The following is a 72,089-nucleotide window of genomic DNA, read 5'->3' as shown; positions in this document are numbered from 1 at the left end:
TCTCATAATGGATCTACCACAACCCCCCGGGTCCTGCCTATCCTGCAGATTGTGCCTCCTCTACTTGTGTGGTCTCCTCCCTCTAGCCACCCTACTCTTGGGGCTTTTGTGTCGTTCGTACTCATGTGGCTTCTCTGGAGCCTAACTTCCATCAATACTCCTCCCACTCCTCTCAACTTGTGAACCACATCTACTCTCGCCTACTGCATCAAGAGCACTTGTTCCTCACACACTATCAAAGCAATGACTTCATGGCCTACCTATGGGGCCATATCCCCCGAAAGAGGAGGCAAATGCAGCTCTAGTGCAAAAACAAATAAAAGCATGCTACATGCGCAGTGGAGATCTTGTGGTTGCATGGGTATTTCTCCATCAAGATGTTATCCATGTCTTGGCTACATGCGCAACTCACCAATGTTGCCTGTTGTTCTCCATGCAAATTTATAGTACGCAATGCTATAGAAGCTCCCAAGATTCCATAATAAAACGAAAATATTTTTAATGGGTACCATGGCCCTAAAAAGGCAAAGTAGAGCCACCCTTCAAATGCCTTTGGAAAGAAAAGCAAAGTGACCCTTCAAATTGAGTTCTAGGGTTTCTTTATCGCCTTCAGGAGGAAAAATAGAGTCACTATTCAAATGACACGTGGAGGGCTTCTTATGCCTTGAATTTTTTATTTTATTTTTTGTAAAACTCACATATGTGAGTGAAATTATCCAAAAAAAATAACAATCAGAAGCCCTGCTCAACAGAGCCAAGGCATCAAGCTACCAATCCCACAAGCCCAAGATAACCATATCTAAATACAAAAAGTTCTAACCTGAATAGGGGAGGCCAACCCGGCTAAACATCAATGACAAGGATCACAAAACAATTACTTGAGATGCCTTGAAAGTTTTAAGCTAATATAGCTTAGATGAGCCTTGTCAATCAATGACACTTCAATTTTAGAAGGGATCTATGGCTCAAAATCGGTGTCAAGTGTTGCTGAAGATCACAACCATTGATCTCAAATGTGAACTTGATGTAAGGTAAGTGTAAACTCAGACAAATGTTAATTCGTTAAGAAATTGCATGTAAACTAGATGTGAACTATATGTGAACTCTCCAAATATGGACTCCATTTTGGTGGTGTGAACTTGGTGTGAACTCATTGTGAACTAGGATTATGGGCCGCTAAAACTACTTACTATAATGCTACCTTTTTCCTTTTCATAACAAAGCGCGTGCTCTAGAATAGTGGTAACATTCACCCCGTGACGGGGAGGTCTTGAGGTCAAACCTTGCCCAACCCATAATTTTCCTCCAAATGGATCGAATGGTCTACGATCAACAATGATTTGAGACCATAGATCCCCTACAAAAAAAAGAGTTGTCAATTAGTGTTGTGGCTAGATGAGGCATGTAGGTTAGGAGACTTCAATATGATGGAGAATAGGAAAGATGGAACTGGTGCCTCAGGTCTCCTAGCAGGTTCCAAAAAAAGAAAAATGGAAAGGCTTGTGTGAAAAGTGGGCCTTGTTGTTTGGAAATCGGACCTCGGAGAAGTACACCCACCTTTTCAATATGCTGAAACAATCTCTTGGATTGATTGATTCTACTGCTCTCATCATGCTGACTAGATCCCCCTTTTGTAGAATTGAAGATAGATACATCGCAAAGCTTCTCTAACCACCTACTAATATCCATTAAACTTAGGAGAAGCAAGGAGGATACCTCCCAAAGATCCTCTCTTTTCAAAGAAGTTGAACACTAAGAAACATCTTTTCAAAGATCCTCTCTTCCAAAGTCTAGCTACAAAAGCACTGCACAATTTGAATAAAGATAGTGAACTGAAGCAAAGCTTGGCATTTCTTTACTCAAAGCATGCAAATAGAGATTAAAAGAGTAGGCCCAAGGGTGAATAAGGCTTGCGAGGATAATGATAAGCTAACTCAAAAGGAAGTAGAAATGTTGAGCAAGAAATAAAGTGAAGGGAAAGCCTCTGAAGTAGAACACAAGAGGTGGCTTGATGTCAAAGTTGACGAGGCAAAAGCGATGAACCGAGGAGAGAATGCATGAGTGTGTGTGTGTGTGTGTGTGTGTGTGTGTGTGTGTGTGTGTGTGTGTGTGTGTGTGTGTGTGTGTGAGAGAGAGAGAGAGAGAGAGAGAGAGAGAGACTTAGACTTCTGAATCAACCAACCTGAGCAATGAATTATTTAATTTCATTGGGGACTTGAGGTGTGATTATATACTAGCCTTGGGGGAAGTAAGTAACCCCCTAAGCAAATTTTCCTACCCAAGACTTTGACAAATAAGTAAAATAAATATCTAAAGCCAAAATAAATAATGGGATCACATCGTGCTATTCACTTGAGATGCTATAACTTTAACACCCTCTTTGCAGCTCATAGTGGACATAAGTAGTGAGACCAAGTCCATGAATAAGCTACCATGGACACTTCACCAACAGCTGTTTGTTGGACACCACATATTTGCTATTATCAACATGCCACTTGTGAAGAATGCCATCTTGAGCACTAGTTTCCTTATAGAAAATTGAACTGTAGACCACACTATGTCCAAGAATCCCCATTTGTTAATTGTGAACATATCACGTTCAAAATTTCCTAGAAAATGAACTTTGAAACACATTTTGTCCATAATTTGGCCAGCAACAATGGATTTTTGCAGCACATTCATAGTGTTTTGTATACGTCGCATTTGTTCCTTGCCAAGTGCATGTGCATTGAACTCTGCCCACATGTTCAAACACTAATAATTTGAACTCAACCACATGGGTCCAAATCATTTGTAGGGAACATTGTTCGCTCCTCTCTTCGACTCACAAGCCTCTTCCTACTAGCTGAAGCTAGTGGTAGCAATGACATCCATCTAACTAGAAGACTAGAGTCCTTGCTACTATAGTTAACATACACTAGAAAACTCCTTGGTGTTCTTCCCTGATTCATTATCATTTCTTTCCTCATCATGCTTGCCTTTGCCTTTGGATTTGAATCTCTAGACAAATGACCACGCTTTCCACAATTGTAACAATGGCTAGTGGACTTCTTTTTAAATTCCAAAGCATCAAGTGCTTCCACCACCTTTGTCAAAAACTTGAATTTTCCCTTTAGTTATTAACATAGCTTCCTCCTCAATTAGAAAATATTTGAGATCATCAAATTCCATATTTTCCTTCATAATTTGCAAGCGTAGTGCCCTAGAAATAGTCTTGTATTCCTCAACCAATGACATGAGTACCAAAGCAATGATATGAGTACTAGTCAATGTGGGGGGAGTGGGGAGGGGAACCAAGTACAAATGCCAGGGGTGTTTCAGAATGCAAGGACAATAGCTGGTGGGGAGAGCGGTGCCAACACGTGTCTCTATAGTGGGCATCTCAAAACACTAACAATGAGTCCACTATTGATGGCACCACACATAATACAACCGGGGGGAGAAGGGTGACACAATCTCTGACTATGTTTCATAATGATGAATGGAAGCAATGAAGAAAACACCAATAGCAAGAAGTAGCATCTCTTTGCAATGGTGCTTGTCCTAAGGCTCTAGTACCATGTCAAAGTTGATGATGCGAACGTGATGAACCAAGGAGAGAATGTATGTGAGTGAGTGTGTGTGTGTGTGTGTGTGTGTGTGTGTGTGTGTGTGTGTGTGTGTGTGTTTTTAAGAAAGATTATCTAACAATAGTTTGATTTCACAAACTATTGAACTATACAATGGGACTAGAGACTAGTCAACATGTAAATAATCAAACCTTATGTATACATTAGATAACAAGTAGATTTAAAGTTAAGACTACACTTGACATTTTTACGTGATACTAGCATATAGTGTATTACATGTTCTTATCAAAGAATCATATACAAGGGTCGTCTATAACTAATAAAAATATCCAAACAGTGGACGATCTTTTGTTATTGCTACAGTTGTCATTGTAATCCCAAGGAAAGAATCTCTTACCTGTCATCATCCAAGAAACACAAACCTGTCAGAAGTGGCATTACTAGGGCAGACAGGTATCAACGACTCCCTCCCCTTGTTATTGGTGTCAAAAATTACAACAAAAACTAACACCATCACATAGATCAAATATTAAGTTTAAAAAATGAGCCATTTATTTACAATAATGTTTACATTATTTAACTCCAAAAAAAAACGGACAGCATCTCCTTTGTAATTTGAATCAATTTTCAAAAGTCCAATCAAATGTCATCTCATCCGAGACCCTCACATGAGGATTAAGGCCCTTCTTGAAGCATTGGCATGCTTTCATAGTACAACACTAACAGTAATTTCAAAAGTTATGCTTCTATTCAACAAAGAGCATTTTATGTTCTTTTACCACCATCAATGGTGTCATTCCCATGGAGATACAGTTAAGAGTCATAGAAAAAAAGCCATCATTCCATCAACTAAGTACTATCAACCACAAAAAGTATAAGTTCACGCCATGCTTTTAAACCTCATTTAGTAAAATGAATTTCAGAGTTTTTTTTTAAGGTTTAGGGTCTTGATCTGTGTATACACACATAATTTTATGATGATGTGGTCTAGTTCTTAGTCAGCTTGAAGTCAGCAAGTCGAACCTCATAAAATCCAATTACAACAATAGCCATAACCAAATATGAGTGTTGCCACTCCTTTTAATCTCATGTATGATCATTACCGCATGTTTTAAGTGTTATTTAACAAACAGAAGGCATACTAAATCTACAGCTTAAGTAACAAGCACTGATTTCCACCCAAAATTCTGTAAAAATATGGCAGTAATTCTCTTGTACAGTCCACATTCTCAAAAAAAAACCGTTTTTATTCATGTCCAAAAAGCTTGCAATTCATGTGTCATATCAACTTAGAGCTGATATGCAACCTCCAAGTACCAACCCTGAATAAACATCACCTCAGTATTATAAACAGCTTTTATTCATGTCCGAAAAGCCCACAATTCATGTGTCATATCAACCTAGACCTAATACTCAACCATGGATAAAAAGCACCTCAATATTATAAAATTCTATTCAAAGATCATTAACAATACCCAATCCTATGATTACTCAGTACACAGGTAGATAATACCAAGATAATTGTAGTCCCATAGTAAAAATGCTTTACTTAGATGTCAAAGAATAAACTTAGGTGCCAGCGTATTGCTTGTGTTTCTGATCATTTTTTTATATCATTTTTTCAAAAAAAAAACAGTAAACCATCATCAACTTCTATTATAGGACCCAAAAAGTGCATCAAAAATTGCATTATAGGACCCAAAAAGTGCATCAGAAAGTACAATAAAGTAAACTTTATCATTATTATGTACCCTTTCCGACTGAGCGGGATACACATCAGTATTAGGAATATGCCTCATCAGTCAAAACAAAATTATTCAGCTACTATACATCTAACGAGCCTGCAAACACTGCAAATCTTCACAGCTTCTAAGTCATGTTATTCATCTTGATTAGGTGCACGGGCACCTACCTGTTATGATGATGTTGAAATGTGGTTATTGGTTGCAGCCTCATGTTATTTTCCAAATTTTCTTCCGTTGTAGCATGGTCAATGTTGACTGCATGTACAAATAGGCGGGTCACTCCTCCCCATGGAAGATCCTCAATAGACAAACTTCCAACACCGTCTTCGTGGTTGTGTGTGTGTGTGTGTGTGTGTGTGTGTGTGTGTGTGTGTGTGTGTGTGTGTGTGTGTGTGTGTGTGTGTGTGTGTGTGTGTGTGTGTGTGTACAGTATGCATCACGCATAAAGAATATTAGTATGTAAAAGAACCTCATGTAGTGTTATCAATGCGTCAAAGAGGAAGGGCGGTGTGTATTTGCATGCACATGAGTATGTGTGTGTGTGTGTGTGTGTGTGTGTGTGTGTGTGTGTGTGTGTGTGTGTGTAAGAGAGAGCTAGATCAATCTGTACATGAAGTCGAAGGGAGGGAGGAGGGACGATACATACCGCGAGAAGTGTGTGTCGAGGCAAGTTCATGCCATCTTCAAGGATGTGTCACAAATAGTTGCAAACGACAACCACAAAAAAGTTCATACAAGCGAGAGAAAGAGAGATAAGAGAGAAAAAACCATGGCATTTTTTATGTTGGGGGTTAAGAATTGATTTTTCTATTTTTACAAATGTCTAACTAGCATTTAAGGGATCATAACTCACCCACACATGGTTAGGTGTGAAGCAGTCTATTGGGACATCACTTAAAGCATGTGTAGGTAGGGTGGGTAGGTCAAGTACCCAGCATCAAAATATCCAGTTAGATCCAATTTAAAGATGCCCCACATTTTGTAAGTCACCCAGCTACCAGTATGTCTTTATGTGTGTGTTGGTTTTAGGTAGAAATGATCAAGCCATTGGGCACACGACTAAACTCTTAAAGAAAGCATTATCATTGAGCAATTGTATGAGATTAAAACAAACCATCATTGAGCTTATGATACTGAGTATGAGCAGATGGTTGAGCCTGATTACCAGTGTTTGTGACCTATGGCCAATGGAGGGTAAAAATAAACTCTTTTTTTCTAGATAAGAATGTGTGTGTGATCCCTACATTCGGACAGTGTGGCAAGGGTAGGGTCTACATGGTGGGAAACCAATCCTTGTCAAGGATGCTCATCATAACAATACAGGATAGGGATTCCAAACAAGAATATGGACTGAGACAAAAAGCTATCATCTACTAAGGGTAAAAACAAACTGTCATGTTTAAATATGTGTGTGTGTGTGTGTGTGTGTGTGTGTGTGTGTGTGTGTGTGTGTGTGTGTGTGTGTGTGTGTGTGTGTGTGTGTGTGTGTGTGTGTGTGTGAGAGAGAGAGAGAGAGAGAGAGAGAGAGAGAGAGAGAGACTTCCAAACCAACCAACCTAGGCAATGATTTAAGGGGCCTAGGGTGTGCTTATATACTAGCCTTGGGGGACTTAAGTACCCCCTAAGTAAATTTCCATGCTACACAAGACTCTAGATAAATACCTAAAAGCCAATATAAATATTGGGATCACATTGAGCTATTCACTTGAGATGTTATAACTTTAACACTTAAAGCTAAAGAAGTTCTTGAAGAACAACACCTTTATGAGGTAAGGAAGACAAAAATACTTTCAAGAGATACCTTCCTTCAACCTAAGGCTTCCAATCAAGCATGCTTCTTTAGAGCACTTAAAGCTAAAAGTAGTTGGGGAACCATCAACACTCACAGACAATAAAGGGAGAGAGGTGCAAGACCCCGATGAAATGGCTAATGCTCAAATACTTGAGCCCAATAATAGAACAACTTGAGACTGATCCAGAGAAGTGGAAGAAGCAAGAGCCACGCTTCTCAAAACTATCAAAAGAACTATACCACCCTTAGAAGTCAACTTTCTTGAGATAGCGCAAATTCTCACTTACACTACACTCCCTTGGTAAGGAGAAGTCTCTGGGTTGGGATGGTTTGATGACTGATTTCTTTAAGGAGGTTTGGTAGACCTAAAGACCCCAATCACATATCTTGCAAAGAAAGATCTTGTAGAAGGGGTTCTCAATAAGAGCATGAAAATAGGCCTCATCAAACCTTTCACAAAGCTGGTATGCTACACTCATGTGAAACACTGGGGTGACCCATCACAATGATGATAGTGGAATATAAAATCCTTGCCAAAGAGATCATCCTGAGGCTCTCACCTCTCTTGAATAAATTCATCACCCACCACCAACACACATTTATCAAAGGTAGGTCAGTTTTTTATAACATTCTAGCAACAATGATTGGCATCAAGTTTGCCATATTTATTGACCAACATTGTATCCTTTTACAACATGACCTTGACAAGGCATATGACCAAATTTCTTGGTTATACATCAAAATTTCATGAGAGCATTTGGCTTTGGCATGCGTCTTTGCTAGATCACTCTCAATTTTGGAGCACGCAATCACTTAGAGTTACTATTTAATAGAAGAAAATTTGGTGCCTTTGAAGTTAAAAGATCCATCAAACAAGGTTGGTAGGTTGTCCCGTTGTTGTTCGCAATTAGTTCTCATCCCTTGGTTACCATGCTAGAGGTTAGTGCTACTAGAGGAAAAATCCAAGGGTTGACTTTGTCAGGTAATAAACAACTCTTAGCTAAGCTATTTGTTGAAAATTCACTGCTATCTTGAAAGCAAGTCTTGTGTTGATGAGGAAGGCTCTAGAGATTTTTCAGATGTTTGCTACATCCTCAAGATCTAAGTGAAACTTGGAGAAATCTTGGCTAATCTATTTGTCTAAAAACAACACATTCGACCCCACATAATGGTCAGGTAATATTTTCATGAAAGGAAAGGTCTTCCCCATCTTTGAGTCCCACTAGGGCCCTTGGGATATCTCACAAGAAAAGGTTCTAGTGAGCCATGGATATAAGTTCAAAGCAAGTTGTGAAGGTGGGAATTTGTGTTCCTCCCATTTCACAAGGTGAAGGTGGCTATCTTGTCTATGATCCCATATTTGCCCTTGGTTGGGCCCCTCCTCAAGATATCAAAGTGTGATTGGAAGGAATTCCTTTCCTATGGAAAGATAACACCTAAAAATTCAGTACCTTGGCAGTGTGCTAAATGGGAACTCCTTGCCAAACCCAATGAACTAAGCGCCTGTTGGGATCCTCAACCCTGCAAGTACATGTCAAAATCCAGTGTGCTAAATTGTTTGTAACAATCTCCAAACAAAACCAGAAATGGGCCATAATGACCTACAACATGATCAACAAGGAAAATCTTATCTCTCACGAGGGGCATGTGGAAAGAGATTGGGGTTCATGAAAAATTATCTGAACCTCAGTGTGTCAACCTAAAACTTGGCAACAACATGGGCAAGCTTGTGTGTAACTGTGTTAAAGCAGTAGAACCACTTGAATTGAGAGAGGCAACTAGGTATTTTAAAAATTCCATTACCCACCCATTGGTCCCCTTGGCGCTCCAAGGTAGGAAGTCAAGTGCTAAATTTGTTCTAGAGAGAAGTTGCCAAAAAAATCAATAACAAAGGTCTCATTCACTTGGCCCAATTTTGGGGTAGGGACAACACAAGATGGAAAGATGCTATATACATATTCATCTAGTTCAATCTTGATGAAGCTGAACAATTTCTGATCAATAAAGCAATCGAGTGTCTCGACAGTATGCTCATACCATTTTGTGAAATTGAACTAGATTGGAAAGCCTGGCGTTGGCCTGAGAGCATAAACTTCAACAAAGCTCAAACTATAAATATACTGCAAACTTTTGATCAAAACTGATTTGTTCTACCCCCTTGATAAACAATGGTGAAAACATTGTCTAGAATCAAGATGGGAGTTTGTAACATGCAATATATGGGACTCGCAATCCCCCCCCCCCCCGCCCCCCCATATATGCAGTTCTTTCTATGTAAGGTTCTTTGGAGATCTCTTCTAGTCGGGATCAAGATATAAGCCACAGTGGTAGGCCTAGATAGGTGCTCAAAGTGCAAAGCAAATGGTGAGGATTCCCTCCACTTGGTCCAAGATTTTCCTACTACAAAAGGCATGGGGAGAAAATTATATAAATGGATTCAAAAGACCTGGAAGATCATTTTTTTAAAAGAACAACCTAATATTGGGAAGTAGGATGTGGGAAAACCATGCCATCTTGATTTTCACTCAAATTGTATGCCTATGCTATCGCACATAAACGTGGAAGGCTATGAACCACTGTGTTTTCTAAAAATGCCACTCAACGTGGAAGGCTAGGAACCATTGTGTCTACTAAAAACGTGGAAGTATAGGAACCAACATGTCTTCTAAAACGGCCATTGGACGGCCAACTTCAAAGAGATTATTCGAGAAAACAGGAAGCTATCATTGCCGTTGGAAAACATAAAAACTTTGAAGGTTGGAATCATGCAGTGGGAGCCCCTTCAAGTGTGGATGCCATTAAAATGTAACTATCTAAGTAGCTCTTGTTGTTTTGAGTTTGTGTAGCCCCATATCATGTAATTGGTCCCTCAAGGCGCCCATCGTGCTTGAGGTCTATTGTACATTCCTCTATGGGTTAATATATCTCTAGCAGTCACAATGTGACTATGGAAAAAAATGCTCTTGTATAGGAATGGGTTTAAATATAGGGTTTGGCCAATGGAAGGCTAGTCTATTGAGATGCCCATCTAAGTTGGAAAACATGGTACCCTATAACATTGAAGCTAGGAAAGAAATATGAAAATTAGGAATCTCATGTAGTCTATTATTAAGAAATTTGTTTTCTTCTTTTTTTGCATCAACTAGTTTTATGGTATTGTGCCCGCACACCCACACCCATATGTCGTAGGTGTAAAACCATAGTGAGTGCGCTTAAAGCACTTCTTTGCCTTTACCACTTTAAACAATTATGTTTTCCTTTTTTCTATTTGCAAAACTCACAATTGTGATTATATTAATCAATATGGTTTCTTATTATGCTCGTCAAACATCCACGTGGCTAAGCTACAACAAATTGTGATTTTTATGATATTTCATCAAAAAGATACACAGGCCACAAAATACATCAAAGAGATACACAAGCCCAGACTGAGGTGAATCACTTCACAACATTTCTTACACAATGTTACCTAGTTGTGAACATAATGTTACCTAGTTGTGAACATGATGGCTAGAATTTCTTGACTCCACTCATCAAAGTTCTTCCTTTTTCCAAAGAATACAATCACTTCCCTAATTTCCTAGATTTTTTGTGAAGCTAGCTATTGAGAGTTTGTTTTCAAAGACCCATCAGTTCCTAGCCTTCTAGTCTTGTTTAAAGTAGCAAAAGTGGATAGTTTGTGTGTACATTAACAAAGCTTGGCTTTTCACGACCTTCCCTCCCAAGAATAGAATAGGTTGTTCTTTTTTGTTTCTTCTTGAAAACCCCAATCTTCTAAGTATTTTGTATCCATTTGTCAATTTTTTCTGCAAGGCCTCTAATATTCGGGCACTCCTTGAAAAAGTGAGGGGAATCTTCACTTACTGCTTTGCACCCCAAGCATTTATCTTAGCCAATTCTTCTAGTTTGAGTCTTAACGCCGATTGGCATAGCCCACCATAGCACCTTCCAAAAAAATATCTTCATCGCATGGGGCCATAGAGGGTCCTAAAAGTTACTTTTGCTATAGACACTCATCCAGATTTGGGCCATTGCTTACCCATTGCTTATTGGGTTGGGGGGGGGACCTTGAGAACTAGGATGTGGTAGATATCCTTGGTTTATGATTTAGAAAATTTTATATTCTTAGGCCACCACCAAGATTTCTACTCAAATTTAGACTTGCAAATAGGGATCAAAATATTTTGCAACCCTCCTATAGTTCTATTGATCAGCATTCGTTCAGTTCCATTGAGGTGAACTTGGGTAGCCAGTTGGTCTGCTTCTTTCCATCTCTTGGTCCCGAAATTGGGCTAGTCGTCGAAGTCCTTTGTTATTGACCTTTTTAGCAATTCCTCTCCAAAATAGGTTCATTAATTTGCTTCCTGCTTTAGAGAGCCATGGAAACTAGTGTGCTATGGAGTTTTGGAAATATTTGGTTACCTCCCTCCATTCAAGTGCCTCCATTTCTTGGTACACTTATGTACTAGCTCACTTATGATACCACCTAATCTCAAGTTTGACTACCAAGGGGCTAGTAGTTTGTCATGAATACCTAACTTCTTCCATTGGCCACCTTGAGAAAAGAGCTTCGCATTGTCAATCATGTCCCTTATCATAATGGCCCATGCCAAGTCTTATTGACCCCCCATCTCTGGGCATGTTATTCTTCATCCTATAAAATCACATTGGAACCTAGAATGAATTCCTTACGTGTGAGACCCTGGGACTGCCTCACCTTGATCCTCCGTCCAACCTCCGTTTATAGGCCTTGCCCCTAGGATCCCGTCTCCATTGGCATCCGGTCCTTGACCTCTAGGGTGGCCTTTGGCCTGACATTACTCCCCCCTTGGAGAAGCATTTTCATCCTCAAAAACAAAGGTGGTGATATCTTCATAAGAACACTAATGTTTTCCACAGTGACATCCTTCATGGATCCAACTGTTTGTTTGACTAGAATCATGGTTTAACAAGAGGTTTAATGAATTCAAGAATAACATCCCGATTTTCCACATTTTCGTTCCTTTGCAACCGTCTTGGTGTAGCCGCTCATGTACAACAACATAGCGTGCAGACTCCACTTAGAACTCACTTGAATATGCTAAACGAGTTATCACAACTAAGATGTACCCGAAAGAGTACCTCTTTTCACTTTCCATGAAAGTAACTTACTGATTTAACTCATCATCCAAGTTTAAGTCCTTGACTTGTTATCTTTTCGTATCAGTAAACAACCCCACCATAACTAGTGTTCAAGGTTGAGAACCTAAACTATACATATTAAAGCTCCAACTAGAGCAATAAATGCTTACTGACTGGATTGCTTGGTGCTAACATATACACTTTGCATTTCCTTTAGCACAAGAATACACTTTGTAATATGCCTATCGCCTTGGATACTGACTTGTGTTTTCCCAAGATTTACAAACAGTCTTCCAAAATGACTGGTAAACGGGGATCAAAATGTCGTACTATATTGCTGAGGATCAACAATGACATGCATAACCATTTTGATTAACTTGAAAGATCCACAAGCACCGAAACCAAGCCATGACCTCTATTGGTGATTGGCAGATTCAAAGTAATCTCAGAGAGATACTGCACATAGAGTGCAAAATGCTTCATAAGCAACAAATTTGATGAATATGCATGCCGCTCTAAAATAGCCTTTGCTAAACAGTAAGGCCCATAACACCTAGTGTGCATGCATTTAGCAAAAATAGATCCGAACTTTTTATCCATGATCATCCTTGCCAATACTTATGGTGGATGTGATGCTTCTAGCAAAAATGAAAAAGGAGTGTAAATAGTTCTTAAAAGAAACTAAATACTTTCTACATCAATCATTTGCAAGCCTTGCTGAAACATTTGAACCATAATAGAAGGTGAAACATAAGTCACTTCTAGGTAAATACAATGAAACTTTTTCATTAACAACACATAGCCTTGCTATATGCCTAAACAACCATCCATTAATGTTGTTTAGTAACACTTGTAACCTTAACAAGTTGTTCTAAGTACCCCAACATTTCTTGGCCATTGAAATTGTCCATGATACGATGTACTAAAAACGGTCTCATAAACGAATTCAACCAGCACCTAGGAACTTTGTCGCGACACATAATTGAAATAATGGGCGCCAGTGTCAGTACTAGAGATTCATATTCTCCACATGTGGAATATGTCTCAACTAAGAATGTCTTTTAAAAAAAGAACATCCTACAATACGAGATGTACTTGTGTGTGGAGGTAACTGCAAACACTCCGCAACGTGAGTGAGAGGGACACTCATTATCCTTACTCCACACTGGCTAAACCAAGCTCCTTGAGTTCCTAGACCATGTTATATCCATGTGACAACATTTGCCAAATAAACCCTACAAGTGGGTCTATAACTGCGTAATGCGAAACTTATGTTGGGACACTATAGCCCAAATTTCTTGGCTCTTACATGATCTTGTCATCTCTCTTAAGAGCAAAAATGGATGAAAACGTAGAAGTTTATGCATCTGACTTGGAAAAGTAAACAAAAACATATTCAAAAAGTGAATAGAACCAATTCAAATGTGTACTTGGAGGTTGAACATAGTGTTCACTTACCTGTACTCAAAGGCTCCTGCCCAAATTTTCTGTCTGCAAAGGCCTAGGAACACTAATTGAAAATTAGTGAAATGCAATTAAAGTTGCACATGTAACCTTGGGTGTTGCCTTTGCAATCCAAACCCCTTGGTTAAAATCGACATTGTCAAATCCCTTGGTTAAACTTTGCAGGAAAAACTGCTCAACTAGTAGCTGATAGCAATTGAAGTCAACTTTGGAAGTTGAAATTGTCCACTACCCTTAGCAGCTTGTGGACTTCTTTCCTTGAAAGTGCAAGTGTGAAGGAGGTTCCATGAATCGACCATCATCACTTAATAAATGATTTGTTGGAATTAGGGTTGCAGAGAAACGCACACGGCTTGGAGAAGACGAAGGAAGCTCAAGGCACACAATTGAGAGTGTATAACTTACTGTGCAATGGAAAGATAGATAGCCCTAGAGTGATGGGCGTATATACAATGCTCAAGGGACAAAACCCCCTAAAGAGGGAAATGTTGGGATCGGAGAGCACACACACAGAGAGCCAGCACGAAGAAGGAGATAGACGCAGTGTGTGGCGGGGCGGTACTCACACTACAATGTGTAGTTGTGAGTATAGTTATTATGAATGAGTAAATGAATGGCTGTACATGGGCGGCTGAACAACGGGCAGCCGGGCACACGGGCCTTTAACCCAACAATCTCCCACTTAAAGGCAGTGTGACTTTAAAGTGGCCAAAGTACAGCAAAAGAAGTCAAGCCATACCCATCAGCGATCTGCAGTGTGCAAACCGTTGTGAGGCTAACGACTTCGTGAGTAGATCAGCAGGGTTATCGTCAGTGTGTACCTTGACAAGCTCTATGCGCTTGTCCTCTAGCACCTCTCGTATGAAGCGATACCTCACCTCAATGTGCTTTGTCTTCGCATGGAAGACAGGATTCCGTGCCAATGCTATGGCACTCTGGCTATCACAATGTAGAATCGGAGCATCACAAGCCATACCAAGATCTCCCAGTAGTCGTGAGAGCCATACGGCCTCCTTGGCAGCCTCAGTGGCAGCCATATATTCAGCCTCTGTAGTGCTTAAAGCAACGCATGGCTGTAAACGTGATGCCCACGAAACCGGTCCACCTGCAACTGTGAACACATAGCCGCTAGTAGACTTCCTCGAGTCCACTGACCCTGCATAGTCTAAATCTGTATATCCGCAAACAGACATATCCTTCTCACCATAACATAGGGACAACTCTGAAGTCCCTCTCAAGTATCTGAGAATACCTCTCACTGCATCCCAATGACGCTTGCCCGGGTTAGACATGTACCTGCTAACCACACCAACTGCATGAGCAAGATCTGGACGCGTAGCCACCATGGCATACATCAAGGAACCAACAGCTGACGCATAGGGAATCTGAGACTTCTCTGTAGTCTCCAAATCTGTCTGAGGCCAGTCATCATGGCTGAGTTTTACATATGGAGGCAACGGGGTACTAATGGCCTTCCCCCCTTCCATATGAAAACGCTCAAGCACCCTGTCAATGTACTCTTTCTGACTAAGAAAGAGCATCTTGCGAGAACGATCACGAGTGATCCGCATACCCAAAATATGACTGGCATCCCCAAGATCCTTCATGGAAAAGGTCTCATGTAGCCTATGTTTCAAGGCATCCACATCAGAAATACACTTCCCTGCGATCAGCATGTCATCCACATACAAAACCAAAACAATAAGACTACCATCTGCAGCCTTGCGAGTATAGAGGCATGGGTCCTCATAACTGCGTACATAACCCAATGAACTCATGAATGCATCAAACTTACGATACCATTCACGAGATGATTGCTTCAGCCCATACAAGGTCTTAAGAAGCCAGCATACCATCTTCTTTGAACCATGAATAACAAACCCACTTGGTTGCTCCATGTACAAATCCTCGTGCAAGTCCGTATGTAAGAAAGCTGTCTTTACATCCATTTTCTTCAACTCCATGTCTTCTGTAGCTACCAAGGCAAACAACATACGCAAAGTAGACATCTTCACCACTGGGGAGAAGATCTCGTCAAAATCAATGCCCTTCTGTTGCTTGAATCCTTTAGTCACAAGCCTTGCTTTGTACCTAGGCTTTGCATCCATTGAACACAATTTTATCTTGTAAACCCACTTGCATGGTAGTGCCTTCTTACCCTTTGGCAAAGGAGTAAGCTCCCACGTTTTATTTTGGATCAACGAATCCATCTCTGACTGCATAGCCTGCTCCCACTTGAGCTTGTCAACATTAGACATGGCCTCATCATAACATGATGGCTCCCCGCAATCAGTCAACAATACATAATCCATAGAAGGCACAAAACGTTGAGGCTGTCTTGCACGCCGCTCTGAACGCCTCAAAGACTGTGCAGGAGGTGCATCTGGCTGTCCCACATCTACATGATCTCCCAACAAGGGCTGATCTCCCACTTGAGGGTCAATGGGCTGCCCACGAGCAGCCATGGGACCATCATACCGATGACCATCCTCCTCAAATATCACACGCCGAACCTCAACCGTTTGCGGTGATGCTCTATACATAGAGTCCTCATGAAAAACAACATCATGGCTGCGCACAATCTTTCTGTCAATAGGATCCCACAATCGATAACCCATCTCACCAGAGCTACCATAACCCAAGAAGATACATCTCTTGCTCTTTGGATCCAATTTGCTGCGTTTTGCCTTAGGTACATGTACATAAGCTTCACAGCCAAAAACACGAAGGTGACCATACGAAGGTGGCAAACCTGTCCATACCTCTTCAGGCACTTTGAAGCCCAAAGGAACACTAGGTGAACGATTTATCAAATGCACAGAAGTGGCAACAGCTTCAGCCCAAAATCCATTTGACAAACCAGCCATAGAAAGCATACTACGGACTTTTTCCTGTATAGTCCTGTTCATGCGCTCTGCCACACCATTTTGAGGAGGTGTATAGGGAGCACTAAGCTCGCGCCGTATACCCTTCTCAACACATAATGTTGTGAAAGCATGAGACATAAATTCACCCCCATTGTCCGTACGTAAGCACTTCAACTTACAACCTGATTGGTTTTCAACAAGAGCCAACCATTGCTTAAATATATCAAACACCATATCCTTCTTACGAATGGGGTATGCCCATACCTTCCTGCTAGCATCATCAATGAACGTAACAAAGTACATAGCACCTCCAAGAGAAGCATTGGGCATCGGCCCACATACATCACTATGCACCAAAGCTAGCTTTTCCAAAGATCTGTGTGGAACACTTTTCTTATGAGAAGACCGAGCATGTCGACCATAAAGGCAATGCTCACAAAACTCAAAACCACCAAAATCTGAAACGGGAATGTAATCCGCACGTGCCAACAACTTCAAACCTTTTAGTGACATATGCCCCAAACGCTGATGCCATAAAGAAGCAGGAGGTTGCTCAGTGATCCCCACAATGTGATCAGCCACACTAGCTACACAAAGGGAATACAACGTATTCCTCTTAGCACCTTTAACCAAAACAAGGCTTCCCTTAGTGATCTTCCAACCTCCATCACCAAAAGATACATTGAAACCAAGTGAATCCAACTGACCCACACTAATCAAGCTTTTTGCAAGAGCCGGCACATGACGCACACGCTGCAAGACAAACGTAGTAGAGTTTGGCATAGCCAAATGAATATCCCCAATGCCATGAATCTGCATAGAACGCCCATCGGCAATCCTGACAATACCTGTGCTCGAAGCATCGTAGTCATGAAACCACGACCTATGAGGCGTAACGTGAAAAGAAGCACCACTGTCAATGACCCAATCCATAGGCATACTACGCTCATGAGTGAGAAGAAAAGCGTCATCAAAATAGGATGCAAGCAACACATCACTAAGCTCTTCACTAGTAGCACTAGTCGGAGCACATACATGGTCATCTTGAGAGCTACACTCTCCCTGTGTTGCATTTAACTCCTCAATCTTGACATTGGATTTAGGCTTGTCCTTAGCATCATGGTCTTTCTTCTTACCATCTCCATTTTCCCTTTTCCACTTGTAACAATCCTTTTTGAAATGGCCTTTTCTACCACAATGAAAACATTCCACATCCTTTTTACTTGTGCCTGCACGGGACTTGCTTCTAGATTTACCCCTGTTGGACTTATACTTGTCCATAGTCCTGCCTCTGACAACCATTGCACTAGAAGACTTACTACCTGCATTATTCTTTCGATTAATCTCTTCCGTGAGAAGACTAGACTCCACATTAGTACTTGTCAACTCATTCGCAGGAACCGAGTTACTTATGGCTGTCCTAAATGTGTCCCATGACTCAGGCAACGTGACAAGTAAAAACATAGCTTTTACATTTTCCTCAAACGTAATTTCCTGCGTAGCAAGTTGCCTGAAAATTGTATTGAACTCATTCAAATGCGCATTCATGGAAGCACCTTCCTCCATTCGCAAATCAATAAGCTTTTTAATCCAATACACCATAGAAGCAGCCGAATGCTTATCATACATATCGCAAATCCGCTGCCATAGCTCATAAGCTCCACCCTGTGCATCTTTCACATTGTAATAAACAGACTTTGAAAGGGAAAGCCTAATGGTAGACCTGCACATCTCATCCAACTCCTCCCAATCATCCCTCTCCATGTTCTCTGGCTTAACTCCCTGCAACTTTAGGGGTCGAATCTGTTTCTTCTGCACCAAGACATCCCAAATCTGATCTTTCCAATATGAGAAGTTAGCACCATCCAACTTCTCAATATTGAAAATTGTGTCCTCTTTAGTGCCCATTACAACAAGAATGCAACAATGAGAAACCTGTAACCAACCAACAAACTGCCACAACAAAGTAGTGTTGCAAATCTGACAACACCTGCTGCTCAATCAAAGAGCAAACGCATAGAGTATAAATCAGCCCATAATATGGTCAAAAAACGTACGTAGAAATCCACAAACAAATGCATAAACCCGTGACACCTGTAACTCAACCGGCCTAGGCAAACCGTGCCACAAAATGCATCAACAATGAGCTGTCATAGAGGCATAAACATACTCCATGTCTGAATAACCACAATAGAGACATAAGCTGACCAAGCTTACACAAATCCGTGAGCATAAATGGATCCAAGTGAGCATATAACCAATGCACAAGCTCAACGAAGTCCAATCTCTACTGTCAACCGAGTACCTGTCCATACTCAAACCGCAACACTGCAAGCAAGAGCAAACCCGCTCTATGTATAAGTGAACCAAATCTCCACAATATCATGCATAAAAAGTGTCTGTCAAACTGCCATATCCACATCCATCAACATACATAGATGATGTCAACCTGTAGCTCAAGAACACACATAAACAGACTGCCCAGAAGAGTAGAAGCTCCCACTCAAACCACAACCATATGCATGGCTGTCTCACAGTCAAAATACATGTTTTGTAACCACAGAAGAAACCTGTATCCAAAGCTCCCTGTAACCTGTAACCTGTACCCGTACCTGTACCTATACCTGCACCTGTACCTGTACCTGTAGTCGAAGAAGACAATGTCGCCAAACTCCCACTCTATCTGTGTGTATGAGGCCACTCCAAGAAGAGGCTACACACTCTCAAATGAGCTGTGGGCTCACGTAAGTGGAAGACACTACAACAATGGCACGTGTAATGGCTATGGAAGCTCTGGCAGCAGAAAACTACCAAAGAGAGCTGAAAAACGCAGCTCCTAGTCTGGAGCTCGGATGGGATTTCTGATGGCACGAATGGCTCCGAAAGGGGGGTTAAACCCTAGGACGCCTGGTGAAAATACTCGCGGAGTGCTGAACCTTCCAATGCCAAGCTCAGAAAAACCTTCTGCTCTTTAGAAATGCGCGCGTGCGCGAAACCGAAAAACGGCAATGAAACAACAGCAAGTTTCAACACACTCAACAATGATGATGAAGCTCTCAATGCTCTCACTACCAAGCTCTGATACCACTTGTTGGGATCGGAGAGCACACACACAGAGAGCCAGCACGAAGAAGGAGATAGACGCAGTGTGTGGCGGGGCGGTACTCACACTACAATGTGTAGTTGTGAGTATAGTTATTCTGAATGAGTAAATGAATGGCTGTACATGGGCGGCTGAACAACGGGCAGCCGGGCACACGGGCCTTTAACCCAACAGGAAAAAATGCCCCGGCGGTCCTAGTGAGTTCACACACATCACTACCACATGTATATGGTAACAAATCCCCCCTGGAGTGATGCGGTGAACGAGAGCTAGAACATGAGTAAAGGGAAGTGCCATGCCCTAAGGACATGATCAGTCCACAAAGGGGAGTAAGCCCAAAACTTTGCGGAAAGCTTCAAGCTTCTCACGAAACAATGCCTTTGTGAAAAGATCTACAAGGTTGTCCTATGTTGGCACATAAGCCAAGCTGATCTCTCCTGCTGAGAGCCTCTCCCTGACATAGTGGTAATGCACCTCAATGTGCTTTGTGCGAGCATGAAAAACTGGGTTCCTCGCAACTGCTAATGCGCTCTGACTGTCAGTGTAGATAGTGTTGGCAATATCCTGTCCAACACCCAAATCAGCCCATAAGGCGTCTGAGCCATACACACTCAACCGTAGCTGTGAATACTGCCCTGTACTCAGCCTCACAACTCAAAGTGGCCACAGTAGGTTGCTTCTTGCTCAACCATGATATACATGAACTGCCAAGCATGAAACAAAAACCACTTGTGGACACTCTCATGTCAAAACAACCAGCCCAATCTGAGTCCGAAAAAGCATGTAAGTCTAGCGGCAAGGATCCCCCCTTGGGATAAAACAAGCCAAGATGTAAAGTGCCACTAAGCTAGCGTAAAATCCTCTTGACAGCCTGCTAATGCTTCGACCCTGGGCTATGCATAAATCTGCTGACCTGTGAGATTGCAAATTGAATATCCGGCCTCGTGTTGCATACATAAATGAGGCAACCAACAGTAGTTTGATAAAGAGTGACATCAGCAGGATCGCCAGCATCATGTAGACTTAAATTCAAGCCTATTTCCATGGGAGTGGCAATAGGTTTGCAATCCTCAAGTCCAAACTTACATAGCAATGTCTCTATGTAACTTTTCTGACACAAGGCAATACCACCATCAGACTGCTTAAACTGTATACCCAAGTAATGATGCAACAGCCCCAAATCTTTCATCTTGAAAGTAGCATTCAAATCAGCCTTAAATTCAGCAATATGTCTCTCATTTGGTCCAGTGATCAGCAAATCATCAACATAAAGAACCACAATGAGAAGTACATCACCCTCACGCTTTACATACAGTGTGCTTTCTGTTGGACTGTTACGAAAGCCTCATTTAACCAAATGAGTGTCAGCTTTCTCATACCAAGCACGAGGAGATTGCTTCAACCCATACAAAGCCTTCTTACATTTGCACACTTTGTCCTCTTGTCCTTTTATGACAAAACCGTGAGGCTGCGTTACATAAACTTCCTTAAATATGTCACCGGATTGATGTACATCCCAACCAAAATGAGCTGCCAATGCACATAGAAAACGCACAGTAGTCATACGACAAGTGGGAGCAAAAGTCTCTTCATAATCTATGCCTTTTTGCTGTGCATAACCCTTTGCAACAAGTTGAGCCTTATGGCGATCAATCTCACCATTCGGCTTGCGTTTCAACTTGTAAACCCACTTCGTACCAATGGCCTTTTTGCCAGGAGGCAAATCACATAAAGTCCAAGTGTCGTTTTCTATAAGTGCATCATATTCTGATTGCATGGCAGCCATCCAATTTTTTGAATTTTGTGCTTCATCAAAAGACAGAGGCTCCTCAACATCATGTAAGCTAGACACAGCCAAAGCATAACAATCTGATGCATAAGATGCATGGCGAAAGACTGAACGAGTACGGCTAGACAAAGGTGCATCCAACTTACTGTCACGCACGTGTGCACTAGCCATTTTGGCATACCTCTAGCCTGCTCATTTTCAGCCCTTTCCTCATCAAGTACATCATGTACATCTGCATCAGTAATAGGCTGATCTAGAACATTTTCAAAAACCCCCATAGGGTACATTTGCCTCATTGGAACTTACATTCGTATTTCCACCACTGAAAAGAGTCAACAAAGTGTCATAAATGTCATGTGAGCTTACATTACTGTCTCTAGTACATGACAGCAAGGGCTGAACTGAATCTTCTACAAACATTACATCTCGAGAAACCAGAATACGTTTTGTTTGCAGATGATACAACCTGTAACCTTTGCTTTCAGCACTATAACCAACAAAAATACATTTGACAGCCTTATCATCCAATTTTCTACACTGCACTTGTGGCACCAAAGCATATGCCAAACAGCCAAAAACACGCATGTGCTCAATAGAAGGCTTTCTATCATGCCATGCTTCATATGGAGTAATAGACTGCAAAGCTTTCGTAGGACACCTGTTAAGTACATAAGTGGCACACATGATGGCCTCAAGCCAAAAAGAAAGCGGCAAAGCTTGACTTTTGACCATACATCGTGCCATTTCCGTCAGTGACCTGTTTTTCCTCTCAGAGACACCATTTTGTTGAGGTGTATAAGACACTGTACATTGGTGTTTTATCCCACGACTAGCCAGAAATGCATTAAATTCATGAGACATATACTCCCCCCCTCGATCGAAACGAAGGGTGCCCATAGTACATTTCGAGACATTTTCAGCCATAGCCAGAAATTATTTGAAGCACATAAAAACTTCGGACTTCGCTTTAAGCGGAAATACCCATGCATGCCTGGAGTAGTCATCAATGAAAGTCACGAAGTACAGGTAATTGCCCAAGGACGGCATTTGCATGGGCCCACAAACATCACTATGCACAAGTTGCAACCTGCATGTGGCCCTAACTGACCTTGTTAAGTTGTACAATGTGTTGTAAAACAGAAAAATACTTGCAATAGATGTGCCTCGTACCTTCTTAACTTGATTATGTAGACAAAGCCTTTCTCCAATGATGTCTTGAAAAACTCGTCAAATCACGCTTGCCGACAATGGGTAGATCTTGTTGTTGTCTAATTGCTTTAATGATAGACAACTGACCTAGAAGTCAATCCCGAGAAACTTGCTTGATGACTTCTTGGAATTGTAGTTAAGGGTCGGCCTTGCCGAGTACTTGTGCCACCTTCATCAAGGCTAGCAACAGGCCATGCCGATCTTCATGAGATTTCAAGCACTACCCTACCATGACCTTTGCCATGCAAGGGGAGAAGTCGTGCTTGTAAATGAAATCCTTGTTCACTCAAGCCTTGCTTGACTGTGAGTGGTTGTTTCACACTATGTGTTTAAAAACAAAGATATAATGTGTTTGGTAATATTGTCAAGCCTTGCTATAGCTTAACACAAGCCGTGCTTGTTTGAAATGATGTGCCAACATATCATATATTGCATAAGCCATATGTTCGTGCAATTCTAGAAATGAACAATCAATCACGTGTGCCAATCCATGCAGAGAAATGGAATTGACCAAGCTCAGTAAAAACCTTGTTGTAAAGGCAATCAAGCCATGCTTGATAAATTCCAACCAACCCCTTGGGCGACAATTAGTGCCTAAGTTGGAATCGACAAACCTCAACAAAATTTAAATGACTGCATAACCATTATGAAATTGAAGTGAAAACTTAAACATGAGTACCTGAAGTCTTGTCGGAAAATCCATGAAGACAGCATACTTGAGCGCACCTGCTCTATCCCTTGGATCTCCGTGCATGCAGGTGGAAACAATATCATCCAATGAAGTCTGATAATTTCCCCATTCTTTCCATATTGGTTTGACTCCCTTTGAGCACTCCTAGCATGCCTTTTTTCGAGTCTTGTGAGTCTAAAAGTTCACCAAAATCACTTATAGGCGATGAGCATGGATGTTTTCCAATAACGCCTAATCACTTTGAATATTGCCTGAAGGAACCAAATTCAGACGATCGTCGAAATTCTCAAGCCAACTATAAAGACTTGGAGGAATTTTACCGGACAAATGTTTCTGCAATCTCAAAAAATACCGAGATTTTGGCTATGAAAAGTATCTCCGTCTTCCCCGAAGTCGCCACAACACCTCCGTGAGTTTGTAGAAAAGGAGTGTGTGGGGGGGAAATTGTGGGTAACCTCCCTTATGCAATTAAAAAGAACCTAAGGCCCTTGGCCTTGGGTGCCCGTTATGTGAAAGCAAGGTAGGCACGGGCAATGGCGACGAGGAGCCTGTCGCAGAAGATAGGAGAGAGAGATGTTGCGCGGGGCTTGCACCCATTGGAGATGGTGATGCACCGAGAGTTTCTCCCCCTTGTCCTCGCGACCCCAGCGATGCTGGTCTTGCCCGTTGTCAAGTGTATCGACCCTTCCTCTCCCCGACTAACGACACCTGCCCACGGTCCTCAAGCCACCTCCGTTCACTTGATAAGCGGCCATGCCCACCTGCGAGATATCTTCGGCCCTCCTTGCTTGCATGAACATGCAAAATCCAGAGAGTGGCTCCACGCCCTTGGCCCCAAAAGGAGAAGCTCCGATACCATTGTGAGACCCAGTTGGGACTGCTTCGCCTTGATCCTCCGCCCAACTTCCCTTTATAGCCCTTGCCCCTAGGATCCTGTCTCCATTGGCAGCGGTCCTTGACCTCCAAGGTGGTCCTTGCCCTGACATTACGTACTTTTGAAGGCACCATCATTCTTCAAACATAACTAGACCATGAACTCACTTCTATGCTTGCTTCCTTCTCATTTGGCTGACCTTTCCACACACACTCAAAGACATCTCGGACCCATTTTAATGTGACATTTTTCATCTAAAATTACATCAAAGTCCAGAATAAATTCTCTAGGCACTTCTAAAGGAATCATTATTCCTTTGACACTAAAAAGCCAACCTTTTTGTTATCTTTAAAATTTGTGTGGGGATCCACAAAATTTTTTGTAAAGTGTGGGGATCCACACTTTACAAAAAAAGACGCATACCATCTGCAAGCAAAGAGTCTTAGGAGACCCCCTATTTAAGATTAGTATATAGTCATTATGACCCTCCTTGTGCTCGTAAGAAAAGACATACCATTTGCGAGCAAAGAGTCTTAGGAGACCCCTATTGAAGGTTAGTACATAGTCGACCCCCCTCTTTGCGCTTATAAGAACTATAGAGAAAAAGGTTATTACATCCATGTCTTAAGCATGCCTTATACAAAACTTGTTTTGTACGATTCTTTGAAAACACACTATCTCTAAATTGGTTGTGTAGTAAAACTCTCTTTTGTGTTTTTTTTTCATTAGTTTACTTTAGGTACCTTGAAGGGTTTTTTTTATTCCTAAGCCTCAAATACCCTTAAAACACACACACACACAAGTAATTATTAGTGGGCTACGATAGATTTTGACACTCATGTTATCATATACATGTGGTAGTGATGTGTGTAAACACACTAGGATCGTTGGGGCATTTTTTTTCTCTTTAAGAGGTTTTTTTTCTCGAGCATTGTATATACGTCTATCACTCTAGGGCTATCAATCTTTCCATTAAGTAATACACTCTCTATTGTGTGTCTTGAGCTTCTTTCATCTTCTCCAAGCTGTGTGTGTTTCTCTGCAATCTTAATTCCAACAATTGGTATCAGAGCAAGTTGCGTCCTCTCGGGCTTAGTCGCCAGTTGCTCCAGTACACGCCTGTTCATTTTCTCCGATTTCAGTGAGCTTTGGCGAGCATTCGCAGGTCAATAAATATTTCGGGATATTTCGTAGAGCTTGGTCTGCTCAGATTTTTTATTCGGACTCATTTCGGCCTCCGTTTCCACTACAGACAGGTCTGTACAGGTAATTTCATCATTTTGTGCAAATTTTTGTCAGTGTCATTTTCTGCATAACAAGTGCCTTACAGTCTTCTACGGTCTATGCTATATAGCATGTGTTGTTCTCGCTCCGTTTCTCCTATTTTCGGACAGTTTACACATGAGGTGCAGCATTTACCATGGCTGACAACAACAACACACATGTGTTCAAGATGTTTGCTGCTAAGGACAGGTTAGATGGGGACAATTACCCTATGTGGGCTTATACGATGCAACACGTTCTTGTATCAAAAGGCGTCTGGAATATTGTGCAGGGATGGTTCAGTTAGGGCCACATGCAGGTTGCAACTTGTGCATAGTGATGTTTGTGGGCCCATGCAAACTCCGTCCTTGGGCAATTACTTGTACTTCGTGACTTTCATTGATGATTACTCCAAGCATGCATGGGTATTTCTGCTTAAAGCGAAGTCTGAAGTTTTTATGTGCTTCAAACAATTTCTGGCTATGGCTGAAAATGTCTCGAAATGTACTATGGGTACCCTTCGTTTCGATTGAGGGGAGGAGTATATGTCTCATGAATTTAATGCATTTTTGGCTAGTCGTGGGATAAAACACCAATGTACAATGCCTTATACACCTCAGCAAAATGGTGTTGCTGAGAGGAAAAACAGGTTACTGACGGAAATGGCACGATGTATGGTCAAAAGTCAAGCTTTCCCGCATTCTTTTTGGCTTGAGGCCACCATGTGTGCCACTTATGTACTTAACACGTGTCCTACAAAAGCTTTGCAGTCTATTACTCCATATGAAGCATGGCATGATAGAAAGCCTTCTATTGAGCACATGCATGTTTTTGGCTGTTTGGCATATGCTTTGGCGCCACAAACACAACGCAAAAAATTGGATGATAAGGCTGTCAAATGTTTTTTTTTTTGTTATAGTGTTGAAAGCAAAGTTTACAGATTGTATCATCCGCAAAAAAACATATTCTGGTTTCACGGGATGTAGTGTTTGTGGAAGATTATGTTTAGCCCTTGCTGTCATGTACTAGAGACAGTAATGTAAGCTCACAGGACATTTATGACACTTTGTTGCCTCTTTTCACTGGTGGAAATACGAATGCAAGTTCCAATGAGGTAAATGTACAACCTATGGGGGTTTCTGAAAATGTTACATACTCGGCCTATTACTGATGCAGATGTACATGATGTACTTGATGAGGAAAGGGCTGAAAATGAGCAGTCTAGAGGTATGTCAAAATGGTTGGTGCACACTTTGCGTGACAGTAATTGGATGCACCTTTGTCTAGTCGTACTCGTTCAGGCTCTCGCAATGCATCTTATGCATCAGATTGTTATGCTTTGGTTGTGTCTAGCTTACATGATGTTGAGGAGCCTCTATCTTTTGATGAAGCACAGAATTCATAAAATTGGATGGCTGACATGCAATCAGAATATGATGCACTTATAGAAAATGACACATGGACTTTATGTGATTTGCCTCCTAGAAAAAAGGCCATTGGTACGAAGTGGGTTTACAAGTTGAAACGCAAGCCGGAGATCGATCGCCATAAGGCTCGACTTGTTGCAAAGGTTTATGCACAGCAAAAAGGCATAGATTATGAAGAGACTTTTGCTCCCACTTGTCATATGATTACTGTGCGTATTCTATGTGCATTGGCAGCTCATTTTGGTTGGGATGTACATCAATCAGAGATTGTTACTGCTTTCTTGAATGGTGACATATTTGAGGAAGTTTATGTAACACAGCCTCGCGGTTTTGGCATAAAAGGACAAGAGGACAAAGTGTACATATGTAAGAAGGCTTTGTATGGGTTGAAGCAATCTCCTCGTGCTTGGTATAAGAAAGCTGGCACTCATTTGGTCAACCGAGGCTTTCGTAACAACCAACAGAAATCACATTGTATGTAAAGCGTGAGGGTGATGTACTTCTCATTGTGGTTCTTTATGTTGATGATTTGCTTATCACTGGACCAAATGAGAGACATATAGTTGAATTTAAGTCTGATTTGAATGCTACTTTCAAGATGAAAGATTTGGGACTATTGCATCATTACTTGGGCATACATTTTAAGCAGTGTGATGGTGGTATTGCCTTGTGTCAGAAAAGTTACATAGAGACATTGCTATGTAAGTTTGGACTTGAGGATTGCAAACCTATTGCCACTCCCATGGAAACACGTTTGAATTTGAGTCTACATGATGCTGGCAATCTTGTTGATGTCACTCTTTACCAAACTGTTGTAGGCTGCCTCATTTATGTATGCAACACGAGGCCGGATATTCAGTTTGCAGTCTCACAGGTCAGCAGATTTATGCATAGCCGAGGGTCTAAGCATTGGTAGGCTTTCAAGAGGATTTTCCGCTACCTTAGTGGCACTTTACATCTTGGCTTGTTTTATCCCAAGGGGAGATCATTGCCGCCAGATTTACATGCTGGTTGCTTTGACATGCGAGTGTCCACAAGTGGTTTTTGTTTCATGCTTGGCAATTCATGTATATCATGGTTAAGCAAGAAACAACCTACTGTGGCCACTTCGAGTTGTGAGGCTGAGTACAGGGCAGTCTTCACAGCTACGGTTGAGTGTGTATGGCTCAAACGCCTTATGGCTGATTTGGGTGTTGGACAGGACACTACCAACACTATCTACACTGACAGTCAGAGCACATTGGCAGTTGCAAGGAACCCAGTTTTTCGTGCTCGCACAAAGCACATTGAGGTGCATTACCACTATGTCAGGGAGAGGCTCTCAACAGGAGAGATCAGCTTGGCTTATGTGCCAACATAGGACAACCTTGCAGATCTTTTCACAAAGGCATTGTCTCGTGAGAAGCTTGAAGCTTTCCGCAAAGCTTTGGGCTTACTCCCCTTTGTGGACTGATCATGTCCTTAGGGCATGGCACTTCCCTTTACTCATGTGGCAACTCTCGTTCACCGCATCACTCCAGGGGGGATTTGTTACCATATACGTGTGGTAGTGACGTGTGTGAACACACTAGGACTGCCGGGGCATTTTTTCCCTCTTTAGGAGGTTTTTTCCCCCGAGCATTGTATATACACCCATCACTCTAGGGCTATCTATCTTTCCATTGCACACTAAGTAATACACTCTCTATTGTGTGCCTTGAGCTTCCTTCATCTTCTCCAAGCTGTGTGTGTTTCTCTACAACCCTAATTGCAACAACCCATCCACCCTTCTCAAGGCATTTTTTCCGTCATACGAAGGCCAAAATTTTTGTGAGTTCGTCATTAGTAGGGCCCTTTAAAAGAGGGTATCTACCAATGGAAGGGGATTTCATTAAGATGCCCATGTAATTTATAAAGCATAAAATGTTATAGAGTTGAAACAAAAAAGTAATATGTCAAATAGGAGTGTGTTCTACTTTTCATGTGTTTCCAAAATGCTAGTGGAAAATGTTTTGACCTACACTAAGGGCCCGAGCTATATTTTTTGGCAAACATATTGTTAAGTTGCAAAAATTAAATTGTAATTTGTGGTATTTTGTCCTCAGAATGGGAAAAAAAGAAAAGAAGCCTTCCATAGGGATGGGTACTACTTTCAAGGGCTTGTCTTTTGAAAAATTAGGATGCCCTTCAAATCCTAGCACAGTCATTAGGAAATTCTTGATGACAACATAAAAATACACCCAAATCATTGTGCACACACTCTTTTCAAACATGAGTAAGAGAAAAAAAAAATGAGAGAAATAAGGGACCCTTTTGACTCCTAAAAGAGGGAGAGGAGGGGAAACACAAAAAGTCCGAACCACCCAACCAAATTAACACTAATGCCTTTGTAGGCCAAAAAATCCTCCTGATACATATCGATATGCACATGGAGTTTTTGAGTGTTGGTTGCACCTTGCTCATTATTAGGCTAGGCTATGCAAGGATGGCACATCATGCAACCAAAGAGTTTTTTTTTTTTTTCACATTATCGAGGAATTCCTACCTCTGTTTGTCTCAATGGGTTCTAGTATAAAGCTATTGGTGTAGTACTAGGTATGGCATTCCCTCGCTCAACTAGAAAGAGGATAGCCAAAGCAAAGGGGTCTAGTGTACACAACAAAAGGGAGTGGTGGAAAATATTAAACTCAAGTGCACCATTGCTCTTGCTATAAAGTTTAGAAAAGTGGGTTTGCATTGACAAGATTTGTTAAAATCTTGTTAAAATGAGTCAAATGCGGAGAGGATCCACCTAAGTACTTAACATTGCAAATATTATTTAGTGTTTAATAGGTGCTACGGAGATGATGTATCCTTTACCCATGGTATTGAGCATGTGGAAAAAGTCAAATCAATTGAGTATTAACAAAGATGCCAATATCAATCTACCTAGCTAGATTTAGTTGATGGTGTCAGCCCCCATAATCAATTCTAAAAAGCATACAGTCATATGGGGATCGGTAACAAAATGCAATAGTTGCTTGCATGTTGATGATAAAAAAAATTCCTATTGTTATTTTCTAATTCAATATATGCCTTTAGCCTCCTCCTCTATTTCTGATCACTATTGCAACTTAATCATGGTCTCGATTTTACAAGAATGGCTTATTGGATTAGTCAAGATGGTTTTGCTTGATGGCTTTCTAGCTTTTCTATAACCTAATAAATTTAGGTCTTGTATTTTTATTTTCCATACTCACAATTGTCAGTGGTAAAGCTAACTTATCTTTAAAAATTGAATGTACAATAAGCCTCAAACATAGTTTGTGCCTTGAGGAGCCAAAGGATGCAAAAGGGTAAAGATATATGCATCGTTAAAGACACCTACATTGTTCCAAACCAAGATATATTTTTCTTGGTAGGTAGTAGCCCACAATTAACACTATTTGAGTATCTTCAAAGACACTTACACTGTTCCACAACAAGCTATATTTTTCGTGGTAGCTAGTAGCCCACAATTAACACTATTTGAGTACCTAATGTCAAAAAGTGTTTGCTTCCACTCATCAAAATCCCTGTTTTTTCCAACACAGAGAATTTATTCCTTCCTAACATTTTTTTCAAATTTGGTTGTTGTAGGTTTTCTTTCAAAGATTTGAAGGTATAGCAAAAGGGGACAATTTGTGTGCAAACTAGAATGGCTTGATTTTGGAAAACCTTTCCTCCTAGAATTAGATCATTCTTGAAAAAGTGGGTCTTCCAAGTCTTCTACACCCATTTGCTGATTTTACCTATAAGCATGGTCAGACAGTCTTTGAATAGATGAAGGGGGTCTTCAATAGCCGATTTAGATCTCTAGCAGAGGTTAGTGTCTATCCCTCTGGCTTTTACCTTCATCCCAATTGGTATTGCCCCCTATAGCACCTTCCAATGGAAGACCTTCATTGTGCTAGGCCATGGAGGATACCAGAAGTTACTTGTGATTAGCGCCCATTTTGACTCATGCCACCGTAGCCTCCATTGTTTGTTAAGCGGAGAGAACGAATCTACTTTTAAGTAAGCTTGTTGTATGTTCCCCGTGTTTTGAGGTAGAGCAAAATCCCTAATATAGTGCGAGTGTCGCTTTTTCAATCAAATCCCACAAATAGGCACAAGAACATTATTCATACCTTTGGTCACTCTATTGACTAGTAGAATTTCATTTCCATTGATGTTGTACTGAGTAGCTAGCTAGTCTGTGTCTTACTAGGTCCCTGCTACTTCTATCCCAGAATTGAGTTAGATGCACAAATCCTTTATTGTTGATTTTTTCCTAGCTATTTCTCTCTAGAAGGGCCTTAGTGAGACATCTCAAATCAAAGCTAGGGGCAGACCAGTGGGTGATGGAATATCTGGTTGTCTCCCCCCATTCTAGTGCTTCTCATGGTTTGGAGCATTTGCATACCAACTCACCCATGTTTCCACCTAGCTTCATGTTTGCCTAGGGCAGTGCAAGCAGTTTGACTGGAGTGCCGGCCTCTTTCCAATGGGCCTCCTTGGGAGGAGAGCTTTACCTTATCTATCATGTCCCATGACATAACGGCCTACGCCTGATCTAGGCTCGCTATTGACACCACAAACTTGGCACACTGCCTTTGCATGTATCGTCTGGTTGAGTATCACCATTCCATCTTGCTCTTTGGGTCTAGCAACCCACTCCCATTTTACCACTGCTATGATATCATAACTTTGGAATTATTCTTCCATAAGAAACGTTTCACAAGTTGTGGGAACTCTTTCCATTTGCTTTGAAATGTTTCAGAAACTTTATATTTCTTCAACATGGGACAAGGATTTCCAACCCCTAATTATCTACACACCACTTCCCGTGTTGGTAATAGAGGTTCTGTTTTCACTTTGTACAAAGTCTTTGTATAAATTGGCATACCTCGTCTAGAGCTAGTAAGAGCTTATCTTCATAAAGCCTCTAACTGATATCTTGCATCTCCTTTCGAAGAGAGGTAAAAATCTTGTAACAAGCAAGCAAGTAAACTCCATCTCCTCACTAAACTTCTCAGTGCATTTATTTGCTTGACCATAACATTTTGGAAACCTTATACAACATTTCTATCAAATCCTACAAAGTAGAGTTCTTGAAATGCCTCTTCAGGAAAGGAGGACCACAGGCATTAACAGACGCATACAATTTTGATATCTCTGCTTGCTGTACAAAAGTGTTCAAACTTCAAATACAATACTACAAAGTAAACCATCCTCGATGAACCTCCGTACCATAGATTACAAATGATGGGAAGAAAAAACAATCAAAGCACAACTAGGAAATAGCAAGATAATGGCCCATACCACAATTCAACATAACGGTAATTCTTAACAGATCTTCCTAAAGTCTATAGATACACAACTATCAAAGCCTGCTATATAGAACAATACCAAAAAAAAAAAACCAGCTGTATCTAGTCGATATGAGCTCCAATTGACGCACTTTAAAACATACAAAGAACCTTGAATACATATGACACAAGAATGAGTAATGATGATTAGGATTGCAAACTTTCTGCAAACAAAAAGTTATCTTAACAGGCTACACATAAGAAGAGGCAAGTGAAGGGCACAAACATAATGAAGAAAGCTAAGACTTTGAAAGCGTCACAATGGCCTACATAAGACAATGCCTAAATGCAGTTGAAAAAGAAAGAAATTTTGTCATCATTACCTTGCCATGTAGCACTAGCCAACAGGCTTTATCCAACATTCCACAGTTGCTCCCAAGCGCACCATAATTTACTATGGCCTTGTGTAGGCCAAAAAGCTGAGGATCAAGCTTAAAACCCTTACGCATATAGAATAAGTACAAGTTAATCCAAGAAATTGAAGCATTTTTTATCACCCATGAGAGCTCGGACTCCAAAGGAAACATGCCATAGTTATTTTCTATGACTCCTAAGAGGCTTTAAAGAGCCAATTACTTCGGATTAATGCTTTATCTAGTTGCTGTTAACCTTTTAAGATGTTAAGCAATTTGGAAGGTACAAAAAAAGGCATTTTTGTAGAGGTATAATGTATTGAAACAGAAGTATTCCCAGAGCCAGAAAGATTGCAGGTTAATAAATGTATAAAGAGTATGGTCATGAAAAAGAAACAGCACAGACAAATGTCTGGAGGCACGACACATTGAGAGATCACAGTTTGTCCTTTTGAGGGAGACATTACGACAACTCAGACGAGAGACTCAAGGCACAATAAGGTCTACTTTTGTACAAAAGACAAATGAGTACAATAGAAGGAAACGTCATTCCCCAATGTGGCACCTTCGAACAGTCAGAAATCCGAAGTCCCGCCAAATAACTCCACTCATGTTCTCAAGAATGGCTTACTTTTACATGCCAAGTACTCATTGCATACATCATTAAAGCCCTGTGCCTCTTGAATGGTAGGCTATGTCGATAAAAGAATGGGGTTCGTAGCTGACGGGGTGGTTCTACAAACGGCCACACCCATCTTACATGTTTGCATTCTAATCTGTCGCCGACTGTGAGGCTATAGATGCTCAGATAATGCATGGAAAGGATTAATGCTTTAGTGTGAGTATGGCCACACTACCACAAAGGGAACTTCAGTTCCCTTGGTAAAGGTTGCTATATTAAAGAAAAGTACGACAAAGGGGGCCCATTACGTGCTTTTGTGAATGCGCCTTAGTCCTTCACCTTGAAGACTTCTGACAGCTACCCTCACTGCTCCTACAGCTCCTAGCTGCTTGATGTGAGGGCTTGTCTCACTCTCAGGGCATGGCTCTTCCACAGAGGTAACATCCAGCTGCACCCCCACATACAATGCAACCTGCCAAAAATGATAAATTGGTATTAGCTTTGCAGAAGAGCCATTGAACCAAATGGATGCAAAGTGATTAACTCAGAGGGTGTTGCTTGAATTTTTCCTCATTTTACACAAAAGCTAGTGTGAGTGCCATTGTCAAAGCTCATTCACAGGGAATATTGACACATTCGTGTATCAGTCTACGCCACTCCTTTCTACCCCTCCTCTATCCCATAAGACTGTTCTTTGAGAACCACATTGGGAGAGAGAATATCTTATTTGCCACCCCACCTTTGGCTTGGAGAGGGGAAAAGAAGAAAGGTGGGCCTTTTGGGTGGGTGTGGGTGTGGGTGAGTTTTGGTGTTCCAAAGCAAACAAGGGTACTTGATATAGCTAGCTCAATGTTAAGGTTAGATTGCGCCTCACAATAATAACAGTGCTTGATCCTCGATGAGGAGGGCTTCCAATACATTTCTTAGTGAGGACGGAGGGGCGCATGACATGCCATTCACTAGCATGGCATAGTAAGTCAGGAATGGTCACATTTCCAATATGTTTCTGTGTCTCCACAAGGCCAAACATCAAAAACTTCAGAGCCTTAAGAAGCTTATAACGGCTAAAGATGAAAGAAGATGGCAAAGGAAAACCTCTCAAAAGAAAATGTTTCTCTGCTGCAAGGAAAGCTATGGCAACCAATTCCACGAACTTAAGAGATTCCACTCCGTCCAATAATGCTACCTAATTAGCCTGAAGATTGCTTGATATAAAAGTTAAGCATTACCTTCCCTGCACTGCTCCGAACAGGCGCAATATGTAAAAGATTCCAAAAGGGTGTCTTGTCTTTGCTGCCAAAAGAAAACAGGCAAACTGAGGAACGCATGCATTGATTGAAATCACACAAATGAAGTACTACAAGCTTCAAGGAGGTACGTAGATAATACACGCCCTCACCGATAATTAAGAACCTTGACGGTGCATGACTTCTCAGCTCTTAAACACTCTCCCATCTGTGTAGAGGATCCAATTATTATAATTAACATTAAGCTTTATTGGAACCTTAGGCTGCACTAATTGCAACAACAGAGATCCAAAAACCTAAACCTAAAAAACCATATTACAAACCCAACACGCACCAGCTGAACTGCTCTACGATCTGTTTTAGGTCCTTGCAAAAACCTGCAATTTCTACCGGCCACTTCATCACGACTGTAGCCTGAAGGTTGCAAAATAAGCAAAAAAAAAATGCTGGTAAGCACAAAAAGGCCCACATTGCAACAGTAGAGTTAGCAGTAGTTAGGTCCAAAAAAGAGGTGCTACATGGAAATAAAACTAATTTGAAAATGTCATATCTATAACTCTATAATTAAATAGTATAATATTAACTACCAGAATAAAGATATACCTAAATGAATCCAGAATGAGCCCAGACTAAGTGCAAGGTATAGCCCCGTGACAATATAATCATCAGCTCCATCATGCATAGTATTGACTAAATACCACAACATCCCCACTAACATCGTCAATGCCGAATAGTGGGTGTAGAACTAGGTACTACCATATGCTCCCAAACATAACACACACCGCACGCACGCACACATGAGCATGCATCAACACAAAGTTCAGTGTATCGAGTTTCTGTCATGACTCTGGACACCAAGGGCAGACTCAGCCATAATGAAGCCTAGCACTAAAAGAAGTATTAAATAGGAAAAATAGCACAAAAATGAGATAATTGATAGGGCATACACACCACAAAAGATAGAAAGAGTTAGCACAATATCAACTGATCCATTATCTAACACTCTGATACCATGTTCAGCAGAGTGTTGAACAGACGATACACGAGGTAGAGAGACAGACGACAGAAAGAGAGAGAGAGAGAGAGAGAGAGAGAGAGAGAGAGAGAGAGAGAGAGAGAGAGAGAGAGAGAGAGAGAGAGAGAGAGAGAGGGGCACGATACATGCTCAATGCTACACACTCTCAAGCAGGAAAGTCTTGTCCAACCCTAGAGATGTTGAGATGGTGACAGCCTTTACACTTGACACATAATCAAGAATCTCGAACAAAGCCAAAAAGTAATCGTAAACACCAATGCGACTATGCCATCAAAAGGCCAATAACCAAATTAAGGAATGAGTCAGAGAGCAAACTTACAAAAGCCTTAGGCTCAAAACTCTACCTGTCAGTCGTAAAAACATTTCACTTGCATGCACTATCGGAGTGTCGGGCAGATGAGGGTTTGCTCTGCAAGGGACATAAAACCATTACCATCCTCTGAGCAGTCGTAAATTCAATATTAAGGGAATTCAATATTAACGGGATGCGTACAGCACAAAGCTTTGTTGCACTTTTGTTAAGGAAAGCATCAATGATGAGCAGATAACCCTCTCTCCATCAGGATTTGCTGAAGCAATAGTGCATCTAGTCTCGGTTACACCTGCACCTTTGCATTTACTCTTCAACTCACCCAAGAGGGTGTCAACATAAATCTTGGCCCTGTCCTTATCTGCGTCCCCAACTTCACAACAATCTTCATCTACACACATTAAACCCCCACAATGTGAGAAACCCAAGAAGTGAGTAATGTCCATCAAATGAAGGTGGAATAGTATTTTCTATTTAAGAATTCATATTACAAAAGCCAAATGCAGACACCTTACTCTGTTAAATGACACTTAAGGCAAAACAGTGAGTTCCCTATAAAAGCCCTAGTGCCTACCTTGAAAGGATCATTGTTAGCGCCAGATTATAATCGCGCATGCGAAAACAGTGACAGAATTCTTGGGAGAAATTAAAAAACAGCTTGCTCGAAGCCATATCTGACAAAGTACAAATATGTGCCTGATCAACGTAATAGCTGTTTTCCTAATTGTGCAAGACAAGAGAATAATATGGCAAGTCTGTAGCTCCCATAACTTCCGCTCATCATGCAGCCAGAAAACAAGCTATGGTAAATAAACTCTCCCACTATGCGCAACACCTATTGCAAGACATCCTGCAATGGTGAGCTAAACCCCAAAAAAGATAAGGGCATGTGCTTGTCAGGTTTCAATAACAATGACCAGTCGTAGCAATCTCTTTTATGACTCTGTGCTGTTTTATGACTCTGTGCTATTTGAAAATATTGAATTGCAGAGTAATATGTGCAGCACCAATCCACCAAACAAAATAACTAGCAAACACTTCCAGAAGCCTCACATTGAGGGATCAAATATAAGCAATATAAGGTGGCAAGCCACAAACCCATGTTTGTTGAACAGTTCACTATGCGGACTGGCATTCTTAGAGATAATCAATCATTGCAAAGATGCTTCCAGACCTCAAAAACTTTAAGAAACGTACTTACCGACATTTTCAGAGGATGTGTGCTTGGCGGTGCCAGTAGGTTTGATCAAAGACGAGAAATTTTCTGAAGCCGAAACGCAAAAGCACTCTGTTCCAGAAGCGAGATTGTCACACTCAACGCTGGAATCGAGAGGGGTCTGAACACCAACAAAATGAACAACTCTTCCATCCTCTTTAGAATAAACAGGGGCCATGTGGAACAAATTCCAGAAGGGCTTACCCTGCTTAGTATAGTTCAATATAGATACTTGACAAGCTCTCTCCTCTCTAATAGCATCTCTGATCTCTATAATTGTTCGACGACTAGTAGCAGGCCCTTGTAAAAACCTGCAGTTCCTACCCAACACTTCCTCAGCAGTATAGCCGGTCATCGCCAAGAACCCATCACTTGCGTACACGATTGGGTTGTCTTGTATTCTTGGATCTGTGAGCACAAAGTTGAATTCAGCTCTCTCCAAGGCCTCTCGCAAGCTTTCCTTGTAGGCAGCTCTGAAGGAAGCCATGACCATGTCTCCTCTTGAGCTCCCTGTTACTGTGTAAGACTGAGCTACAATGGAGCACTTCACCTCGTCATCCTCGTCGGTGTGGCGGGCAGCAGTGGAGAGGCAAGCTTTGATAGAGGTTTTCTTGATCGCTGCTGTTCCATCTCCTTCTTCATGTCTCTCTTCTTCTTGTTTCTCTGCTAAAACAGGAGAGGAAGTGCAAGCTTTCGGTGCGATGCAGGAACGTGGTTCCAGCCCCATCTTGACTTTGCTTGTGAGATTTTGAAGAGGTTAAGGATTCAAGCACACATACATATATACATACATACAGGCGCAGGAAGAGGCAAATAATGGATGAAAGCTCTTCTTTCGCAAGTTGTCGAGAAACAGCTACAGTGGGTCTTGTTGCGTTGATTGCAGAGAGGGAGAGAGAGAGAGAGAGAGCTAATTACAATTTAGGACAGCTCTCTTTCTCAACTCTCTCTCTCTCTCTCTCTCATGAGTCCCTCTCTCTCCATATGTGTCAAAATTACTTACATACACATGTCGCCCATCCCATAAATTCATTTTTGGGCAAATCCAGAAATCACATCCAGGTTTATAAAATTATATTTATGATTTTACATTTGAAAATTTAAATTTTAAGTAGAATTTTGATGAAATTTGGGTGTTGGGTCTTTTGAAGTTTGAACATGTTCATCATACACTGTTTTTTATTTATGACAACAAAGGAAGCTTGGTTTTATGCATTTCTCCTATCTATATACACTTCAAATTGTTGCAACTGGGACTCGAACATGGGGCATTTACGCCTTGCTCGACACATCCGAGGTTAAGAAGAAGAGAAAATTCAACATCATCGGAACAATCCCAAGAGACCTCAAAGATCTCTCTAGTGAGTCTTGAACTCAAGACCTATTACTCAATAGGGTGTGAGACTGTGTGTGTGTGAGAGAGAGAGAGTTGTTGGTATAGTTGATTGTTGTTGTTGTTGTTGTTGTTGTTGTTGTTGTTGTGTGTGTGTGTGTGTGTGTGAGAGAGAGAGAGAGAGAGAGACAAAGAGAGAGAGAGAGAGACAATTGTTGGTAGTTGATTGCTGGAGAGGCATGATAGTATCAACTTTGTCTCTAACAATAGCTCTAGCAAAAAATGTGTGCCAATAGCATTGTAGCTTAGTGGCAAAGTGTTTGCCACAAGCGTCAAAAACCCGAGGGCCCGTGCTTGATTCCTATAGATGTATAAGTTGTTCCATGATCAAGGAAGGAGAGAGAGAGAGAGAGAGAGAGGGGGGGGAAAAAGAAGAAGGAGATTTTTACATTGTATGAACAATCCCAAGAGACCTCAAAGATCTATCGACAAGTTTTGAACTCAAGACGTGATACTTGTGTGTGTGTGTGTGTGTGTGTGTGTGTGTGTGTGTGTGTGAGAGAGAGAGAGAGAGAGAGAGAGAGAACATTGGAATCAAAAAAGATATTTCAGAGAAGGGAAAATAGGAGGGATAGAAGAAAGAGGAGAGATTCTACATTGGAATCAAAAAAGATATTTCTGATTTCATAAAGAGCTTTAAATCATTTTTAAGTTAAAAAATCATTTTCTCTTTGAAATCATTGGCCCTCCATATTCGTAGAAAAAGGTTAAAGGAGTCAGGGGGACACGTTGGCAAAGGGATAAGGAGAATAGCTTATCTGGTAAGCTGACGTGTGCCAGCAAAAAGGCATTGAAAACAACGAGCACCTTTATGCAAGAGGTGGTTTTTGGCCTATTAAAAGTTTTCAAAAATGTGTTCTTTTGTTGTTGTGCAATGTGGGCAATGTGCATGCATCCACTATAGGCTACTACATGCATGAATGCCATTTTCCTCCTTTTTTTGGCAAAATGTATTTAGGGTAGTTTCGCACCCTAGCCTGGAAGCGTAAAGTGCCCCTAAGTAAATTTGGACGCTTCTTTCTAAAAAAGAGTTGTCCTTTTGTGGCCTTCTTGTTTGAAGGAGTTGAAGTTTGTGGTAGAGTGTCAACTCTACCAAAAACGGGTGACGCTCTACCAAAAACGACAGAGTAGAGGTGCCAGGGTAGCTTTCATGACATTAGCTTGGTGGGGGTAGTATAGCGACGTGCGGGTGCGCTCTTATGAAGTTATGGATCATGAATGAGAAAGTTTACAAGTGATAAAATCATGAGGCCTACCCTTGAGAGCAATAGTGGAAGGTAAAAAGGGTTGCCATTTTGAGACAGATGTAGAGAGAGAGAGAGAGAGACTTGAAGAAATTTGTATTCTATGAGTAGACCTCAATAGCCATGGATGTGCAATACACGGAGGCATGGTGCTCGGGGAGGCCACTATGTATAAATTTTGTATATCACGTGCATTCAAGGAGTATTTCTAAAACTCCTTATCTATGAATTTTGGACCCAAGGCATGGTGCTCTACACGTGATAGATTCTCTCAGTAGGTTTCCAACTACAACCTTACAACTACCCGCTTAATGCGGTTGTTCATGTTCCTTCCATATTCTCTTTCTTTTGTTCTTCCATGGGCCATGGCGAGAAGCACACATCGCCTTTGTTTGTGCCGATGCTCTTCGACAATCCCAATTACTACGCAATGAGTGTATGCTTGGCGACGTATTCACCAACTGCACCACACCCATAACTTCAGCAGCAAATATGACATCTCTTCATCTTGCACACGCAAATGGGGATATTATTTAGCCATACATCATGATAGCTATGTCTTCAACGTGACACTCTTTACACATACGGGAAAAACACACACGCCCTCAATGGTTTCCCATCCTAAGAATATGACGACCTTCATTGTGAGCTCACACATGCACTGCTAGAGAGAGAGAGAGAGAGAGAGAGAGAGAGAGAGAGAGATTGCTTGAGATTCTAAGCCCAACGTACTAATTAAGCTTCCATGGAAATCGATGGAGTGTACATGTCCCACCATTCTATCAACAATGAAATTCCGTGTATAATAATGTCATCAATAAATTTGACAACAATTTCAAAAGACAATCCAAGCCACTCTTTGTGTGAGTGGGTAGAGCAGGCAAGCCTCCGGTTCTGAGCTGGCATGCACTTGCTACTAGCATGGCTGCTAGTGAGCAAGAGGCTCCCATGTGAATTGTGCAGACTAGAGACTAGGTAGGCTCCTACAGGAGAGCTCCAATGTGGCTGCATGGATTTGCAGCCATGTGAACTTCACTCCTGAGATTTGAATATAGATATAGATATAGACATCTTCAAGATCTCATTCACGAAAGAATTTGTACTATCCATGTGGTTACAAATGCTACTCCTGCTTCGCTCTTTCACCTTAGCTTACACTTCCTATTCCACCATAGATGCCCATGTGGAACTTTGTTGCCCATTAAACGATGGCCTCAAAGAGCATGTGGGCTTCCTCTTCCAACGTGGGCTACCAACTTGTCGGTCTCGATCAACATCATCATGCCAACACATAGGCTGCTTGCCTCGAATAACAAGCATTTGATTATTGTAAAGCCCTTGAACGTTGGGTTGCGGCTTTTGGAGGGGGTGGATGTTGTGCCGTAGCACATACAAAATGTGAACTTAAATTGTTCACCTCACTTTCTATGCTTTTTGATATGTGGAAGCAAATGCTACAATGTACATAGTGACATATGTGTGAAAGCGGTTGCCATTGTTTCAATCATGTGCATACCTTTCCAATGAGTTGATCCCTGGTTGGGGAGACATTCCATGTTTTTCCACTTTAGAACATATCTAACTTCGATTAATAATGTACATGTCAAGTGCATCATTGTGGAACACTCGTTTCTTAGAAAGTTCAATGCAGACGAATATCGTCCAAAAATAGGTACTGGCCTGCGCAGCCATCAATGATATGATAAGAGGCCATGACAAGTGGAAAAATGAGGTTCAACATAAAAATTAATCTGAAGGGAATTTTCCCTACTCCTACGGATTTTTCCCAATTTGTTTGGGCTTAAAATGGTCATTTTTGAGCTGAAATTGTCCGTAAAATGGACAAATTCAACTCATTTTGGGTCAAGAATCACTCAAAATGCCACATCACTCATGGTGGCATGACTTTAAGCAATTGAATGTGTTTATGGAGCTTAATATCAGCACTTGAAGCGTCTTTAAAGGGGGATACACGAACTTCTTCTATGGTGTGCTAGTCTCATGCTAATGTAATCCTGTGCTACTCTTACCTTGTATTTGAGTGTGTGAGGGTTCTACTTAGGACTTTCTCTTTTCAAAAATTTGTGTGGGCTTGTCTACGGAAGTGACCAAGCTTCGATTAAATTTCCTCGCTAAAGAATTGAGGGAGTAAGATAGGGTTTACCACAAAACAAACTAGCAATGTATCTGTGCAATTGGGGATGATGCTACGTGAGATCATCACACAAACATGAGTTTTGAGTTGATCTTGGCCTTGTGTATGAGTGGTTTTTGTCATCGATTAAGCCACAAACTCTCATAGTCAGAGACTCGATGCCTTCCTAGTTGTACTACAAAAGCTGTCTGACAACAAGCTATTGAAGCTAAAATGATCCCTAGCTTAATTGTTTGATATTTTTTCTAAATTGATAGTTGTGCAAATGAAGCATAATCAGACAAAGAAGAAACTGATGAATTGGCACATGACACATTGTTGCGGACTCGATTTTCCGAGGCTACCCCCACCTTGATAGAACTTCTACATGGCTTATGAACCATGATAACAAATCACGAGAGTCAACTAGAGTGCTTAGTTAGCTGCATGTGTATGACATAAAAACTAATATCTAATTCTCTCAAATGATTTTTTCATGTTAAAATAATCATTTAATATGGGGAAGTAAGCTAGAATATTGGTAAGGCTGCTAGACCGGTCTCTGCAGGGATCCAAAGGAGGGAAAATAGAGATCCAAAGGGGGACAGTCTGCAAAAGAGCAATGTGTTTGAATGGGGCTTAAAAGACCTAAGGTTCAGCTCCATTAAGACTTCCATAGGCTAAAGTTCCAAAAATTAACTCAATTGTCCAAAGGCAGAAGTAGGGAAATTGGATGGTCATGGGAAGAGTAAAAAGTCTTCCCACATCCCTAGGAAGGAGGGGGCGAGCCCTTTTAGTAGGGGATGAGAGAGAAACACACACTCCAAAGCTCCCCCTTTACACAAAGGGAATACTGGACACATTTCAGGCTCCCCAAGCTCCCCTCAAATCCTAATATTGGATGGCCATAGAGGTGGACCAATGAGAATTAGGCTAGAGTGAAGTTAGTCTAATCAATTCAAAGAATGCTTGATAAAAGAACCAATAGAAATTAAGCTCCCTAGAAGACTATTGGACAGTCTACCAAGGGGTCCGATGAGCATCCAATAGCCCAATGGTTTGCCTGATTCCTATTGGCCAGAAGACTAAGAGGTCCAATGAGAGTTTAATTGAATTATTTAATTACCTAAAGCTCTCACAAAAGGGGAAAGGGGGACACTTGTCAAAATGCAATTAATTATACTTCTAATTTGTGATTGGCTAATCTTTACAGGAGCCAATGGGAGGCCAGCATGAGCAATTAGCAAGAGGGGTCGACCAAGAAGAGAGAGAGGGCTGCATTTTACTCTAACACAATGGTAAACACACACACACACACACACACACACACACACACACACACACACACACACATACACACACAACTCATGTGTGCAAGAAGAACTACATCTCCTTCTCCAAGCATTGAGAAGTAGAGGCCTACACCAAATTATGTGAGGACAATACTTTTTTCTCATAAGATACACCTTCTTCCTCTCAATCTTTCCTCATCCCCTGCTAGCTCTCACCATTTTTGAAGGTGTGTGAGGTCTTGGGACTGAGGCTAGGGACACTAGGTGTGTTTTTCAAGCATAATTTGGTGCATGAAGATTCCATCTTCATTGTACCAAACGAGTTTTATCAAGGAACACAAGAATTGTATTGCACAAAAGTCTCCTTTGATGGGAGAAGCTATAATACAAAGCCTTTATGGAGGGGGGACTGGCTCCATGTAAATCCGGTCCTCAACTGTTGTCAATTGTTCTATTTCTCTCTCTTTTCAAGTATTGTCAATGCCAAATTAGCTAGGTGTAAATTTCTAGGTTGCTTTCTCAAATTAAGTACTCTCTCTATGCTCATTAGGAACTTGTTCTTAATGAAATGCTCACTATGTTATCAATTTCCGCTACACACATATTACTAGTGCATTAAATGTTACACATCTCAGGGGGGGTCAGGGTAATAACAAGGATACATGTACAAAAAACTACTAACCTTCATAGTGCTTTCATGGTTTTCAAAATCCTATTATTTCTTACCTAGTGATCGATCATTTTGAGAGTGTTCAATCCTAGAAAGGAGTTTGTGTATCCTTGCAAATTTTTGAGACATCCAAGTTATGATCCGCACATGAATTGAAGTCATGGATAAATAAAGAAACTTTTCTAGAGTCATTGCTTTAAAGTGCAAAAATTTAACTTTCATTACAATAAAAAAGATGCTTATCACGAGAGCTCAACTATAGGGATTATTAATTTTATATTTTCTCACATTTTCACATATAGAAGGGTGTTGAGAAAATAATATTGAAAAAAAAGATTACAAATTGAATTAAAAAAGGGTCCCCAGATACATTGTAACATTTCATGCACTAGTAACTTGTGTGTAGCAAAAATTGATAACATAGTGAGAATTTCATTAAGAACAAGTTCCTAATGATCATAGAGAGAGTACTTAATTTGAGAAAGCAACGTAGCAATTTACACCTAGCTAATTTGGCATTGACAATACTTGAAAAGAAAGAGAAATAGAACAATTGACAACAGTTGAGGACCGGGTTTACTTGGAGCCGGTCCCCCCTCCATAAAGGCTTTGTATTATAGCTTCTCCCATCAAAGGAGACTTTTCTACAATATGCTTAAAAAACACACATAGTGTCCCTAGCCTCAGTCCCAAGACCTCACACACCTTCAAAAATGGTGAGAGCTAGCAAGGAATGAGGATAGATTGAGAGGAAGAAGATGTATCTTACGAGAAGGAAGTATTCTCCTCACATAATCACACTAATAGCATAGCTTAGCTTAGTAATTAGCATGGTAGAGGAGATGAGCATGCCATTGAAGCTTGGCTCTTGGTTGGATTTGCACTCCATAGCCAAGAGTTGTTGGTGTAGGCCTCTACTTCTCAATGCTTGGAGAAGGAGATGGAGTTCTTCTTGCACACATGAGTTGTGTGTGTGTGTGTGTGTGTGTGTGTGTGTGTGTGTGTGTGTGTGTGTGTAGCATTGTGTTAAGAGTAAAATGCAAGCACAGGGAGATAGACATGCCAATAACCACCCAACCGTACCTATATATAGGCACTTGGCCCTCCTATATATAGCCCATGTACCGCATGTGTATCCATTGGCCCTGGGCCAGGGCCATGCCCTCATATAGTCCTACCCTTGGCATGACATTACTCCCCCCTTGGAGAAGCGTTTTCGTCCCGTGAAAACAAAAGTGGTAGGATCTTCATAAGAACACTAATGTTTTCCAAAGTGGTATCCGTCATGGATCTAGCTATTTGTTTGATCAAAACACGGTACAGTAGGAGGTTCAATGAAATCAAGAGTAACATCATGATTTTGTACATAGTTGTCCTTTTGGAACCATCTAGTGTGTAGACTACATATAGAATGCACATGAGCATGCTTAAACGAGTTATCACAACAAAGATGTACCTGAAAGAGTATCGCTTTTCACTTTTCGTGAAAGTAACTTGCTGACATAACTCATAAGCCAAGTATAAGTTGTTCTCAAATTTCAGCAGTAAACAACCCCACCATAACTAGTGTTCAAGGTTGAGAACCTGATTTAAACATGAAGAGACTAAACCTAATCGCAAACATGCTTTATCTGATGGTAAGTAAATTCCAAGTAGAGCAATAAATGCTTTTTCATTGAGTTGCTTGGTGCTAATGTACGCACTTTGCATATCCTTTAGCCCAAGATTACAGTTTGTAATTTGCCTATCCCCTTGGATAACTGACAGTATTGAGGTGTGAAGGAGTACGAGCGGAAGTGCGACGCGAGAGAGAGTGCGAGAAGAAGAGCACGACGATATGGTGAACTCGCTCTACTGTAATGTGTAGAGCATAGTGAGTTCTTATTAGGTTTTTACAAAAGAACATGTGTACATACCTGGCGGCCCGCCCACTTACCTGGGCGACCACATTGGGCTTTATACCTCCCACTTAAAGTCCAATGTGGTACTTTAAGTGTGAGAGAAGCTACTATACAAGCTAATATACAAGAGATGTAGAGAAGTGATGTACTACCCTACACCTAACTGCTTGCGAAAATGCGCAAAGCTCTCTGAGGGAAGTCCTTTTGTAAGTAGATCAACAGGATTTTCTGTGGTGTGAACTTTGACAAGCTGAAGTTGCTTATCCTCGAGCATTTCCCTGATGAAATGATACTTCACATCCACATGCTTTGTCTTTGAGTGATAAACTGGATTGCGAGCCAATTGTATAGCACTTTGGCTATCACAATATAACACAGGCATCTCTTCTTTGATTCCCAAATCTGTTACTAGTCGATTAAGCCAAATTGATTCTTTGCATGCCTCTGATGCTGCAACATATTCAACCTCTGTAGTAGACTGAGTAACACAATCTTGTAATCTAGAACGCCATGATACTGCTCCACCAGCCAATGTAAAGACATACCCTGACGTAGACCTTCGGTTGTCTAAGTCACCTGCATAATCTGAGTCTGTAAAACCCTTTACACTTAGCTCCTGACTCCCATAGCATATACGCATACTCTTTGTAGCTTTCAGGTATCTCAATATTCCTTTCACTGCCTCCCAATGTTTCTTGCCTGGGTTTGACATGTATCGACTTACTACTCCCACTGCAAATGCAATGTCTGGGCGAGTAGCAATCATTGCATACATCAAACTACCCACTGCAGACGCATATGGAATCTTATCCATTTCAGCCTTTTCTTCCTCAGACATAGAACAATCTTGTTTGCTAAGTTTCACATATGGTGGCAATGGAACACTCAGTGCCTTTCCCTTCTCCATATTGAAACGTTGCAAAACCTTGTCAATATACTCTGTTTGAGATAACCAAATCAACTTCTTTGATCTGTCTCTCTCAATGCGCATACCAAGTATATGACTTGCCTCACCCATGTCTTTCATGTCAAACGATTTTGCCATCTTTGACTTCAAAGCTGAAATTTCTTCCAAGTGCTTGCCAGCAATCAACATGTCATCCACATACAAAATAAGGATCAGCCAACTACCATCCTTAGCCTTCTTTGTATATAGACAGTGATCGAACTCACTACGTTTGTAGCCTTGAGAAAGCATAAACTTGTGGAATTTATGGTACCATGCCCTCGGTGATTGTTTTAAGCCATAAAGACTCTTTAACAACTGGCATACCCAATCTTCCTTGCCTTTCTCAACAAACCCTTCTGGCTGCTGCATGTAAATTTCCACATCTAAATCACCATGCAAGAACGCTGTCTTGACATCCATTTGGTGCAACACCAAATCTAATATGGCAACCAATGCAAGAAAGCATCTCAATGTAGTCATCTTGACCACCGGAGAGAAGACTTCATCAAAGTCAATGCCTTGTTCTTGCTTAAAGCCCTTGGCAACAAGCCTTGCTTTGTACTTTGGCTGACTATCATGAGCGGTGATCTTATACCTGTAAACCCATTTACAAGGTAGAGCCTTTTTGCTCTGTGGTAATTTAACTAGCTTCCATGTCTTGTTTTTATGCAGAGCTGTCATCTCTGACTGCATGGCCAATTGCCAATTCCCGGAGTCCTTCATTTGCATTGCTTCCTTGTAACATGAAGGCTCATTGCAATCAGTCAACATGACATAGTTCATAGATGGAACAAACCTATCAGGAGGTCGCGTGACACGTCCAGATCTACACACAACAGGTGGCTCAGGCTCAGCCACAACCTGTGGTTCCAATATATCCTATCCTTGCTCCTCTTGAGCCCTGACATTATGTCTTGCACGTGCAGGTCCATCTTCTTGGAAGACAACTCTTCTAATCTCCTCAACCCTCTCTGGTTTAGAATGATATTTGGATTCATTAAAGTGAACATCATTGCTGCGGACAACCTTTCTGGATTCGGGATCCCAAAGTCTGTACCCCATCTCACCAGATTTACCATAGCCTAGAAAGATGCACTTTCTACTCTTTGGCTCAAGTTTGTTCCTAAATTCCTTTGGAACGTGAGTATATGCCTCACAGCCAAAGACTCTGAGATGCTTGTATGAGGGCATTTTGCCTGACCATACCATCTCTGGCACTGAATCCTTCTACAAAACCTTGCTAGGAGATCTATTTACAAGATGAACAGCTGTTGATACAGCTTCAGCCCAAAACCCATTTGGCAACTGCGCATTAGACAACATACTTCTGACCTTCTCTTGTATGGTCCTATTCATCCTCTCAGCAGCACCATTTTGAGGAGGATTGTAAGGAGCAGTAAGTTCACGTTTTATACCTTTTGACTCACAAAAGTCCTGAAAGGCCTTTGAAACATACTCTCCACCATTGTCAGTGCGTAAGAATTTAAGCTTCTTGCCACTCTGATTCTCCATAAGTGTCACAAACGTTTTGAAAACACTAAACGCTTCATCCTTGTGCTTGAGAAAGTAAACCCATACTTTCCTCGAGTAATCATCTATAAATGTCATAAAGTAAGAAGCTCCCCCTAGAGATAGGTTAGGCATAGGTCCACACAAATCACTATGAACAAGTGCCAACTGTGTATCTCTTCTACTGCTTCTATGCTTATGTGGCTGCTGTGTTTGCTTACCATACAGAAAATGTTCACAGAATTCAAAATCATTAAATGAAAAGCCAGGTAAATAACCAGAACGAGACAAGATTTCCATTCCCTTCTTGGACATATGTCCTAACCGGCTATGCCACAAAGAAACGTTCGGCTGCTCGGTTACATTGATTACATTTTTAGAGACATTTGGTACATAAATCATGTAAAGTCCTCCAGACTTTACTCCATGTGCTAGTGTCATAGAACCCTTGGATATCTTCCACATGTTCTATCCAAAAGTGGTGACGTAGCCAGCATCATCAAGTAAACCTGTGCTGATCAAGATCTTTGTAATTGCGGGAACATGTGGAAGATATCCAAGGGTTCTATGACAGTAGCACATGGAGTAAAGTTTGGAGGACTTTACATGATTTATGTATCAAATGTCTCTAAAAATGTAATCAATGTAACCGAGCAGCCGAACGTTTCTTTGTGGCATAGCCGGTTAGGACATATGTCCAAGAAGGGAATGGAAATCTTGTCTCGTTTTGGTTATTTTCCTGGCTTTTCATTCTCTGCAGTCTCTTTTCATGTGACCCTTCTTGCCACAATGGTAGCATTCTATGTCACTCTTGCCTTTAGCACTGCGGGACTTGCTACGAGACTGATTCCTCTTTCCACCTTTGTACTTTTCTTTGGTCCTTCCCCTGACAACTAAGGATGTTCCTTTGCCTTTGTCCATTGTCTTTCTATTGTTTTCTTCAGTAAGCAGACTTCCTTCTACACCTGCTATGTTCAAACCATCTGGAGGTGCAGAATTACTCAAAGCTGTGCGAAAAGTGTCCCAACTTTCCGGCAATGTGATCAACAGGAACATAGCTCTAACAGGTTCATCAAACTTGACACCTTGAGCTGACAACTGACTATAGATTGTGTTGAATTCATTCAGATGATTGGACATAGGTGTCCCTTCTTTCATCTTCAAGTCAACAAGCTTCTTAAGCCAGTATACCTGTGAAGCTGCACTCTGCTTCTCATAAAGATCACTCAGCTTTAACCATGCTTGATAAGCCGACATCTCGTCTGCTACATTGAAGTAAACGCTTTCTGCCAAAGTCAGCATAATGGTAGAAAGTGCCAATTCATCCATTTCGCTCCATTCATCTTCGTCCATATCTTCTGGTTTTATCCCTTTGAGCTTTATAGGTTTTATCTGCTTCTTTTGTACCAACACGTGCCAAATCTGCTTCTTCCACAATGGGAAATTGGTTCCATCCAGCTTCTTGATATTGTAAAGGGCAGTGTCCTGTGATCCAGCCATAGCTACGCTTCACAATAGTTTACTTTTCTGGGATAAATTCGGCAGAGTTTCCCTTGTAAACTGACCTCTGAACCAATATCAACCTGTCAAATGAACCAAGAAAGCTTCAGATTCTACAGAAATTTTGGCAGAGTCTCCTTTGTAAAATGGCTCTGGTGTACTAAAAACAGACCAAAAAACAGCTCAAAAAACACTGTCTCTCTGACACTGTAAGCTGCAGGTAAACCTGTCCTGCACCTGTACTATCTCTCACTGTCCTGTCATTGTCCTATAAGCATAGACTGCGACAATGCCTCAATGACAGTAAAGCAAAGATGCAATCCCAGCTGTCTAACTCACAGCCAATACATCCTAGCTGCCTATCTAAGGGTGCTCGAGGGATCGCTCCAAGACCTGTATCACCGAAAGGATCTCAACATTCGAGAATCCCCCAGCTCAATAAAACCTCACTCGACCCTCAACAAAGGCTGCAGTAAATGTGACAGTACATAGACTTCCCACAAAGTCATACATCCACAAATTTCCCACTGTATGCTGTAACCGCTGCAGCGGTTGTTTGCTGCGTGACTCACAGCCAGCAAACCCTCAACACACATACATCATCTTTGACAATACATCCCATGTGGAAGTACCTGCAATGTCAGGATGAAATCTGGAATATCAAGCAGCAAACACAAGCTACCTGATGAACTAGTGGATGTCGCCTACAGTTTGTGTGTAGATGCGCCCGTGTCGTATGTGACACGCCTCCAAGAACTGTGAGCCGTCCTTTGATGTGTAGACAACCACAAATCAGCACTCTGGGAGTGTCGATATCCTCAGCACCTGCAGTCGTGGCCGAAAACCCCAAATTTGCAGAGTCGGATCTGCACCCGTCGAGACCACGTAGTCGGAAACGGCCTGCGCAGACCTTTGTCGAAGCCGAACGGTGGCCGAGATGACCTCAGAATGAAATTCTGACAACACCAAGCCCTTCAGGCAACCCCACGAGATTTGGGGCCGTGTTTTCGCCTGTCAAATTTCACTCCAATCTGAGTTGGTGACTCTAGCCTCCTACAGTGCTGCCCCGAGCCTCGATCTGAGCTCTGATACCAGTTGAAGGAGTACGAGTGGAAGTGCGACGCGAGAGAGAGTGCGAGAAGAAGAGCACGATGATATGGTGAACTCGCTCTACTGTAATGTGTAGAGCATAGTGAGTTCTTATTAGGTTTTTACAAAAGAATATGTGTACATACATGGCGGCCCGCCCACTTACCTTGGCGATCACATTGGGCTTTATACCCCAACATGGACTAGAAAACAGATTTGACCAGCACCTAGGGACTTTGTCGAGACACATAATTGAAATAATGGCGCCAGTCAGTCTAGAGACTCATATTCTCCACATGTGGAATATGTCTCATGTAAGGATGTTTTTTACTCCGTTAGCGTAGGAGCCATTTTCCAGTCCATGGCCTCTCATTAACCCACGTGGCACAACTTTTGAAACGGCGAGATTCGTTAAATACAACAGCAAGTCATCGGCTTTTTTATCTGGCAACAAGAGGTCGTCGCAAGTCTTGCTTTTTGATTCCAGCAGGTCATCGCAATTCCTCAACTCCTCACCTCGGTGCACATCAGTAGGTCGTCCTCGCAGGTCCAGTAGGTCATCGCAATCAGCAACTCCTCAGTGTCATCGTCAAGGTCGGCTCTCTCTCTCTCTCTCTCTCTCTCTCGTGTATGTATTTCTGAGTTGTTGTCTCTCGCCAGCCTGAAGTCCGCCAGCTTAGCCGTCTCCAGCCTACCTCTCCTCTATAGCAGAATGTTATCTGGGTACACATCCAGATGCAACACTCCGTTCTCCTCGTGGCAGAACCTTAGAGCGGTGACCATGGCCTTCACCATCAACGCCCCCTCATGGCACGTCATGTAGAGCCCCTGCCTCCTCCTCCCATTCATCATGTCAAGTGGCGTTCCACCTTCGCACAAATCCATCGCTACGCAGGGCAAGCTCCCATTGCCATCTGTCAAATGCACCCTACGCAGCCTCACTATCAGCATTACTGGTGCGACCGCGTGAGTGGATAGCCGCCGCATGATGCGGATCTCTACGTCCCCAGCCAGCCGAAGCTGGTGCTTGCGGTGCATTTCATGAGCAGAAAAGCCCTTTGACCAAGATCTTGCAGGCCATGATATGCTCTGCCCCGCAGGTTGCAGCTCTAACTCGCCGCCCGCTGTTGTTACTTTGATGATTCCTTCTGACTTTGAATACTTTCCCATAGCCTCCCTCACCAAGAGATCCTATTATCTCCAGATTGGATATGGTGACCATGGACAACCTCGTACTGTCAATATTGCTGCATGCTGTCTCCAAGGGCGGCCATTCTTGCGCTTCTTTGGTTACAACCAAGGTAGTCCTGATCTGCGTGGCCGCCAGCTCGTACTGTTGCTGAGCATTATAACCCAACATGATCTCTCTATCTCTCGGATTTAGGTTTAGGCGCAGCAATGAGATCGTCGCGATGAATCCAGGCTGGTCCGTGTTCGTTGTTTATTTAATTAAGTGCAGATTATGCTAGTAATTACAGGTGGAATTTTCTCCTTCTAGAGAAAGTAAAAAACGATGATTGAGGTTGTTGGAGAAGAATGTCGTGCTTGGAAATGCATTGGTATACATGTATGCTAATTGTGGTGTACTTTGGAAAGCACAACAAGTTTTGGAAATTGCATCCCTGGCCTCTCAGTAACCCATGTGGCACACTCAGGAGCAATTCGATCTTCTCCACAAGCAGTTCGTAGGTTACATAGCTTGTTGGCCAGTATGTATGTTAAGTGTAGTGCACTTGTCAGGGCACAACAAGTTGTTGATGAGCTTCCAGTCTGGGATGTCGTCGGTCGGATTGCACTTATTGCAGGATATGCCCGACATGGGTAGGGTCACAAAGCTCTGGGCTGTTTTCATCGCTTGCGAAGCGAGGGCCTCTCTCCGGATGCGGTCACCTATGCTTATGCCTTGAAGGCATGCGGTATTATTCAAGACCTTGATCTGGGTAAAAAAATTCATGACGAGATTGTTAGTCAGAGGTTTTTGGAGAAGAATGTCGTGCTTAGCAATGCGTTGGTATACATGTATGTTAATTGTGGTGTATTTTGGAAAGCACAACAAGTTCTGGACGAGCTTCCCAACCGAGATGTCATCTCTTGGACTGCATTAATTGCAATATATGCCCAACAAGGCCAGGGCCAGGAATCTTTGAATTGTTTCCATTGTATGCGAAGTGAGGGTTTCTCTCCAGATGCAATCACCTATGCTTGCATTTTGAAGGCATGTGTCATTATGTGACACATTGTATGGACAAACAAATTCACGATGAGATTGTCAATCAGGGGATGTTGTAAAGAACTGTCATGCTTGGCAATGATTTGGTTGACATATATGCCAAGTGTGGTGTACTTTTGAAAGCTCAACAAGTTCTTGACGAGCTTCCTGATCGAGATGCGGTCTCTTGGAATGCATTGATTGCAGGTTATTCCCAATAGGGGCAAGGCCAAGAAGCATTGGGATGTTTCCAGCGGATGCGAAGCGAGGGCTTCTCTCCAGATGCAGTCACCTATGCTTGCATTTTGAAGGCTTGTGGCACTTTGAAAGACGTTGACATAGGAAAACAAATTCATGATGAGCTTGATAGTCGGGGATTGTTCAACAAAAATGTCATGCTTGGTAATGCTTTGGTTGACATGTATGCCAAGTGTAGTGTACTTTCTGAATCACAACAAGTTCTTGACGAGCTTTATGTCCGGGATGCAGTCTCTTGGAATGCATTGATTGCAAGATATGCCCAACAAGATCAGGGCCAAGAAGTGCTTGGCTGTTTTCATCAGATGCAAAGTGCCTTTCACAGTTGAGCACCATCGTTCTTACTTCCACCAGATTTGGACGTATGAAGCGACGAGTGAATTTTGATAGGCTTTGATTTGACACAAGCTGAAATATAAAAATTCCCTCTTCTTCCTAAAGTTCCTCCACCCAAATAGTCACAAGCTTATCTCCTTCATCCTCCATTGTCGTCTCTTGTAGCGGGTTAAGAGCAGGAGATGCCCAATATCGTTGATGCAAGGTGCATCGACGACAGACATTCAATCCGCGGTGAGTAAGCATTATCATTCTGTGATTTTTGACATTTTTGACACTACGAACGCAGTTAATGAGCACACTGAGAACGCTGCCGTGGGAATGGCACGTTCCCTCGTATTATAAAAATTGGGGAGGACTGTGCAAACTCCCCCGTGCAAGAAAACTTGCATGTTTTTTTTTTTTGAAACATAAAAATTGGAACAACAAACAATTAATAACGTTGACATCTTGTATGATTACGTACGAACATTGAGCTTGGCAAACCTCTAACCCTCCTCGTGGTTTTCTGCAAGGTACCCCTCTGAAGCACTACAATCGGTATCTCATTCTTTCAAGGTACACCTTTGAACCACGGCAATCCGTGGCCTCTCTCTCTCTCTCTCTCTCTCATCCTTTCATAAATTTTTTTACTTGAGAAATTTTTAAATGGCATATATAGTTTTCAATATTTTGCTCGAGAAAGATTTAGAAGAGTTACGGCAACAAGGGGAGGATGCCTCACTGGCATCTGGAGGGGGGCGTATGCATGTAACTATGGGATCGCTATGAGGTACCTTGTGATTACCAAATATCGACAGCTGCCTTTTGGTTTGAAAGAGCTTGCTAAGATTTCAATATGGGTCTTAATGCATCCGTGCAAACACCTTAAGAGCCAAGACAGGATCAATAGGAATTGTCATTGTTGATTGTTTCACTTTGATTTGGGTCTGCAATGCAGTCTTGAAGAGTTAGTTTTGTTGGGACATTGTGAAATAGAATGACTGGAATGTCGTAAAAAGAGGCTGGGATGCACACGTTCTGGGAGAAGCTCCTCACAAGTTCAAGAGTGGTATAGAAGCTCTTATGCAATTGAAGGCAGATAATCCAAAATTCAATGACCAATACTGTCCTCCAAAATTGCAAACTTGATGGTTTGTAGTATTTGGTAGACTTTTTATTGAGCATCATGAACACATTCATATTTGTGATGAATTAGATTGGAAAGAATTCACCTTCGAATTTTGAAACTGCTTCTCACATTTTCAGCCATGACCTATACCTACATACATTCCTCTCCAGCCATAGCGTGGGCTCTCCACTGTGTTTCATCACATAATCCTTGAGCATTGAGAGTCATTTATCCATATAGTTCATCACATGTATCTTTTGGTCCCATACATCATATTTACCACCCAAAACGATAATAAAAAGTCACGTGTACCTTTGGTCTTACAGGTCATATTTGTCCATCCAGGACGATAATAAAAAATATACCTCTCTCTCTCTTTCTCTCTCTCTCTCTCTCTCCCCCTGCCCCCCAAGTTTGTTCTAGAGGTTCTTGTTTTCTCTTACCCTCGGACTCTGCGGCTAATGGAGCACTCTAGTTATTAAAAAATAGCATCCTTCAAGTACAAGATCACGTGTACCTTTGGTCTTACAGGTCATATTTGTCCATCCAGGACGATAATAAAAAATATACCTCTCTCTCTCTCTCTCTCTCTCTCTCTCTCTCTCTCTCTCTCTCTCTCTCTCTCTCTCTCCCCCTGCCCCCCAAGTTTGTTCTAGAGGTTCTTGTTTTCTCTTACCCTCGGACTCTGCACCTAATGGAGCACTCTAGTTTTTAAAAAAGAGCATCCTTCAAGTACAAGATGTCCTTGTGTGTGGAGGTAACTGCAAACACTCTATGACAGGAGTGAGAGGGACCCTCATTAGCCTTGCTCCACCCTGGCTAAACCGAACTCCTTGAGTCCCTAGACCATGTGGTATCCAATGTGACAACATGTGCCAAATCGAATCCTACAAGTGGATTCATAACAACATAATGTACATTGGACACTACGGCCCAAAATACTTGTTTCGACATGCCCTTGGCATGGCCCTAGGGATTGAACTGAAAGTTCAGTTACCTGTATTCAAATGCACAGGAGTACGTCTCCCACATGTGAAAAAACCAAGCAACATTGCACTGGACGCCTTGGGTATTGCCTTCGCAATCCAAACATGTTTGGTAGAATCTACGTAGTCAAACCACTTGGTACGACTCTTTGTAGAAACTGCTCAACTAGCAGGTAACGGTAACCAACATAGTTAACCGTGTATAGAATGATGAGAATCAACTTGAAAAGTTGAAGTAAGCACCCATGGGGTCTTACCCCAAATCAATGTGTCCATAGACACTCGTAGTGCTATAGAGAGAGAGAGAACAAGAGCGTGAGGATACACATGCGTGTAAAGCCTAGCTCTTATGGACAACCATGCTGTCTCAACTGATTGCTGCATTGATACTTCCTTGTAGAGATCAGCTTCTGTGAGTTGAAGATTATCAAAAACTCAACTTGAGTGTCGCACTGAAAACATGTAGTGCAAAAATGACACCCTAGACATCCGTAATGACAAGACTCTTGCTTGTCCAGTAACGTCGATGTGTACTTCCCGGGGTAGATCTGTTCGATCTTGAAAACACGCACCCAAAGAATGCCAATAGTTAGGTCTTACTGTTGGCCTGACAATGGCTCTTTAGCCAGTGTGTCTCATAGCCATTATGCAAATTAGTGTTGAATGGACAAACCGATGAGCATAACATGTATCAAAAGCTTCTTAGAATATTTTTTTATAATTCCTTTAGAGAGAGAGAGAGAGAGAGAGAGAGAGAGAGCATGCTGGGCTAAGGAACTTTCCTTAAGTTTTAGAGTGTGTACCCAAGCTGTGTGCTCTTACGCATCTTATGCCTAAATTGCAGTGTAGCGTATAATCATATTGCAGTTTTTCGGTATGACTGTCTCATCGAGACAGATAACAGAAAAAAAAAAACTCATTCCGACCCACCTACTACCAAGTAGGGGTCGTGCTTGTATGAGGATGACCTAGCATTGGCACTTTGCCCGTAAAATAAGTCCTAGATCTAGGTTCCTTTTAGTGTGATCATGTGGTGATAGCAACCAACAATCATATTAAACAATCCATCACTTAGTCTGTCCTTGATAGAGTTGCGAGTGTGATAGGCGGAAGCGTAATGCATGAAGTGGTAGAATCGAATCCACCTCATTAGCATGACTTGCATGCAGAATTGTAAGCCCTTGTGGAGAGTGATGGCCTCAATCCTGAGAACCAAAAACATAAGTGCCTTACACAGTGTAGACTGGTAGGGATTCTGTGAGCTAATATTCCCATTTTGGTAGTTCCCCAAACTTGTGTGCCACTGCCCGTGATGCTAAGTCATTGGGCAGTGCCTTGGCACAAAGGAGAAGCCTTGCTTCATATGAAATTGCCAAAGCACTTTGCTTTGCACAATGACAGTAATTGCCAAGTAAAGTGTAAACAGGGAAAAACAAGAAAAACTTAAACTTGGTTAACCTGGTCGTTGTTGCTGCAACCAGTTGTCGTGAAATTTGGAAGGGAAAACTCATTCCAAAACGGCTCATAGCCATATTTGCACAGACGCCCTCGTATATCCTATACACCCGTCTGGGACGTAATGAAATAACCTGCAAACACATTGCCTATTCCTTCCCAATTTTGTATGCTCATAGCATATGCCAAACGTGGCCAGCCTCAATGCAAGATGTATAAATTGAAGCTTTGCTTCATATAAATATTTCTGGCCTTATTGGCAGCAAATGCTATCGACGACAGATATCATAGCAAAGAGAATCGACCTTGTCGATTATGCACAAAAAATCGACCTTGTCTACTTGTAGATCTGTTGGAAAAACAGAATTATATGTGCAAAGTATGTGCATCTCGTACATACTTGAGTCGATGAATGATATCCACGATCCATCGTAGACGCCCATTGCATACCATAGTTATCACACAATGTGCAATAAACAAATACCAACTACGTACCTCATGAAGTACACCTGCCGATGAAATGGCCGTTGTAAGAATCGAATGAGTTGGAATCAAGGTTCACAGATGTTCGACTTCGTGCTGCCAAGGGCCGTGCCCAATTTGCAAGCAATTTGGAAGCTTGTGAGAAACTTCCATGCTCTAGTGGTGTTACACAAACCATACCCATGAGCATCTGTGACGAGCCTTGCTCCCGTGTAATCCCATTGAACTGCTGAATGAGTTGTGCTTCAAGTCAAGGCGATAGAGACTCCAGCCATGCGTGATTCTAATCGCTATGTCAAAAATGTATTCCAGTAGCATCATACTAAACGCATACATTCAACAAATACTTATCATTTAAAAAGGCAATACAAGCCTTGCTTGTCGGCAATCATCAAAATTTTAATGCAGCATGGTAGGCATTAAACAAATGATGCAAATGATAAGGGTGCTGCAGATTTAGAAATCGTGCAAATTTGTAAATGAATGATCAAGCACACTCGCCAAACCATGTCAAGAAATGGAAGTAATTAAAAAAAAATCAAAACGAATGCCAAAACTTAAACAGAAGTACCTTGTCTTCGAAGGCTTTAGACAAATATTATGCCTATCCTTATCATCGCACTTGCTTAGAATCTAGTTCTGCATAACTGTGCCTTGGAAAATAAAAAAATATGACCATAGAGAGGTCCATGATGCACAACGGAGGGAATCCGCATTCCATAGAACTGTCTGCAGCACCATGGCCGAGAGTAACCTAAGTATATGCGCCTAGATTGCCGTGCATGTATTGCCTGGACAGCATGTATTCGGCCAATGCCCTTGCGGGTGGCATGCAGACATGCCCGCCTTGCAAGCTATGTAGTTGTACATGCCGTGCATGTATTGCCTCGATAGCATGTATTTGGCCAATGCCCTTGTGGGTGGCATGCCTTGTGTTGGCCATGCATGCCAGAGAAGAGCCCCTGCTGCCTATGGGAACCATACCATGCTAAATTTGGGGGGGAAAAAATAAAAGGAAAAATTTAACCTTACTGCAACGATGGTAGAGGCGGCCGCCTGACGCAGGCGATGCAAGAGGTGCAGCGCGATTAGATGCTCCCTTCAAGTCGCATCTTTGACGAGTTTTTCTCCCCATGCCGGTGCGCTCCCAGCGATCCCACCTTTTGACACTTCTAACGCAGTCGATTGTCTGCTCCTCCTCCCGCTAAGCGGGCTTGCCCGCGTGCATGTAATCTCCCCTTGTGGCTTCGGCCTTCCCGCCTAGCAAGAGTGTCTACACACGCAGGGTGCCTCGGCCCCGACCTCTTGCATAGTTGGCTTGATCACCACGGCTTGCCCTCCATGCAAGACCATGCACGCTCTACTGCGAAAAACTAGGGCGAGAGAGAAGATTTCGATGCCCTTGGCCCTCCTATATATAGCCCATGTACCTATATATAGGCCCTTGGCCCTCCTATATATAGCCCATGTACCGCATGTGTATCCATCGGCCCTTGGCCAGGGCCGTTCCCTCCTATAGTCCTACCCTTGGCATCACAAATGCAACCCTCTCTCTCTTCTTGGTCGACCCCTCTTACTAATTGTTGGCCTCCCATTGGCTCTTGTAAAGCTTAGCCAATCACAAATTAGAAGTATAATTGATAGCCTTATGACAAGTGTCGCCATTTCCCCTTTTGTGAGAGATTTAGGTAATTAAATAATTCAATTAAACTCTCATTAGACCTCTTAGTCGTCTGGCCAATAGGAATCAAGCCATTGGGTTGTTGGATGCTAATTGGACCCCTTGGTAGACCGTCCAATAGTCTTCTAGGGAGCTTAATTTCTATTGGTTCTTTTATCAAGCATTCTTTTTTAAAATTTGACTAGACTAACTTTACCTAATTCTCATTGGTCCACCTCTATGGCCATCCAATAGGATTTGAAGGGAGCTTGGGGGCAACTGGCCTAGGAGCTTGACACGTGTCTAGTATTCGCTTTGTGTAAAGGGGGAGCTTTGGAGTGTGTGTGTGTGTGTTTCTCTCTCATCCCCTACTAAAAGAGCTCGCCCCCTCCTTCCTAGGGATGTGGGAAGACTTTTTAGTCTTCCCATGACCATCCAATTTTCCCTACTTTGGCCTTTAGACAATTGAGTTAATTTTTGGAACTTTAGCCTATGGAAGTCTTAATGGAGTTGAACCTTAGGTCTTTAAAGCCCCATAGAAACACATTGCTCTTTTGCAGACTGTCCCCCTTTGGATCTCTATTTTTCCTCCTTTGGATCTTGCAGAGACCGGTCTAGGAGCCTTACCAATATTCTAGCTTTTACTCCCCTGGTACTTCCCCATATTAAATTATCAGTTTAACATGAGAAAATAATTTGGGAGAATTAGATATTAGTTTTTATGACAACCTCTCTCTTGAAAGCATAGTCGTCCTCGACTATGAAGTAGAGAAGATAAAGCCTAGTCATTAGTCCGTTTGCTAGCGGGTAGAGGATCCCTATTTTACCCTACGACACCATTCCAGAATGGATGACTATTCCATTTGGTGCTTGAGAGCCTTAGCTGCCACAAGCATGTCTGCACTTTAGTCCTTATCAATTTGAAAGGGCGGTGGTAATGCGTGTGCTAATCTCCACCCAACCGTGCTATCTTATAGCCTCCCCCTAGCATACACACTATCCGGCCGTGCCGGTGGCCTTGCCCATAGGACCCTTGTCCTTACATTACCCCCCCCTTGTCCGCACTTAAGAAACGTAGGAAAACGTTTCTTAAGTGCGGAGACATTCTACCATGTAGAACCTTCTTCACGTCTATCTAGCCATTTTACCAACACCTGTCGTCTGATATGATTTCTGGTGCGAAGCTCATGAGAATCCAAAATCTTTTCAGGCTAATGAGGAATGCTTGGCGGTGTGATACGGTCAACCAACACACCTGTGTCAATGACATTATCATTCTGTCCTATCTGTTTTCGTAAACGGCTAACATGAAAAATAGGATGAACTCGTGAGTGCTCTGGAAGAGCTAACTTCTGGCCACTTGACCTATACGTTTGAGAATGGTAAACGGTCCACAATAGCGTGGTGAAAGTTTAGCAACTTTTCTCGTCTTCAGACTTTCTGAATGCTCCGCAACTTTGAGGAAAACCTTGTCTCCTTCTTCGAAAGTAGCAAGACATCGATGCTCATCTGCGTACTTCTTATATCGATCTTGAGCTTGCTTAACATTCTGTCGAGCAACTCGAAGCATGTCAAAATGTTCTTGGACAAAATCCTTCGCTTGTTGTATCTTCTCCTTAGCCAACCCCACCGTAACGGGTGATCTAGGTTGAAATCCATACAGAAGCATAAATGGACTAAACCCTGTAGTCACATGCTTTGAACTATTATAAGCAAATTCCAATATAGGTAAGTAGTCTTCCCAATAGGTTTGCTTTTTGCTAACGTATGCTCGTAGCATATCCTCTAGCACTTGATTAACTCTTTCTGTTGACCATCCGTTTCTGGATGATCAGCCGTACTTAGATTAAGTTTAGTTTCTAACTCTTGGAACATAGCTCTCCTTAAACTTTCGATCTCTGTCACTAATGATACTAGCTGGAAGACCGTAGAGTTTATATATATGCTCGACAAATAGCCGTGCTAATTCTGGTGTCTTAACCGTAGTCTTAGTGGGAATGAATCGACCCATCTTTGTTAGATGGTCTACAATTACCCAAATGGCATCATGGCCATGATTTGTAGTAGGTAGTCCTACTACAAAATCCATAGAGATACTCTCCCACTTACCTTGTGGAATCTCTAAAGGATGTAAAAGGCCACCTACCTTGAGGCGCTCTGCCTTATTAACTTGGCACTATTGGCAGTTTAGTACGTACTCTTGAACATCATGATGTAAGCCCGGCCAATAAAATTGCCGTCAAACTAAGGCATACGTCTTACGGATACCTGGATGACCAACACTTGGACTATCATGACACTCAAATAAGATTTGGCGCCTAGTGTCTGAGTCCTTTGGCACACATACTCTACCTTTGTGGAGTAAGTAGCCATCATCAATGGAAAAATTCTTCCATCGCTTAAGCTCTTCCTGAGTAGGGGTGGAGCTCTATGTGTTGGAGTTTCTATCTGCGCGTGCAGAGACATGTTGATCTGGTTGTTTAGAGACATGTTAGTGTGAGGGATCCCTTTTTAAAACTGCACTCCACACTTTAGTATATGATTGATCTTGTGCACACTTGCCACGTAATGACTCCAAAAATCCACTCTTTAGTTCCATGAAAGCAAGTGAATTAATCTGAGGCATCCGACTTAGTGCATCCGCTACTACATTATATCGCCCCTTGCAATATCGTAGCTTACAATCATAATCTTGAAGGATTTCTACCCATCTAGCTTTACGGCCCTTCAAGTCTGTTTGAGTAGTAAACCATTTGATACTCTCATGGTCAAAAACTACTTCAAGCTCGGCACCATATACATAGTGTCACCACTTTCGTAAAGCGTGAATTATGGCATAGAGCTCTCTCTCATAGAAAAAATAATTCTGTTGAGCTCTATCTAACTTTTTACTTTCAAAGGCTATAGGTCTTCCCTCCTGGAGAAGTACCGCACCGATGGCTTTATCACTAGCATCAGTCTCTACCACAAACGGCTTAAGTGGGTCGACGATTGCTAGGATGGGAGCAGTAGCTATAGCTACCTTGAGCTGTTCGAAACTGCGTTTTTGGGCTTCTTCCCAAGAAAAGGTCTTACCTTTTGCTTTAAGTTGATCCGTCATAGAAACAATGATTTTGGCATAGTCACGGATATACTGCCGATAAAATCCAGCCATGCCTAAAAATATTTGAAGCTCCTCAACCGTGTTGGGATGTGGCCATTGAAGAATGGCAGCAACCTTGTCAGTGTCCATCTTGATGCCAGAATAAGAGATCACATGACCGAGGTAATGTATCTCTGTTTTAAAGAAATCACACTTGCTTTGCTTAGCATACAATGCGTGAGCTCGTAGCTGTTCAAACACTAATTGTAAGTGTTCTATGTGTTCATCTTCAGTCTTACTATAAATGAGGATATCATCAAGGAAAACCACAACAAATTTCCAAGATAGGGACGTAAGACACTATCCATGAGTGTCATAAATGTAGCTGGAGCATTGGTTAGACCAAAAGGCATAACCAAAAATTCAAAATGCCCGAACTGTGTTCTTAAGGTAGTTTTGGAGATATCTTGTAGTAGGATACGTACCTGGTGGCATCCTGAACGAAGATCTATCTTTGTATAGTATCTTGCCCTGTGGAGTTGATCAAACAACTCATCCACTCGAGGCAGAGGATACTTGTTCTTGATGGTTATCGCATTTAATCCGCGATAATCTACGCACATGCACATAGTACCATCTTTCTTTTTTACCAATAGAATTGGTGACGCCCAAGGCGAAGTGCTAGGTCTAATGAAACCACGAGTAAGGTAGTCGGCCTACTGACTCTCAACCTCCTTGGCTTCTTTAGCACTCATACAATAAGGTGGTTTACTCACCGGTTTAGTGCGTGGCAAGACATCTATGCCATGCTGCACATCACGTGTCGGGGGTAAACCCGGTGGTAAATCACTTGAGAACACATCAGTATACTCCGTGAGTAAGTGAGTCAGATTTTGCTGTGCAAAAGGAGAAAGTAAACTAGAGTTATGCTGGGATGGAGAATCTTGTAATTCCTGTAATGTTTGTTTTACAACAATCGCACGTTGCTCTATAGAATTAAAATTGGGAGCACTTTGCTCGTTAGATTTGTTAACACTTTGTTTATCAGTAGAATTCATTGCACTTTGCATACCATTACTAGAATTCACCGCACTTTGCTCTTGAGAATTCACAAGACTTGGAGACAAGCAATAACACAAAAAGACTTCATCTATTCAATTTGCTTTCTGCAAAATAGAAAGCTCGATTGTACATATAAGAGGTGCATATGGTATATTTTTCTCACCAAGCAAAAGCACATGTTTACCATTGGCCATAAAGGATAAGGAGTTGTGTTCATAACTAGTGTGCAATGTGTTTCCTAAACCATGCATCCACTCTCGTCCTAAAACTACATCAGCACGGTCCATGTTCATAACTTGGAAGTCAAGGGTCATCGTATGATCTTGAACAATAAGCTCAACCCCTTGAACTACCGTGTCCCATACTTCTTTATCATTCCCAGACATCTGCTCCACCACATACTTGTGAGAGCAGGGAGTCTGTGTAAGCTTCAATTTCTTGACTAGCTTATAGTTCAAGAAGTTATGAGTTGCACCTCATAACTTATAGTTCAAGAAGTTATGAGTTGCACCTCATCCACTAAAATACTGGTCATCATCATATCTTTGTGCATGACTAATGGCTTCTTCCAAAGTTTTTGGATGTTGGGTCTTGACATGAAGACGATAGTCTTTGTCAAGACTCCTATTAAAACCCCGTATCTTTTGGAATTCATCTAGACCTTCTAGTTTTAATATGAGTTTTCGATACTTTGAAAGGTACTGTGTGAGAGAGAGTCCAGACATGCGGCATGCATCCCATGATAACCAATTCTTATCTTCTTCATTGGAGTCCAAAAACTCTTTGGAGAAAGAAGCTTGAAATGCAGCCCAAGACGGAGGACGAGCATCTATTAGAAATGTCATCCACCACTTTTAGGCCTTGCCTTTAAGAGATAGACTTGTTTCCACAGCCGTCTTTATATCCGGGGTGTGTCTCAATCTATGAATATCACTCCATTTGTGTAAGAACGTATTGACCGCATCCTTGTTGTGATCACGCTCTTCCCCGTGAAACTTAGGAATGGTGATATTCTTAAGTAATGCATTGCTACCTTCTGCATCTTCTGCGGCACTTGTCTCTTGGACTCCATGAGTCGTGCGAGCTTGGTTCCCTTGAACCGTGCCACTTGTGGCTCCTTGAGTTGTTTGTGAATTCATAAATTTCACAAGTAACTCTGTAAGATTGGTAACATTTGCATTGAGTGCAAAGAGGTTTCTTTCAAGTACGCTTTGGCGATGTTCCAAAGTCTTGAAAGAAGCCATATCTACAAGCCCATGATCTCTTAGATCATCATCATCATGCATATTAGTGTCAGCAGCACCGTGGTGCCCTGATTTTGATCTACGTGCTCAAAATTAAATGTGTGTATCCTCAGTGGACATGGTAAACACACACTAATGCAAAGAGAGAAAAAGAAACGACAACTTGTACCTTGAGAAATTGAAGTCTTTGTGTTTTGTATGCTCCGGTGTTTGCGTTGCATGCGAACCTTGCCTTGCGGGAATTTGAGCGCTTCACTTGTCGTTCGTTGTGTAAGAACACTTTTGATGATTCTTCACAAAACCTCGTCGTTTTTGTGAAGGTTTTTCTTCACTTTGAAGCTACCTCCTTGAGGAAAAAAGAATTTTTGGAGGAAAACTTGCCTTCCTCCAAGAAGTGAAAAGGAAGGGCAAAGCTACTTCCTTGAAGTTTGAAGCTTTCCCTTTCCTTCTAGTTTTCCTTTCAACACAAGTAGACTATTTTTCCTTGTTATACACAACAAGGGCCAATAGCTTGATGGTAAAGTGTTGGCCTCTTACCCTCATGCGGTGGGTTCAACCCTCCTTCATGCGGACCTTCCTACGCATGCAGCCAACGGCGCCAACGGAAGCCTTCGGAGCCTCAGTGCCATAGAGTTGCCGATCGAGTTTGCCTTGTCGCTTGCTATGGAGGGCGTAGGTGGGATCGGCTGTCACTGTCTGTCCACGCGTTGTCGAGAAATTTGCGGTCTTGCCAGGAAAGCACCGGGCTTATGGCTGTGAGAGTTTGTGAGAGAACTCAACAAAAACTATATGAAGGAGTTAAACCATAGATGCCATGAAGACTAGGGTTTGGAAAGAAGTGCAATCAAAGAAGACTCACTCTTTCTCTCTTGCACTCACACACAAAGAAAGAACACAAAAGAGAATGTCAAAACAATACGAAGATGAAAACATCAAGGCTATGGTCATATCGTATCATGGGTAATATGAAAGGGTTAATAGATGAGTTAATGGTATTCAATCTTGGCTGACTAAATAGGCTACGAATTGTTCTTTGGAATTGTAGTTTTGTGCTTACCATAATATCTATATTTTGTCTAGTGAGATTGGGATTAATTGTGTGTACAAATCCTCTTGGTTCATAGCAAGATAACTACGCTTACGTCAAAAGAAAAGTTATAGTCTATGAGAGGTAGTATGATGGGATCCGGTGATAGAAGTATTTCATTAAGCCTTTCAGGGCCAAAGAGAAATACTATACGTTGTTAAAAGTGTATTTTACGGCTAATCCATACGTTAATTCTAATAGATCCTACAGAGTGAAAGCGATAGAAATGATCATCATGTGGGTTATTCATCTAGGATAGTATGTGAGAAATGTAGATATGAGAGAAATGAAGAGATGAGAAGTTTCCCTCCCAAGCCCTATTCTTGCCCGTAGGCAATAAGGATACTGCGGGGAGAGATGTATTTGTAGTAGGCAATAAGATACTGCGGGGAGAGATGTATTTGGGAGAGATGTGGGTTATTCATCTAGGATAGTATGTGAGAAATGTAGATATGAGAGAAGTGAAGAGATGAGAAGTTTCCCTCCCAAGCCCTATTCTTGCCCGTAGGCAATAAGGATACTGCGGGGAGAGATGTAGTAGCAAGGAGAACCTAAAATTTGTAGAGAGGATGAATTACTAAGAGTGAGAGAGATAGGTTTGGTTAAGGAGATGAGATTAGATATATATATATATGTTGGATTAGAGATGAAAAAGAAAACAACAAGAAATTAAGAAAACATCAATGTAGAGCACATCTTACTTGACAAACCCTTCGGCACCATTATTGATGGAGAGAGAAGAAGAGGGGAGAATTCAACTTTGATTAATACGCCAAGTCCACGCCCTTCTTTGATTAGAGTTGATCTTCCAAGGACAGCATTCAAGGATGGCTAGTCTTCCTCTAGGAGAAGTGTAGGCTTAGGCTTATGTTAATGGCTAAGTACAATTAGGCATTACTACTCACTCCCTCAAGAATTCCTCTCATCAATGGCTTGAATGATTGAGTTGTTTTCAAGAAGAAAAGGTCCCCTTTTATAGGTGAAGGGAACCCCCAAGGGTTTACACAAGAAGAGAGGAGCCAGTGTGAATAGGAATTGGAAAAGTTGAAAATGAGGTGTCCCTGCATGATGTGGACAGACTAGGGTCCAGTATTTTGATCATATCTCCTCAACCGTGGCTTCAAATAAAAAAGTAAAAATATGGACAGATTATTCAACTCATTAGCTACGATTTTTATTTTAAAATCGTTTTCCAATTCGGATTGGAACCTTGTGTAAAAAATTCATCAAAATAGGGTCCATTTCTGGCAGCAAAAGTCTTCCTGTGGTCCCCTTAGCCTAGACTTTCATTTGATTCCAAAGGACACCTCATGCCATATGAAAGCATGACATTGCTCCCTGACAAAGTTTTGTAATCATGCTTACAATAATGCATTAAAATAAGTGTATCTTTGAAATCATGCCACCTAGTGTCCCACTAGGATTTGATTCCCTCCTAGTAGCTATTTTAAAAGAAATATAAGAAAAATATGAAAAATACATAGAATATATATATATTGGAGTTTACCCTAGATATAGGATCTAGCTAGGGTGTGAGATGATAATGAGATAGTAGAAATAAAGAATCAATGATTTTTGCCCCAAGTTAAAGAGGCGGAGCTATTGATGCTTTTCCCATAGTATTTTCTAATGGTAAAGTAAGAATAGGTTACCCTTGAGAAAAATAATAGGATAAAATAGAAGGCTTATTATTATAATTAAATATGCATATGTACATTATAGGAAAGATAATTATGTATCTAAAAAATTACAAGATAGATCTTGTAGCATGCGTTCCCACTATGTACGTGTCACAACACGACAGCGTTGCTCGCACAAAAAATTGTGTCTGTCTTCTTTTTGCTGCACAGCGGAGACGTCACTGCCTGCGGAACATGGGAGAGAAGCAGGGCATCGCACATGAAAGACGCTTTTAGCCTCCTCCCAAAAATAGCTCGGATACCAGTGAAAGGGCGATGGTAATGCGTGTACTAGTCTCCACCCAACCGTGCTATCTTATAGCGTCCCCCTAGCGTACACACTGTCCGGCCGCTGCTCGCACTGAAAACTGTGCCTGTCTTCTTTTTGCTGCACAGCGGGGACGTCGCTGTCTGCAGAACATGGGAGAGAAGCAGGGCGTCGCACATGCAAGCCGCTTTTAGCCTCCTCCCAAAAATAGCTTGGATACCAGTGAAAGGGCGGTGATAATGCGTGTGCTAGTCTCCACCCAACCGTACTATCTTATAGCCTCCCCCTAGCGTACACACTGTTTGGCCATGCCGGTGGCCTTGCCTAGAGGACCCATGTCCTTACACAATTTACCATAGTAGAGTGACAAACTCTACTTGGTGTTGAGGAGACGTTGTCCCCACAAACATGTAGGTTATCCTTTAATTGTATGCCTTGCATCCATCTAGCATCTTCAAAAGGATAATTTTAAACTTGATAAGATAGCGTCGGATAGTCTTACCACCTTGTAATACGTCTTCGTGTCTGAGAATGGACTCGGGCTGCATTACCACTTCTTGGTCCTCGATCTCTGGTGGGTCTTCAATAATCGCTTCTTGAGGTGGATCTCCTTTGTAAGTCTTTAGTAGGCTCACATGAAAAGCATTGTGTATGAGCCAATGGTTGGGAAACTTAAGTTTATAGGTCATCTCATTAATTGGCCTAAGAATCTGAAAGGGACCATAGTACCTTTTTGATAATTTAGCATAGTACTTTTGGTGTCCTATAGGATTCTTTCCCGTTGTATGCCTTAATTGAGCCGTGGGAAACTTAAGCAAGACCCAATCATTTTGTTTAAAGGTTCGGGATCTTTTGTGCTTATCAGCAGTAGCCTTTTGCCTTTGCTGAGAGATGGATATAGCATCCTTAATCTTTTGGACAGATTCTTGCAGGTCTTTGCTATATTCATCTACAGCGAAGATCTTCCCATGTACCTTGAGTAGCAAGGGACTTTTTTATCTTCCCTTTATCACTTCAAAATGTTCTTTTCTCATGGAAGTATGTACAGTGTTATTGTAAGCATACTCCACTAAGGGTAAGTACTTCTCCCATTGGGACTTTTGATCTACTTCTGTGACATAATATTTTAGTAGATCAAGAATTGTTAGGTTAGCTATTTCACTTTGGCCATCCGTTTGGAAATGATAGTCCGAAGAGAAGTTTAGCCTTGTATCTAAATTCTCAAAGAGACCATTCCAAAAATTACTGGTCATTCTAGGATCTCTATCCGACACTATAGACATTGGCAAGCCATGGTATTTGAAGATTTGTGATATAAAGAGGGTTACCATTTGATGGGCTTTGATAGTCTTTTTGACAGATATAAAATGCGCTTGTTTGCTAAACCTGTCTACTATCATCCATATTCCTGTATTCCCATGGATAGACTTGGGCAATCCAAAGATAAAATCCATGGGTATGCTCTCCCATGGTGAATTAGGGATTGGCAAAGGTTGAAGCAATCCAAGTTGCTTCCCTCTATCAAACTTCATCTTTTGGCATACCACACATTTTGAAACATACTCTTGTATGTTTGCTTTCATGGTAGACCAATAGAAATATATTTCTATCCCTTTTAGGGTAGAATGAATCCCACTATGCCCCGCATAGGGAGGAGCATGAGATTCATACATTACTTTCTCAGGTAGTGAGTTAGTATAGTCTATTGCCATAGAGAAGATAACCATCTTCTAGGGTAAATGGTTCTTTCTTCTTCCCTAGTGCCAAGGCTGAAATCACATCTTTAAAACCAGGATCAAGAGCGTATTCATCTATCATAGAAGATAAATCATTGTGAGTTGCTATGGGTACCACATTCACTCTCAGTCGTCTTGAGAGTGCATTGGCTACTTGATTGTGCTTGCCAGCAATGTGAGCAATATGAAAACGAAACTGCAAAAGAAAATTCTTCTACCTCATTTTTTTGTCGAAGAGCTTGGTCTGCATCTTGAAGTACTTAAGGCTTTGGTGATCCATTCGCAGAATGAAAGCAGTCCCCAATAAATTGTGCTTCCACGAGTCTAGAGCATGTAGAACTACTAAGAGTTCCTTCTCATATATGCCTAGAGCTTTCTCAACAGGGTCGAGCCTTCGACTTTCATAGGCTATGGCGTGCCCTTCTTGGAGCAAAACAGCTCCAAGGCAATCACCATAAGCGTCACATTGGACCTCAAATGGCTTTGAGAGATCCGGTAGTGTAAGCAAAGGTTGAGAGATAAGCTTCTCTTTAAGCTTTTCGAAAGCATTGTTCTCCTTGGTGGACCATATATAGCTAACATTTTTCTTGGTTAGGTCATGTAATGGTCCTGCGATTTGTGAGAACTTCTCTATGAAGCGTCTATAGTATCATTAAGGAATTTGGGAGGTCATTTGGAGGGCCTTATTGAGGAGAGAGAAAAGGAGGCACATCCAATGAATAGCAAGCCAACGTAACATATAAATAGGAAGAAATAAATCAAAAAATGCAAAAGAAAGGAGGTAAAACCTTGTTTTCATAGTGTTGAAGGTATCTATATGTGGGCCCAGGGTCTGTATGTAGTTAAGGTACTGAAAGACAACTATGATATTGTATCATTCTCCCGCCACCAAAAGCTCTTGCTCCATAACCAAGTGTTCAAAATTGAATCTCCCTCCATTGGAAGCAAGCTCATGCTTTCGTCTACCACGCAGAAAGAGACATGTCTTCTTCTTCTTCCTCTTCCCACCCTAATAGCTCTAGGGGTTGTTGTGCTCTCTCCCCAGAAAGCCTCACTATTAGTCTCCCAAGGAGGCCAAGTAGCACCAGGGGGGATCCACATTCCGAGCAAACAAAACTGAGCGACACATTTTTTCAAGCGAAGCTTGTTAAAAACTTGATACAAAATGGATACTTTCTAGGCCCCAATAAAGATTGTTCATGTTTTACACACACATGTTTTCCTTCTTGAATCTCTACTCATCTCTAGGCTTGGAATTTGCATTTTCAAAAACTATCGATTGAGGTGCATCCTCCAGTTTTTTACTAGGGGCATTCTTTAATTGATTGCTCATAAATTTGGCTAAAAGATGTACCATGGTTAGTCCTCTGGACGTTTGCATGTCCATCAAATCCAAGAATGCCCATCAAATCTCTGTGCCATTTCTTACATAGCTGGCATTTCCTTTTGTGGAGGGAGGTCGTAAGCAATGTAATCATATGAAGTTGGTATTTCCAAAACGTCTACGACCTTTTGGACAGATGATATGGCAACATATAGATTGGTATCTAGTGGGGAGATACCTTGGAACCAACAAAAGGTGTAGCTTGATGCTTAGTTACCGCAACCTTGTAAAATGGCAACAACTAATAAAATTCATTGCAAGACCCAAATTCTTTTCCCTTGGATGATTTACATTGCTGGTCTAAACCACAATTGTAGAAGCTATTGATGTGCAAGCAAAAGAGTCCACATGGTGCAAGTTTCCATTAAGTGACGATATTGAGCTGGAGCTACTAGACCCATTTAATGCATGTTTCATTGTGCCTTACAGGAGTGCTATGGAGATGAATGGTTGTATACATGAATGTGGATGATTGGGGACCCGGATTTCTGAGGTGGGTTTCCTAGAAGTTGACAATTGAGGAAGTGGGTGAAGGCAATAGGATGGGGAGAAGCAGTCGCAAGCTAGTGAAGAACCATTATAAACAAAGGGTGCCACACTAAGGGAGCAAGTTTGCAACATAGCATGGAGAGTTACAAGGAATCAGAGGACGAGGGGAACGGGGGATACTAACAAAGAGATGTGAGGGTGCAGGGCGGACGATGGGCACAGGGAAGTTGAGCATGTGATGTAATTGTAACTAATTTTTGAAGGCACTTTAAACCTTTAGAGAAGGGTGGAAAAAACTTTACCCTTCAAAAGAAGCATGAGATCCATAAAATCTACAAGTCACTCTTCTAAATTACCCTAAAATATATAAACGAGGATGACCCTTGTAGGCTAGCATGACATCCTCCATCCATGTGTGGGCCCTCTGCCGTGCCTCCACCACATTTGAGAAAGTGCCCAACCAAATGTGGGATTGCCCTTGATGTGCCAGTCCTTGAATCTATGTGGCATACTTGCTCCACAGCCACCATTGTACCCTGCGTAAACAATGGGGCTCCTAGCTTGTTGTCCCTTGCCTCCTGCACCTGCACTTTGACGCCTGCTTGCACTACTACACCAGCCGTATACATGCATTCCATCACTCTCCTTCCTTGTCACTACCTATGCTGTGTTCACAAAGCTAGCACAATATGTCTCCTCAGCTTTCAAGGCATGCTAAGGACAATGCACTAAACCGTCCCGTGTCGGCGCGGGACCTTTTCGTTGACTCTCCCAAGCATAAGTGAGAATGAAATCTCTCTTGACCCCTCCATGCATTGGCTGACTCATAGCAG

At 41.7% G+C, this 72,089-nt stretch overlaps 1 protein-coding gene across 2 annotated transcripts; it reads right to left on the bottom strand.

The window, feature by feature from the left end:
• Window positions 1-33,101: 33,101 nt before the first annotated feature.
• LOC147450813 (protein TWIN LOV 1-like) lies at window positions 33,102-37,970 on the bottom strand. Of its 2 annotated transcripts, XM_086519841.1 has the most exons (8): window positions 37,251-37,970; window positions 37,032-37,118; window positions 36,014-36,221; window positions 35,865-35,929; window positions 34,819-34,898; window positions 34,637-34,692; window positions 34,467-34,530; window positions 33,102-33,709 (listed from the first exon to the last, which is right to left on the bottom strand). In XM_086519841.1, the coding sequence occupies exons 1-8, from the start codon at window positions 37,771-37,773 to the stop codon at window positions 33,542-33,544; spliced, it is 1,251 nt and encodes a 416-aa protein (XP_086375967.1). In that variant the 5' UTR covers window positions 37,774-37,970; the 3' UTR covers window positions 33,102-33,541. The 2 variants fall into 2 exon arrangements, with proteins under 2 accessions (XP_086375967.1, XP_086375966.1); XM_086519840.1 differs by having other exon boundaries at window positions 37,032-37,969.
• Between the last annotated feature and the right edge of the window lie 34,119 nt (window positions 37,971-72,089).

Source organism: Adiantum capillus-veneris, chromosome 9 (genome assembly GCF_014529385.1).
Source record: "Adiantum capillus-veneris isolate H3 chromosome 9, ASM1452938v2, whole genome shotgun sequence".
Classification (NCBI taxonomy): domain Eukaryota; kingdom Viridiplantae; phylum Streptophyta; class Polypodiopsida; order Polypodiales; family Pteridaceae; genus Adiantum; species Adiantum capillus-veneris.
Note: the sequence above shows the minus strand (reverse complement) of the source record. Positions and strands in the feature narration are given on the sequence as shown.

What these genes read in the sequence shown, in the direction of transcription:
- LOC147450813 (XM_086519840.1), bottom strand. Translation starts at nt 37,773, where the DNA reads ATGGGGCTGGAACCACGTTCCTGCATCGCACCGAAAGCTTGCACTTCC. An exon ending in AATGTTTTTACGACTGACAG is followed by an intron (nt 34,899 to 35,864) that starts GTAGAGTTTTGA and finishes TGCAACCTTCAG; the next exon opens with GCTACAGTCGTGATGAAGTG. An exon ending in GTCAAGGTTCTTAATTATCG is followed by an intron (nt 34,531 to 34,636) that starts GTGAGGGCGTGT and finishes TTCTTTTGGCAG; the next exon opens with CAAAGACAAGACACCCTTTT.